The sequence below is a fragment of the Xenopus laevis genome, chromosome 3S, assembly GCF_017654675.1.
Source record: "Xenopus laevis strain J_2021 chromosome 3S, Xenopus_laevis_v10.1, whole genome shotgun sequence".
Classification (NCBI taxonomy): domain Eukaryota; kingdom Metazoa; phylum Chordata; class Amphibia; order Anura; family Pipidae; genus Xenopus; species Xenopus laevis.
In genome coordinates, this window is record NC_054376.1 from 128,892,750 (window position 1) to 128,950,868 (window position 58,119).

At 40.0% G+C, this 58,119-nt stretch overlaps 3 protein-coding genes across 3 annotated transcripts; all 3 read right to left on the minus strand.

Annotated features, from left to right (window-relative positions):
* Positions 1-7,289: 7,289 nt before the first annotated feature.
* LOC121402053 (E3 ubiquitin/ISG15 ligase TRIM25-like) lies at positions 7,290-8,843 on the minus strand. The gene has a single exon (XM_041587783.1). It carries the CDS (start codon positions 8,841-8,843, stop codon positions 7,290-7,292), a length of 1,554 nt encoding a protein of 517 aa, XP_041443717.1.
* A 35,198-nt stretch (positions 8,844-44,041) lies between these two features.
* LOC121402054 (olfactory receptor 11A1-like) lies at positions 44,042-44,986 on the minus strand. The gene has a single exon (XM_041587784.1). It carries the CDS (start codon positions 44,984-44,986, stop codon positions 44,042-44,044), a length of 945 nt encoding a protein of 314 aa, XP_041443718.1.
* Positions 44,987-47,925: 2,939 nt separating this feature from the next.
* On the minus strand, positions 47,926-52,566 carry XB5888885.S (provisional ortholog of zona pellucida glycoprotein 3 S homeolog). The gene is given in 8 exon segments (NM_001088188.1): positions 47,926-48,175; positions 48,938-49,077; positions 49,196-49,287; positions 49,401-49,521; positions 49,597-49,774; positions 49,854-49,957; positions 51,020-51,135; positions 52,145-52,566. Coding segments are annotated over 8 exon segments (1,383 nt in total). The 5' UTR covers positions 52,541-52,566; the 3' UTR covers positions 47,926-47,939.
* Between the last annotated feature and the right edge of the window lie 5,553 nt (positions 52,567-58,119).

Genomic DNA, 58,119 nt, shown 5'->3' on the forward strand with positions numbered 1-58,119 from the left:
GGCCAAATTGGGGATGTTCACGCTGGAGAAGAGGCGCTTAAGGGGTGATATGATAACTATGTATAAATATATAAGGGGATCATATAATAATCTCTAAGTATCACTCATGTATTATAAGGGATAATGTACCCCCTACTGTAAATGATAAGGATATAAGAAGTCACTGAGGGGTTGTTCTGTGACCATATAAAGGCACAAGGCTGCAGGCTGAGTTATACAGGGAACTCTGAGTATCACTCATGTATTATAAGGGATAATGTACCCCCTACTGTAAATGATAAGGATATTAGAAGTCACTGAGGGGTTGTTCTGTGACCATATAAAGGCATAAGGCTGCAGGCTGAGTTATACAGGGAACTCTGAGTATCACTCATGTATTATAAGGGATAATGTACCCCCTACTGTAAATGATAAGGATATTAGAAGTCACTGAGGGGTTGTTCTGTGACCATATAAAGGCACAAGGCTGCAGGCTGAATTATACAGCTGCTCCAGTCAATTCCCAACAATGACTTGCATGCATGCAGGATCCAAATGCTATTTTAAATATTTGTGGGTAGAAAACATCCATTCGTGTTGCAAACAGTAAGAGATGGTTGACCAATCAAGACCAGTGTATAACGTGTGTCAGACATTAATGGGGAGGGGGTCGGTAACCCCAAAGAGTTACACAAAAGCTGCATACAGTCTCTGCACAGACCCATATATGGCTTCAAACCTTTCCACTTCCTTTCCTTTGGGAACAGATTTGATTTCATAAGGTTCTTTTTGGAATAAAATGTCAATGCAATTGTCCCCTCAGGACACAACAAAATCCGTCAGTAGAATTGTCTTTAAAACGCACTCAACTGAAATTGCCGTGGGTCCAAAAGCTAAAAAAAAACCCTTTATCCTCTTCCCAATTTACCAGTTTTGCCTTTTTGTGCGACGGCATCTGCATGGAGTAACAATTAGTCCATTGTGAAGAGTGTGAGTTATAGTACAATTTGTGTCCCTTGCTACAAACACCCGGAGCTACACAAAGTGCCAGTTTATTCCTCTCCGTCTTTTCCCTACAGCCCAGGTAACATTGTTACATAATTGTCTTTCATTCCACATACAGCAATTATACACAATATCTTCTTTATAGCACAATCGTATATAGAGATACTTCTACATTTACTGGTTAACTCCTGCGCTGCTAACAAAGTGGGTTTTTATCCATTCTGAAACAGCTTCATCTTTGTACAACTAAATCCTATCAAATATTAAGGCTAGAATTGCTGAAACAGCCCAGAGGTTCAGCAGCCTTATAATATCAAAACGCATCAGTTAATGGTGCTGCTCCGGCAGAATTCTGCACTGAAATCCGTTTTTTCAAAAGACAAAACTGATTTTTTTATATTTCATTTTGAAATCTGACACGGGGCTAGACATATTGTCAATTTCCCAGGTAACAAAGTAACATAATAACACAGTAACATAGTAAGTAAGGTTGAAAAAAGACACACGCCCATCAAGTTCAACCATATAAGTCTATATATATAATCTGCCTAACTGCCAGTTGATCCAGAGGAAGGCAAAAAAAACCCCATTCGAAGCCTCTTCAATTTGCCTCAGAGGGGGAAAAATTCCTTCCTGACTCCAAGATGCAATGGGACCAGTCCCTGGATCAACTTGTACTATGAGCTATCTCCCATATCCCTGTATTCCCTCACTTGCTAAACACCATCCAACCCCTTCTTATACCTATCTAATGTATCAGCCTGTACCCCTGATTCACTTCCCAGCTCTCCCTGTAACACCCCTTTCCCTCCTCTAATCTCATTGGCTCCCTCCTGTCTCCTGGGAGGAGCTACTGGTGAATAAAGCATCCGACCCTTCCTTGTACCTATCTAATGTATCAGCCTGTACCACTGATTCACTTCCCAGCTCTCCCTGTAACACCCCTTTCCCTCCTCTAATCTCATTGGCTCCCTCCTGTCTGCTGGGAGGAGCTACTGGTGAATAAAGCATCCGACCCTTCCTTATACCTATCTAATGTATCAGCCTGTACCCCTGATTCACTTCCCAGCTCTCCCTGTAACACCCCTTTCCCTCCTCTAATCTCATTGGCTCCCTCCTGTCTGCTGGGAGGAGCTACTGGTGAATAAAGCATCCGACCCTTCCTTGTACCTATCTAATGTATCAGCCTGTACCCCTGATTCACTTCCCAGCTCTCCCTGTAACACCCCTTTCCCTCCTCTAATCTCATTGGCTCCCTCCTGTCTGCTGGGAGGAGCTACTGGTGAATAAAGCATCCGACCCTTCCTTGTACCTATCTAATGTATCAGCCTTTACCCCTGATTCACTTCCCAGCTCTACCTGTAACACCCCTTTCCCTCCTCTATTCTCATTGGCTCCCTCCTGTCTGCTGGGAGGAGCTACTGGTGAATAAAGCATCCGACCCTTCCTTGTACCTATCTAATGTATCAGCCTGTACCACTGATTCACTTCCCAGCTCTCCCTGTAACACCCCTTTCCCTCTTCTAATCTCATTGGCTCCCTCCTGTCTGCTGGGAGGAGCTACTGGTGAATAAAGCATCCGACCCTTCCTTATACCTATCTAATGTATCAGCCTGTACCACTGATTCACTTCCCAGCTCTCCCTGTAACACCCCTTTCCCTCCTCTAATCTCATTGGCTCCCTCCTGTCTGCTGGGAGGAGCTACTGGTGAATAAAGCATCCGACCCTTCCTTGTACCTATCTAATGTATCAGCCTGTACCCCTGATTCACTTCCCAGCTCTCCCTGTAACACCCCTTTCCCTCCTCTAATCTCATTGGCTCCCTCCTGTCTGCTGGGAGGAGCTACTGGTGAATAAAGCATCCGACCCTTCCTTGTACCTATCTAATGTATCAGCCTGTACCACTGATTCAGGGAGACAATTCCACATCTTCACAGCTCTCACTGTAACAAACCCCTTCCCAATATTTAGCTGGAACCTCCTTTCTTCTAATCGGAATGGGTGACCTTGTGTCAGCTGGAAAGACCTACAGGTAAATAAATCATTAGAGAGATAATTTATCTATGTGTATATTTTGAGTTGATAAACACTGATCAATAGAGTCTGCTTTCTGCCACTAAGTGGCGTATACACTAAAAACTGTCAGCCAAGGAAAATTGTTAAAATGATGTTTGCTACAAGTCTTCAGATAATGAAAACAGCTGGCTTATTATTCGTATGCCTCCCAGTCAGGTCCTGATCATCTTGAACCATGAAATCGAATGCCCTAGAGTGTCTGAATTGACGTGGGTGTCAAAATTGATGCCCATCACTAAGCTCTACACTATCCTCTACACCTGTTAGTAAATTGGCGATCTCCATGCTGATTGGATTTTTGGCAAATTTTCAATAGCGACGACCACTTCACCCTTTACTAAATCTGCCCAATTATCTCTTGTTTATTGCAGGTGAAAGTAATTCAATAATTCTTCATACTTCTAACTATTTTTAAAGCTCCCTATAATTTTGCCTGTTTTTTATTTCCTATCCCTGGTCCTTACTCGCTTGTCTTACATTCCTCAGTTCTGACCTTTGTTCTGTGTACTGGACTGTACTACTCTCTCCTCTATGGCAGATTTTACATGTTGCCATCTATTTGTGTTACCCAGTATTTGGGCTGAAGACCATCTGTCTGCAACAAGAATGTCCTGACAATTCCCCAGAGATACGTAACACTACCTTGGGGAGGATTGTCTCCATTTTTAAGGTCTGAATCTGACCTGGAACAGTCTATGGCAGAAGACTGAGATAAGAAAGATTAAGCTGATGCATCTATAGTGAAGTTGTTGCTAAGGGAAGCCCACCCATACAAGTAATAGAAATATAAGGAGTGTGCAAAGCACCTAGGTGCCCTTCCACCCTATAATCATCCCCTACCTTGTGTATCATTCAGAAGATGCAAGCCACAATGGGGCCCTGTCCTCACTGCTTGCCCTATTGCAGGAGGTAAGAACATGGCTGACCTGCACCCTTGGACACTGCACTTTGCACTTTGTGCCAGATTCTTAACCAGTGTAAGGTGTAAAGCGCAGCCATTGGCCTGAGCAGAAGATCCACCTGATGAAGAACTAAATGCACGAAGAATTGTAGATGACCCCTATAGACTTTTAATCAGAACTAAAAGGAAGTGTTTAGACATGTGGTGTCTACTAAACTGCATGTGCTCTGTATTTAGCAAGTTATTTATATATCAATTTTCGGATATCTTGGTTTTTCAAACTGTAGATTATGGGGTTGAAGAGTGGGATCACCAATAATTAGTTGGGAGCTGCAGGTGGAGAAGGCTTTCTGCCTCCCAAAAGTTGAGGGGATCCTAATAATGTTGACCACGATGAAGATGTATTTGACCCTAATAAATATAAATGATGAAAAAACTACAAATCTGGAAGACAAAGTCATGACCATTTCTACATATGAGGTATTGGAGCAGCAACATGCTGTGACTGGAGCAATATCTTGAATTTTTAGAGCTTTTTTTAAAAAAAAAAATTGAAAAACCACAGATTTTTAGAGATTCATGAAAAAAATAGAAATTTGTTTGTTAGTAAACGGGCCCCATAGCATTCTTAGTAGTTGTTACACTTCGTAAATATCATATTTTTAAAGCATTTAAAATAAATTAGGAAAACCACAAATTTTTAAAGATTTGTGGATTAAAACAGAAATTCAATTTGGTTAGTAAATGGGTCCCTTTGTTTTTGTTTGCACAAGGGGGGGGGGTTCTAGATCACTAGCATACTTATGGGAAAACTCATTCACTGCATGTGAATTTGCTAAGCTAAAAAAAAAATTGTGGCACACAAATTACATTAGTCCATTTATTTTCAAAAACTAGACCATATGAAATAAAATTAAAATGATAAAATAAGTACAATTCTGAAAATACACCTTCCATTTACTTATATAATCCATTCAGTATTTTGTATAAATATTGAGGTCAGTAATGGTGGGCACTAGATGGCACTGGGTGTAAGTGGATCATGAGGAAATGATAAATGAGAAGTTTGAGACAGAGCCAAAGAGGCTGGAAATCTTGTTTTCTGAAGAAGAAGTGCTAAATAAAGGCCCAGTAACAAGAGTTGGGCTGCTGTCGAGCTGTTGAAGAGAAAAAAACAAACACGGGATCACATAATGGAAGAGGAACTAAACTTTATGGACATTGGTGTTTGTGTAATTAAAGGGATACTGTCATGGGGAAAAATTTTTTTTTTCAAAATGAATCAGTTATTAGTGCTGCTCCAGCAGAATTCTGCATTGAAATCCATTTCTCAAAAGAGCAAACAGATTTTTTTATATTCAATTTTGAAATCTGACATGGGGCTCGACATATTGTCAATTTCCCAGCTGCCCCAAGTCATGTGACTTGTGCTCTGATAAACTTTTACTCTTTACTGCTGTACTGCAAGTTGGAGTGATATCAGCCCTCCCTTCCCCCCCCAGCAGCCAAACAAAAGAACAATGGGAAGGTAACCAGATAACAGCTCCCTAACACAAGATAACAGCTGCCTGGTAGATCTAAGAACAACACTCAATAGTAAAATCCAGGTCCCACTGAGATACATTCAGTTACATTGAGAAAGAAAAACAGCAGCCTGCCAGAAAGCATTTCTCTCCTAAAGTGCAGGCACAAGTCACATGACCAGGGGCAGCTGGGAAATTGAGAAAATGTCTAGCTCCATGTCAGATTTCAAAATTGAATATAAAAAAATCTGTTTGCTCTTTTGAGAAATGGATTTCAGTGCAGAATTCTGCTGGAGCAGCACTATTAACTGGTTCATTTTGAAAAATTTTTTTTTCCCATGACAGTATCCCTTTAAAGTAAAAACATGATTTGCATTGAACTCTGGAAGTGACGAAGGTGGAATAATGTAAATAAATGAATGTGCAGATTTAGAAACAATGTTTTTTAAGAACAATTTTGCAATATTTATGAATCATACTAGAATTATACATTGAATTATACACATAAATATAGAAAGGTGCCATGCAGTTGGCTTTTTAGTCAATACTCACACACTGATATTTGACATTATCCCTGTTATTGTGGGGTTTGTGGAGTAAATGGGTTTATAGAAGGAATATTTGGTGCCTCACGTCACCGCACTTTTAATCACCTTGTCTTTACCAGAACTCTAGTCCTATAGCTGATCTACTCCCTTTTACAGTTACAACTAGATTGCCCACCATGACCCACAGCACTAGCTCCATCATCAACACAAACCAGCCCCCGATTTATCTTCTGACTTGGTTTTGATAAGGACATGGCAAGATCTGTTTGTACTGAGACCTTAACCAACAAGAGGAGGGCACTGATCATTCTCTCATAATAACTGGCACATAATGGGGGCCAATGCCGACGCTCCAGTCTCCCCATATATATCCAAGTAACCATCACTCACATGTTAGTAAAGAAGGGCATCACTGGGGCCACAAAGCTGTTTCTCATTTCTGATCCTGCTATCACTGGAGGTTGATCTCCCACAGTTCTGCATGTTTAACACCTGGGGCAGCAGGATTAATTGCCCTCCATGACTATAACAAACATACAAGAGGGAGTAATTGTCCAATGTACATACCCTGGCCCTTGTTGTATTGTAATTTAGTATTCAAATGCAATATGGTGGCGTTTACCTCTGGTCATATGTTTCATAGGCTGGCACCTCCCTGCTTGCTTCATGTCTTGGGCAAAGTATGTCCTGCCCAAAACATTGGCCTCACTGGCAAATCATCACCCACTGTAGCCTCTAAAGGGGAGAGATCTCCAAAAGCAATACCCATTTTAATGGCATAAAATAACATATTAATAACATCAAAATATAATGCCCTATTGCCTAACCCCTCATTTGGACTGGAGTATGCCAATGTCCATCAAGGTTTTGATCCTACTCAAAGGTTGGTTAAATGAAACATGCAAGGAGGGCAGGGTGCAAGAATTTACACAAATCATAATTTTTTTGCACTTTCTCCAGTGTTAGGGTGAAGCACAAGGAGCTGGTGGTTTTGCATCAATACAAATCTACCTGCATTTAACAGTAATAACGATGGGTGAAGCTACTTAGGACACCCCATCCCCTAACTTTTGGATTATTTAAGTTATGGAGTAGGTGCAGGTTGCAAAGGATTCCTTTACTGAACCCTGACAGTCAGTAACTGATTTTGAATCCAGCATGAGGTGCAGAGTGAATCAAGGCAATAAGAGAGTGCAGTTTTGAGCCCATTAGTTCTCTTGTGTCTGGGGTCTTTTTAAATGTGGAGAAAGGAATAATTAGCATTTAATCCACACACTGCCATCAGCTCTACCCACCCAAAATGCCGCATGAAGAGGTTCGGTGAAGGTAGCCTTGAATGTGTGTAAGCGTTTTATCGGGTTGCTCAATTCATAGAATGACAGACGCCCTTCCTCGTAGTCCAGTGAGACTCGAATTCGGTCACAGGAGGGATAATGGGGCAAACGTATTCTGCCACTATCATGTCTTACGGTGTAGGAATTATTTACTCCACACAAAGACCATGATTTGCTATTATACCCAAACTTAGATTGGTGACCCATTCTAGTTATACTTGGGTAGGCAACACCAATTCCCCAACCCCTTGATATAGGGCCTTCAACATCCCAGTAATGTCTCCCTGAATTAAAACTGAAGGAGCTTAAAACCTGATTGTTCTCAAATCTCTGTGGTGTTTGTGGGTAGCCACGAGTTGAGTCTGACCAGGTTGCAAATTTCTTGTCTACTGATACAGACATATATTCACCAGCTGTATTTATATCCAACAACATGCCTGTAGCCTCCTGCCCATAAATCTTTTTGTTCAGCTCTGTCACTATTCCAGATAAGCCTGTGAAAAATGTCTCTGAGAAGAGGTCCTTTTTAAGAACCTCTGCAGAATGGAACATATAAAAGCCAGCATTTATATCCACACTATCTCCATTCTCTTCATCACACAAGACAGTAAGAGGATCATCCATGTTGCAGAGCTCCTCAATGTGCCCAATCTTCTTAGTTAACTTGTCCCTCCTTATTTCCAGTTGTTGGATTAGTTCAGAGACTTTGAACAATACTTGCTCTTGTTCCTTGATGATCTTGCTCAAGACTTGCTTCTCTAGGGTTTCCAGCTGGTCTCTGATGTCCTTGAATATGGCGGTAGCGCTCTCCGTTTCTTTGGCTGCTTTATCTTGTATTTTTCTCTTGTGATCTTGAAGAAACTGCATTTCTTTCTCAGTAAATTCCATCTGTGGGTTAAGATTCCCTAGAACATTTCTCAGTTTCTCTTTCTTCTGCTTAACCCCATCAGCCAGGAGCATCACCTCGTGTCCTCTATGCTCTCCAGCCAAGCAGCAGGACACACAAATACAGACAGCATGCTCAGAACAGTAATATTCCAGAACCTTTTTGTGGATGGAGCATTTTCTATATCCCAGGGAACTGGTGGGTTCCATTAAGACATGCTCTTCAGACTTGCTGTGCACCCTCATATGGTTGACACAAAGAGATGCCTCACAATGCAGACATGTTTTCACAGCAGGTATAGCAGAGTGAATGCAGTAAGTACAGAAGATCCCAGTCTCCTCCTCTACTGGAGTCAATAGAAATTGCTCTGCGATGTTTCTCAGTTTCCTGCTACTCTGCAAGGCTGGACGCTCGGGAAACTCGGCTCTGCATTCTGGACAAGTAAAGACTCCATGTCCCTTCTGGGCATCCAGCACACTCTCAATGCATTGCTGGCAGAAGTGATGCCCACACGGAATCGTTACGGGTTCATTATAAATGTTCAGACAAATCGAGCAGTTGAGCTCATCTCTCAGATTAGAGGATGCCATGACCGAGCCACTAGGAATCAAAACCGAAACTGAGATCTTGTCTGTTTGCTAAAGAGATGGGCTGTGGTCTCACCTTTTACTGTAAACAGGAGTGGCTTAAACCTTATTTAGCTTTTAACTCATTATTTACCCTCTCTGTTCCTGCTTGCAGCAGATTCTCACTTCAACACAAGCAATACGGGCATGTGTAATAGGAGAGGGCTACCTAGAAAGATGAGTCATGAAAATAAATTATAACAATAAACTGTACTGGGGTTTAGAAGCAAACATATGATTGGTTGATAAAGGTTACCAGATGTGGGCAAACTTAAGACATTTTCTTACATGACCCTGTATATGTCCAGACAGCAATACTACCCAAAAAGGGGGTTGTGTGAGCACTATAAGGAATATAATATAAAGAAAGTGTGACTGATCTAGCAATGTTAATTACAAACATACAAAAGTGAGAAAATTGATGAATACACATTCCCTGGTTCCCTGAGTAATCCAGTATCTATGTAAGTACATATATATTAAAAACAAGGGCTATTAGTTACAAAGTTATGATCATAAAACTGAAAAGCCACCATACCACGTCAAGGTAAACCCCATACGGTGGTGCAAAGCCATGTTTTTCCTTTGTTGGGACCTCCCTACATAGCAGAAAGTCTTGGGGAAAGTGTCTCCTGACCAAGGCACTGGTCTACCTGGGATTGGTCCTCTCCCATTCCATTAGGGGAGAGATTTCCAAGATGAAAGCATTGGATTCACAGGCTTACGTCCTCCTTCCCGCTTCCATCTTTTAAGAGAGAGTGATTGCCAAGACCAACACCACAGTACTGGTCTAACTGGGCTTGATCCTCACAATGCCACAGTCACTAACTGTTTTAAAAGGTGGAAAAGGGGGGAAGAAGGAGAAAGCCTTTGAGACTTGCAAAACCAATGGCAAGTTCTAAAATTTCTATTGAAGGGCTTTACGTCATGCAACGTTTCCTAAGTTTGGAAACAGACAGTTAGCAACTCCAATGCTTGTAACACAAATGGTGACTGTCCTGCCCTTGTGCCTCTTTAGAAAATACAAGGCAGCCCTCTTGTGACACCCGAAAACTCTAATAGGGGTCATTTACAACTGTAACCACAATTGTGGCTGTGGAAAAAGGGTGCGGTCATTGTGCAAAATAATGGTGCTCATTAAAAGTACTTGCATCCAAAATGCTCCTTGCACTTAATTGCCCTTGGGGGCCCTGATTTCATTCCACCCCTGTTCTGAATCCCACACAAGTGTTCCTATCAACATTGGTGAATTTAGGTGGTGGTGACACCCATGGAAGGCCTCCATCAATAGACGCAGCACACTTGCACCCTAAACATTGCATCAAAAATGACAAATTCCCAACTCTGAATTGTTTCAATGCAATTGTGCCTGATTTGAAGCAAAATGCTCAATGGGCAGTCCTAAATGAGCCTTATAATGACTTTGTAGCAGATATGGTGCAGGTAGCTCATTACTTGGGTCCTCCAGGTTGTTTATAGCTAATTATATTTTCATCATTTTACCCTGGGCAGTTTGTTTGTGGTACAGCTGCTGCTTTTATTCACTAAATGACATTTTATACCTATCAATTCTCATTTTTGAGTTTGAAAACAGTTTAGGTTTGGCACAGCACCATGGCCCTTCTTGGATTTCACATGGACACCACTGACAATGTCCAGATACACCTGAGTGCATTTAGCACGATCATGTTACCAGCCAATAACGTCTCACAGAGGAGGGAACAATGAAAACACAGGGACTACAAAAGTCACACGTCAGGAGAAGCCATTATTTAGGAATAAGCCCCCTATTAGGTTACTTGATCTTCTTCTCCACTCCATCTGTGTAAAACCACATGAACTAGTTTAACTGTGCACTGGATATTGTTTCTCTGTGTCCTTTATTTAGCAGAAGATCTTGTCAATGCTTGTCCTTTTTCATGAAAAATAAACTGGAATGCATAGGGGGGGATACAAACATCATTACAACTCATAAATATGTACAAACCTAGAAACTGATGCACAAAGTTCTATTCAATAGTGTCCCATAATGTGTAGGAGGATGTTTATTTAGGTGGGATGGGATGATGACTATTTAACAATTATACATTTTCATTTTTTGGTAAACTATCTGTTTATGCCACATTTCCTAGTCAGAAATCACATTCCCTACAATTATTTATGGAGATTACATTGGCTGATTTGAAGGAACACTACCGCAACAATTCATTGGCCTGGCTTGCCTTAAATCTTACGGATCTTCGGATTTTTTTAGATCTTCTTCGACAATTTCCAGGACACTTTTGGCACATGTGCAGTGGGTACAAAACCAGAAGACTGCTCCAACTGCGCATGCGCCAATACGTCGCTCTATTTCAAATGAAGACCAGCAATCCGGAAGATGGAGCCCACAAGCTCCGCCACACTTACTCTGCACTGTTAGGAAGAAAGAGAAAGGGAGAAATATTTTAGGGACATTTTCGGGGCTATTGAAGTATGCGCAGGGGGGGGAAGCCAGGTGGAGGGAATATCAACATTAAATCATCCTGTATGGATTTCTTCCCAAGAAGACCCTTCCCAAGAAATATCTGGTTCCACACTCAGAATGTTGGATAGATTTATAAAATGAATCAGTAGCCCCACTCATCTGATCATCCATACAAGTGGGCCAAGATCTGCACCTTAATAAGAATTGCAGGCCTATAAACCTGGAGAAAACATTCCTGCAAACTAGCACATATCTGAAATTACTTAGGGGCAGATTTATCAAGGTTCGAATGGTAAAATCAAATTCGATTTTTTCCAAAAAAAAATGTTGGGGTCAAAACTCACATATTTGAATTTAAAAGCATCAACTTGAATGTTGTGCGGAAAAGGGCTTGATAAAACCGTTTTAAAATCGGGAAAAGATGATTTTTTCAGATTTGTTGGCGAAAACTGCGACTTTTTTGGATATGATGCCCGAAACCTGCAACTTTTTTTGATTTGAAGACCAAAATCACGAAATCTTCAGATTATTGAACGAAACCCAGCACAGATCAGGATATCTTCAAAATGTCTTGCCTTTTTCAGTTCAGGAAATAACATAAAAAACATAGATTTCTCATGAGTAAAACAATAGGCAAAAGGTATGTTGGACTCAAGCCCTATTTATTGCATTCAAAGTCCCTTTAAAGGGAAACCATCACAAGATCAACATTTTGTAAAATAATATCTTGTTACATCAAAGAAAAAAGAATAAAATAGAAATAATCAGGAAACCATATCTGTGTGCCTGCTGCGTCATTGGGTGGAATTGACGAAACTGAATGTATGTACCAGGTATATGAAGATAGATAGATGGTTTTTATTTTTTCCGTGAATAAACCAGATCAGTAAAATATTTAATCAAAATGTTTATAAATCTGCCCCTAATTATCTGCTCATTATCTCTGTGAGGCTTATTTATTAAAGCCATTGTGATAATTTTATTTGCAGCCATTTTGGTAATTCAAATATAAAATAATCTGTTTTCTGAGCTTCTCTGCAGTTCTGCTTTTTGTATTAAATGAATAATCATAAACAATAGTGATGGGCGAATTAGATTCACGAAACCGCTGCGAAAATTCAGCCGGCTTCAAAAAAAATTGGACGCCGGCTGTGCTGTTTTGCGAATTTTCCTCCGTTTCGCGAATTTCGCGGAAACACCCCAAATTCGCCCATCACTAATAAACAACCAATGGTTTGTAAGAGACAGATGTAGTATTACAAAGTATTACTATCTAAGGCAGTTTTTTTTTTGTTTTGCAAAAGAAGACATTGGTAATTAGAGTCTATCCTTAGTTAAAATTCTTTTTTATAAATTCTTTTCTGAGATAATTTATAATAAACAGATAGCAAGGGATTAATTTCCCTGGATCTGACATGCCCTATGTAGACTTCTAAATCCATGAGGACCTTTTGTTTAGATACGCAGCAAATATAAAAGAGTGCTTAAATCAACAACATTCCTTGATCTGTTTGAACATCAAGAAGAGGAATTCATTCGTGGGTGGAAGAAATTATTTGGTTCTCCTCTTAAGTTCTGCTCAGGTCCAAAACAAGAAAAAAGGTTCTACAAGGTACTGGATATTCTTTCTGGAACGATTATTCATTCAGTTTAATACTGTACATGTTGACAGTTTTTTCTGTCTCTACAAAACATAAAAGGTTTATATAAAATAAGTGAGAGATTTGCAAACATGTTTAGCTCAAGGTATGATCCTTTTTCCATTACTTATAATTCTTCATAAAAATTTTGTGGATGTACACATTTTTGCTGGTGTATTTTCATGGAAAATGATATATAGGTTTTTATCCAATTTTTAACCCAATAAAAAAACAATTATATGCTCAAATCTATTGAACTGAATTTTGGGTTGTACTGTAACAAGGCTTTTGTTTTTTACTTTAGTTTTGTTCAATTCTCTAAAATACAATGCTTTGAAAAGATGTGCCACAAAAAAGATAATATCCGAAATTTTATGTCAGGGTTTTCTTTTATTTAAAAAAACTTAAATGTAAATTTGCAAAACTGTAGTAGAAATCCAAACTGTTTGGACAATATTCTTGTTTTATCTGGAGAAATAAGTCAAATCAACTGGACTTGCTGTGTTTCTTCCTTGAAGACGTTTCACCAGTCATTCGACTGACTTCTCAATTTAGAATGAAAGCAAGTTGGACGACTGGTGAATTGTCTTCAAGAAAAACACAAAACACAAAACAAAAAGTCACCAATTTGAATTATATTTTCAAAAAATCTAATGTCTGGTATCTATTAACAAAAAACATGAATGTAAAATTCCTGCATCTTAAAGCTGGTGAGTTCATGTAGAATTCAATGGCATTTGTTCTAGGCAAAATTCAAGCAATTTTTTAATTGGAGACTGTCGAGAATTTTAGTTTGTAAACTCACAAATTCGAGTTTTTTTAAGCCTATGAACATGAAAAATTCAAGGTTTTAAAGTTTTTGTTTGTGAAGTTTTTTGCATTCAGATTTTTTCACAAAATTTTCTGTGTGATAATAAAACAGTCGCTTGTACTTGATCCCAACTAAGATATAATTAATCCTTATTGGAGGCAAAACCAGCCTATTGGGTTGATTTTATATTTACATGATCTTCTGGTAGACTTAGAGACATATTTATCAAGGGTCGAATTTCGAATTGAAAAAATGTCGAAATTCGAATTCAAAAAGACCAACCAAAATTAAGTCTAAGTTTTATATAGGTCAGTTTTCGATCGAATAGGTCCGTATTCGGGTGAATTCAAATCATACGAATCAAAGGAATTTCCCCGGCCACTGTGGCAGCCATCCCACTAAGGGTGTTTTCCCACCCCCACACGCTGATAGGACAGTTCCTCCAAAGTCATAAAATGAGCTAACTACCTCTGTCTTATCCACCCCTTCCGCTCCCTTTCTATTGTCTTTTTTCTGTCCTCGCAAGGCTGATAGGATAGATAGCTTTTTGCTCGGTGAACCTGGGAATTAGCCTCAAATTCCTAGAAGGGCTGGATGATGTGTTTCCTCTTAGAGGATTCCTACCAGCCAAAAACCTGCATCGGCAGCACAGGAGGACGCATATCCGTGTGATACACCGGGAGATTGCGCAAGTAAGAAGGAGTGATGCGAGCATAACTTAGGCGCCATCTTTCTTGTGGGCAAGCGGCCAATTCTTGGGCGCACAATATACGCATCTTCCGGTGCGCGCAAGACTGTGAGCATAGTGAGAGGAACACGCTCAGATGCTGGAGACTTAGTTGGAAGTCTACCTAACAGGAACAAAAGGAGGAGCGCAATATTACAGGTCAGCAATGGATTAATGAAAGTGCATAAAGCACATACATGTGAATGAGTTGTACAAATGTAATATCATTTGTTTTTTTAGCCTCAATCCAAAAATGGAGTCTCAAATGCCTAGTAGCCCAGAAAATGCTGCCCATAGTATCAGGAGGTGAGCCATTTTGAGCAAAAAGTTATTTTTATTTTTTAAAATATGGGATTCTGTCTGTTTTTCTTGTTTTTCAATACCTCAGTGTGTCTTCACCCTAGAAAAGAACCAATAAAGAGTAGAATAAGATTTGTGTAGCATGTGAAAACCCAGCACAGAAACACTCAAATTATGTGAGAGATGTTCTAGAAGATTAGCGGGGGATGCTGCAGCAGACACTTCAGAGGTTATGAAGTGGATTAAAGAAGCAGTAGCAGAAGGGGTTAGAGCTGCTAAAAAAAGATCTAGGAGTGAGATGGATCCGGAACCATTTGTTAACACTCAAAGTGAACATAGCCAAAATCTTAGTGGAGTGATGTCGGAAATTTCAGATGAAGAAGACTTTAGAGAAGAATCCGTAGGAGGTTCTTTTGATTTGAGTTGTGTGGAACGGTTAATTAAAGCTGCTGGGGGGGGGCGTGGCTAACCATGAGACTGACTGCATGCCATTTCTAGGAGCTCTGTGCCTGGGACCTAACAAATCCCGAATATTAGCTTTCCACAAGTATCTTTTCAGTAGATCTCGGGATTCCACTGCTTTGGGGAACCTTCCCACACGAATTATGGGCAAGAAAAAGCAAAAGGAGCCTAAAACGACAATCTCCCAGTATTTGCACTGCACGCCGGGCCTAGAGTCCAGACGCGTAAAGCAAGATGGCGCTGCATCCTCTCCGAAACAGTTAGATCCGTCAGAAAGTCAGTCGCCTTCTCCACCTTCACCACCTCCAGACACTAGACCCCCAAGGGACGTGATAGTCAAGTTTCACTATTACGAAAGCAAGGAAGCACTTTTGACTAAGACTCGCTCAATCACCGCAGAAGACTTTCGCAATATCATGGTCCAGGTCTATGCCGACCTATCACCAATGACATTGGCAAAAAGGCCAGAGCTACGTCCTGTAACCCAAGCTCTGAGGGCCCAGAAGATCCCCTACAGATGGGGCTTCCCATATAAATTGGTTGTTACGCACAAAGGAAATACCCATACATTGCACAACCCTCGTAATGGGAAGAAGTTCCTGAATTATTTGGGTCTCCAATCAAGAGAATTAGAGCCAGCGGAGACAGCGAACCGAGGCAACCCTCTTCTGAGTCCACAGTGGTCAAAGGCTTCCAGCTCACCTCGGGCACCTAAGCTTGCTTTGTCACCTTTGCCAACTTGATTCGAAGGAGAAGGTGTCCCCCTCCATGGATACAGTAATCCTGTGATTGAATACACGTCCTGGCAATAGCCCTGAATTGGAGGGCAGTTCTTTTTTCAGGAGTGAAACCACTTTTCCCCCGTTTAAGGAGCCTTTTGTGCCCCTTTTCCTCTCTTGCTGGTCAATTCGAGGGAATATAGTTTTTTTTGACCTGTACAGAAAGTTTTGATCCCTAATCTACCTACAGAGCCTACGTTTTCTTTTTGCCTTATGGAACTAGGGTACTCCGACATCACAGATGCACAGGTTTTCCCTAGAAAGTTTTTTGTTTTTGGACTCTTTTTTTTTTTTTCTCCCTCTTTTTTCTCTCTTCTGTTTCTCTATTTTGCTTTTTGAGTGGTGGCTGCAATTGCCTATTGCTCTAGTTAAAACTATGCCTATGTTTATTGTACTTGTGATGTTTACACTGTTTTTATGTGTGCCGGCTATACTGCCTAATATTTATGTAAAGGTTTACCCTCTGGGTCGAGATGGAGTTTTCCTTCTGGCAAGGGGCCACAGCTTATTGGAGGCTACTGATTTACCTTCCAGAATGCTCACATACGCAATAGAGGTTTATTATACCAATGGCTAAGATAATTTCTATAAATGCTAAAGGTCTAAACAGTATAGGGAAACGCTATTTAGCGATTCAGGAGTTAAAAGACCTGAAAGCAGATATAGCATTTATTCAGGAGACACATTTTCAAAAAACTGGTCCCCAAAGGTTGTTTTCAAAACATTACCCCACGGCTTATTATGCTTCTGGTGCTAGAAAAAAAGCCGGTGTAGCCATACTGATACATAAGGACTGCCCATTGGCGGTGGAGACGACTTTATCTGACCCAGAGGGATACTATATAATCTTGAAAGGTAAATATGCAGATCTGCCTATACAGCTGATTAATGTCTATGTGCCCAATAAGAATAAGTTACGATTCCTAAGACAGATTCTAGAGACTGAATTATATGACCCATTGGTATATACGGTATTTGGGGGAGACTTTAATTTAGTATACTCACAGCACCTAGATAGGTCGCACCCTTCCCTTGACCACGCGATTCAAACCCACTCTGTAGAATTTAGGAAATTCCTACGCCAAAACTCTTTCTTTGACTCTTGGAGGATTGATCATCCTAGACAACGCCAATATACTTTTTATTTGTTTGCACATAAAGTCCATACCCGAATTGATTATTTATTTATTTTGCATCCTTGTTTGCACTTGAGATTTACCACAAACATTGCACCGATCACGTGGTCTGACCACGCTCCGATTAGCCTAACCCTACACATAGCCAAATTACCCCCTAAAGACCCTCATTGGCGGCTGAATGAGACATTGTTACACGATTCCGAGGCTTTCCACTCCAGAGAAACACACTTAAAGGAATACTTCCAGCTCAATGCAGACTCAGTGTCAACGTTGGCAACCCTATGGGAAGCTCATAAAGCGACAATTAGAGGCCATATTATTGCTCTTACCTCACATAAAAAGAAACAATATTCTCAAGCACAACTGTCTGCACATAAACACTTGCAAGAATTGGAAAAGCGATATAATGAACACCAGACAGAGTCCTTATTAAATCAATTAATCATACAACGGAAGGAATTACCGAACATTAAACATCGAGCAGTTGAAAAGGCGCTTATATGGACCAGGCAAACTTATTATGAGAAAGGGGACAAGCAGCATACGTTATTGGCCAAAAAATTGAAAGAGCAAGCTGTGCACACCCGGATCACTTCAGTACATACAGATTCCGGTCACTTGACTTACAATCCAACCCAGATTGGAGACCAATTTCGTAGTTTTTACTCTAAACTATATAACTTAGAGGTTGATCTTCCCCCTTGAGATCCGACCCTTTTTCAAACAACTCTGTCTGATTTCTTACTCAATACAGACATTCCCCAGTTTAGTGCTGAGGACCTAGAACAGCTTAACAGAGAAATATCAATTGAGGAAGTTCTCACAACCTTGAAACACCTGCCCAACGGGAAGGCACCTGGCCCAGATGGCCTACCCTATAGTTATTACAAGTTATATACGTAAGCATATTCTGGTACCGTATCTAGTCCCTTTGTTCAATGGCTACTTGCAGGGAATGCCAATACCCGCTACCGACCTTACTTCATATCTTACTTTAATCCCCAAAGAAGGCAAAGACGCTCAGTTTTGCTCTAATTATCGACCTATTGCTTTACTTAATTCAGATTTGAAGCTTTTCTCAAAATTATTGGCAAACTGATTGGCCCCAATCCTCCCTAGAATTATACATAATGACCAAGTGGGCTTCATACAAGGTCGGCAGGCGAGAGATAACATTAGAAGGACAGTTGACTTTATTGAAATGGCCAATAAATGTGGAGATCAAATGCTTGTCTTAAGTTTAGATGCCGAGAAGGCGTTTGATCGACTGAGCTGGCCTTATCTTTTCTCCTTGTTGCAGCATCTTAATTTATCCTGCCCTTTTCTAACGGCTCTTAAAAGCCTATATAGCTTCCCAACCACCTATCTGAAATTTCCGGGTCAAACTGACAAACCAATATCGATCAAAAATGGGACCCGGCAGGGCTGCCCTTTATCCCCCCTGCTCTATGCAATCAGCATTGAACCGTTGGCCAGCTATATTAGAAACAGTCCGGATATTTTGGGATTTCTGTCAAAAACAGTAACTATTAAATTGCGTTATTCGCTGATGATGTATTACTAACTTTGACACGGCCTGTTATTTCCCTTCCAAATTTATACACAATACTGGAGAAATATGGGGCGCTCTCGGGTCATAAATTAAATATGAGTAAAACTGAGGCTTTGCCCTTAAACATCCCACCAGACAGCTTAAATACTCTGAAGGCAGATTTTCATTTCAACTGGAAGACATCCTCCATAACATACTTAGGGACAAAGATAACTCCCCATTATAAAGATTTATATAAACATAACTATGTTCCTTTGATACTACAGACAAATAAATTGTTGACAAAGTGGGCTGGACACTCCCTATCCTGGTTTGGTAAAATTGCTTCTATAAAAATGAAATCTTGCCCAAATTCTTATACCTATTTGAGACCTTACCAGTGGCAGTTCCCTATAAAACACTCAAAGAAATTCAGACCATGTGCCACCAATATATCTGGAATAACCGTAGACATCGGATATCGCAATCAATAATGACTTCACCGACAGATAGGGGAGGCCTGGGAGTTCCATCTTTTACCAAATACTATGAGGCATCGCAACTAAGGCAAATCTTGGCATGGTCACATTGGCTACCCTATACCAAATGGGGGCAAATCGAAAACCAATGGCATGATAAAGGACACCTAAACGCATTTATATGGAACCCAACTAGGTCTACCCCATCAATGCAGGACTTCCTTTCCTCTACAAAGCTAACTTTGCAGATATGGGAAAGACTCAGATGGAAATTTAAGCTCTCCTCCGATAAGCCCCTAGGTACGATATACCTTAATAATGCCTTTTTTCCACCCAGCCGATCACTGGACTTCTGCTCTAGATGGTCTGAAACTCAAATACATACTGTCAATGTTTTATTGGACTCAAAAACGAAATTGATTCTACCCTTGGATGATCTTGCCAGGAGAGCTCCCCACATTCGCCTGCATTTATTTGAATATTTCCAGATCAGACATTTTGTCGGCCCATATAGTACTAGTGCACAACATACCATTCCAACTGAATTTGAATAAGTGGCTAGAGCCGGCCTTCCACAAAAGGGCTTGATATCCAGGATATATAAAATTCTGCAGGCAACTCCGACTTGCCACTCCTATATGCTGAGATGGGACAATATATTACCTCAACCATTAACTGAGGCAGAATGGCTTGCTATTTGGCAGAATGCTAAAAATATGGTGACATGTGTCAAGCAAAAGGAGAATATCTACAAGATATTGATGTTCTGGTACCATACCCTGCAACAACTAAACAAATTCTTCCCAGATCATCCGGATACTTGTTGGAGAGGATGTGGGGAAGTAGGCTCGCTCTGGTCATGTCCTATAATACAGCAATTCTGGGAAGAGGTAACGAGGCTATTGAGCACGGTATTGGGCCAACCAGTTACAAAGGACATTTCTATCTTTATACTCGGCAAGCCGCTTCCCAAAATACCAAGGAAAGTTCAAAAATTAGTTAACCACATACTGACGGCAGCTCGTCAGGCAATTGCAGCGAAATGGAAGATGTTTCACCCACCTACTCTGGCTGAAGTGCTTACTAGAGTGGAATCTAATAGGAACTTTGAATCTAGGATTGCTTACGTTCGGAACACTATGGCACAATTGATGGAAATATGGTCTCTATGGGAACTGCGGAATGTAGACTAGCGGTAATGTTAATAGATGCCTAATGATAACCAAACCAGGCGAGGGAGTCCTGATATATACGGTATCCAGTCCGGTTAAGTGGATTTTCCTGACTGGACCACTTATCTAATTTTGTCCGTTTACTCATTATGGTAGGCTTTTTCTTGTACCCCATGTATAAACATCGGCTGGCACGCATATGTATGTATTTCATATGTCTTTTCATATGTGTGATATGTGCTTTTTTCATTTTCTGATGAAAAATGTCAATAAAAATATAAGTTACAAAAAAAATTAAAGCTGTTAGGGAACAGTTAAATTTACCTGAAACAGCAGAAGCACAAACTTCTACATTTAACCCATTTAAGTCACTTAAAAGGGAAAGAAACACTTTTCCAATTCACGAGATCATTAAAGATGTGGTGGTAAGAGAATGGGAAAAGACAGAAGGAAAGTATCCTGTTCCCACAAGACTTCATAAAATGTATCCGTTTCCAGGAGATGAAGAACAGGTTCTGGATAAACCACCGAAGGTGGATGCGGCAGTAGCTCGTTTATCAAGGAGAACAGCACTCCCGGTAGATGATGTAGTATCCTTCATTAATCCAATGGATAGAAAGATGGAGGCATCGCTCAAAAAATCTCACATGGCGATTGGAGCTACAATAAAACCAGCATTAGCTTTAACTTCAGTATCCAGAGCCCTACAAGCTTGGATACAAAATGTAGAATCAGCATTAAAAAGTGGGGTAAGCAGAACAAAGATTCTAGATACACTATCAGAAGTAAAATTAGCAGCAGATTTCATTACAGAATCTTCACTAGATCTGGTAAAATCTTCATCCGGGTCAATGGCTCTATCCGTAGCGGCAAGAAGAGCTCTATGGCTAAGGGCATGGAATGCAGACAAGGCCTCTAAGATGAGTCTTAGCAATCTGCCTTTTGAAGGTTCCATGTTATTTGGAACAAAACTGGAAGAGATAATAAAAAGAGTCACAGGAGGTAAAAGCGTTTTCCTTCCACAAGAACGGAAACCAGTAAGAAACTTTGACACAGGAATAGAAAGAAATTCCTTTCGAGATAGAAAATTCCTCAGAGAGAGACGCCAATTTAGTGACGCAAGACAAAACACAAAGACCAATTATTGGAGAGGAGGTCAGAGTGCAATTGTCAAGACACAAGGAAACAGGATTAATCCTAAACAGTCCAAAAAGTGGTACTGAGATCGAGGCAGTCCAGTCCTCACCAATACCCAGAAGATTTGTAGGGGTCTAAATCTGATTTATTTAGGAGCAAGGTTTCTAATGAAACAAGCAGAAAAAAGGAGAAAAAAGCCACAGTAAATCAATTACTGAAGAAATCTACAAGAACGGCCAGGGAGATGAACAGTGCAATTGGACTTCTGAATTCGACAATACCCATGTTGAAATGGGCAAGATGGCACATAATACCATTACAGCAGTGCTTCCTACGGCAGTGGGGAAGACCAGAGGCAGATTGGGAATAGAAGATAATCTTGACACAAGAAGTAAAACAAGAATTGAGATGGTGGTTGTCAAACAGAAATTTGGACAGAGGGGTATCTCTCAATCAAACACGTTGGACGATGTTAACGACAGATTCCAGTCCTCAGGGCTGGGGAGCCCATGTGAATCAATCCATTCTTCAAGGCACTTTGAGAAAAGAAGAACAAGTCTTGACAGCCAATGTGCTAGAACTCAGGGCAGTGTGGAAAGCGATACAACAACTAGATCGCGAGTTAACAGGAACAGCCCTGTTAGTCAGTTCTGACAATCTAGCAACAGTAATGTACATAAAGAAGCAAGGGGGAACTCAAAGTACAAATCTGTTAAGGGAATTACATCCCATTATGAATTGGGCAGAAACTCATTTGCAGGATTTAACAGCACTACACATACCTGGGAAATGCAATCAAATAGCGGACTTTTTGAGTCGAAATTTGGTGAGCAAACGCGAATGGGAATTGAATCAGGAGGTGTTTCACCAGATAACCAAGATATGGGGTCAACCAGAGAAAGATCTAATGGCAGTATGGGGGAATCAGAAAGTGGAAAACTTTTAGGTTGTGGAATGCACTGCCGGGTGATGTTGTGATGCTGATTCAGTTAATGACTATAAGAGGGACTTGGATGATTTCTTGGACAGACATAATACAAAGGCTATTGTGATACTAAACTCTATAGTTAGTATAGATATGGGGATATATCATTTATGTGACAGTAGGGAGGGGTGTGTGTATGGGGCTGGGTTTTCATTTGGAGGGGTTGGACTTGATGGACTTTGTCTTTTTTCAACCCAATTTAACTATGTAACTATAACTATGTAACTATAACTATGTAACTATAACTATGTACTCCCGTTTTCAATGTCATCAAGCGGAAGTGATAGATGCTCTGGATCAGGACTGGAGTCAGGGACTCTTATACATATTCCCACCATTCCCTCTGATACAGAGGGTTCTGAAGAAAATCCAGAGGGAGAAAGCCAATATAATAGCAATTATTCCAGATTGGCCAAAGAGAGTGTGGTACCCATTGTTGAAAAACATGGAAACAAACAGATCATTACCTCTACCGAACAGGTCAGATCTACTGTTACAGGGTCCAATCAGACACCCGTGTCCTCAAGTGTTATCCCTAAAGGCCTGGAAATTGAAAGGAACAGGTTAAGGGAAGAAGAGGTTTCAGTGGCAGTAATAGACACTATATAGGGGCAAATTCACTATGCGCCGAAGTGCCTAACGCTAGCGTCAATTCACTAGCGTTGGGCATTTTCGTTACTTCGCAAATTCACTAACGGACGCTGGCGTTACTTCGCTAGTGTAACTTCGCACCCTTACGCCTGGAGAATTTGAGCAATGGACGTAACTACGCAAATTCACTAACGCGCGCAATGTACTGAACGCTACCTTTTACGCTAGACTTCCTTCGCCACCTCAGACCAGGCGAAGCGCAATAGAGTAGATAGGGATTTCTTCAAAAAAAGTTAAAAAATTTTCAAAGTCCCAAAAAACACTGGCATTTTTTCTATATATACGGGTGATAGGCTGAAAAAGATTGAATTTTTTTTTGGGGCTCCCCTCCTTCCCCCCTACATTTCCTAACTCATGGCAACTTAACTATACAGTGGGCACATGTGTAGGGCAAAATTTTATTTGATGTTTTGAAGGTTTCCCAGGCATTTGTAGTGCTGCTACATATTCCTCCATTGAAATTTGAATTTGGCGCCGTATGCAAATTAACCATCGCTAGCGTAACTTCGCTTCGCTTAGTGAATCAATGCTAGCGCAACTTCGCAACCATACGCTACCCCTGAGCGCAACTTCGGATTTTAGTGAATTTGCGGAGCGCTGGCGAAATTACGCCTGGCGAAGTGCGGTGAAGTTACGCCTGGCGCAACTACGAATCTTAGCGAATGTCCCACTCAGATAGCGGCTAGAAAACCCACAACAAATAAAACCTATGAAAGGGTGTGGAAAACCTTTGTATCTTGGTTACTTAAAAAAGGAGCCACTCCTGAAGAAGTAACGGTTTTTCATATACTTGATTTCCTTCAAGATGGATTGGAAAGTAATTTTAGGGGCAGATTTATGAAGGGTAGAAGTGAATTCGAGGGAATTTTCGAAGTAAAAAATTCGAAATTCAAAGTAATTTTTTGGATACTTCGACCATCGAATGGGCTACTTCGACCTTCGACTACGACTTCGACTTCGAATAGAAGGATTCGAACTAAAAATCGTTCGACTATTCGACCATTCGATAGTCGAAGTACTGTGTCTTTAAAAAAAACTTCGACCCCCTAGTTCGGCATCTAAAAGCTACCGAAGTCAATGTTAGCCTATGGGGAAGGTCCCCATAGGCTTGGCTAACTTTTTTTGATCGAAGGATATTAGTGTTAGGACCCTGAGATTGCAAACTTCAGCAATTTCGGCAGTAACAGGCGTTCAGTGGGCAAAGAACCCCAGAGTGGTAAAATTTCTAACGGGAGCACTTCATATTAAACCAACAGTGAGAGAATTATCAGCAGTGTGGAATCTACCACTGGTCTTGGAGAAGTTGACAAAGGCCCCATTTGAACCAAAAGAGACGGTGTCAGAAAAAATACTGACTCTAAAAACAGTGTTCTTGGTGGCAGTCACTTCGTCACGAAGAGTGAGTGACTTACAAGCACTTTCAGCGAAAGAACCATATACAGTTATACAGGCAGATAAGATCTGTATGAGAACAGTGCCAGCATTTTTACCAAAGGTGGTATCACAGCAACATATGAATAAGGAAATTGTGTTGCCAGCTTTTTTTCAGAATCCTGATTCGCAACAGGAAAAAGATTGGCATAATCTAGACACTGTCAGATGTCTAACGGTCTATTTAAAGAGAACCAATACGTGGAGAAAAACAGATAAATTATTCGTTATCCCTACAGGAAGTAGGAAGGGACAAGCAGCTGCAACCTGGACAATAAGTAGATGGATTGTAAACTGTATTAAAATGGCTTATGAAGAAAGCGGAAAATGCTTACCGAAAGGGGTGAAGGCACATTCCACAAGGGCAATCAGTGCTTCTTGGGCATTTCAGGCTGAGGTACCAATGGGGGGAGTATGTCAAGCATAGTCGGTTTGTAACTCAAAATAAAGTATTCTTCCAAGCAGAAAATATTGGAATTGTTATTGAGACCCACCCTAATATATTACTCAAGTATATCACCCTTAGTGGGATGGCTGCCACAATGACCGGGGAAAATGGAAAATGTTACTTCATACTTACCGAAATTTTCTTTTCCTGGTTACTGTGGGCAGCCATCACACTAAGCCCTCCCAAAAGTACAGCTCGGACAAAAAGATAATAGGAAGGAAGCGGAAGGGGTGGATAAGACAGAGGTAGGTAGCTCATTGGATGACTTTGGAGGAACTGTCCTATCAGCGTGTGGGAAAACACCCTTAGTGGGATGGCTGCCCACAGTAACCAGGAAAATAAAATTTCAGTAAGTATGAAGTTAAATTTTCCATTATATACTAACCATACAAAATGTGCATGAATTATATAAAAAAAATTATTATATAACATATTTTTTTTGTTTTGCAAAAGAAGACATTGGTAATTAGAGTCTATCCTTAGTTAAAATTCTTTTTATAAATTCTTTTTTGAGATAATTTATAATAAACAGATAGCAAGGGATTAATTTCCCTGGATCTGACATGCCCTATGTAGACTTCTAAATCCATGAGGACCTTTTCTTTAGATACGCAGCAAATATAAAAGAGTGCTTAAATCAACAACATTCCTTGATCTGTTTGAAGATCAAGAAGAGGAATTCATTCGTGGGTTGAAGAAGTTATTTGGTTCTCCTCTTAAGTTCTGCTCAGGTCCAAAACAAGAAAAAAGATTCTACGAGGTACTGGATATTCTTTCTGGAATTCAGTTTAATACTGTACATGTTGACAGTTTTTTCTGTCTCTACAAAACATAAAAGGTTTATATAAAATAAGTCAGGGAGTCCATAATTTGCAAACATGTTTAGCTCAAGGTATGATCCTGTTTCCATTACTTATAATTCTTCATAAAAATTTAGTGAATGTACACATTTTTGCTGGTGTATTTTCATGGAGAAACTTATGGGAAAATGATATATAGGTTTTTATCCAATTTTTAACCCAATAAAAAAACAATTATATGCTCAAATCTATTGAACTGAATTTTGTGTTGTACTGTAACAAGGCTTTTGTTTTTTACTTTAGTTTTGTTCTATTCTCTGAAATACAATGATTTGAAAAGATGTGCCACAAAAAAGATAATATCCGAAGTTTTATGTCAGGGTTTTCTTTTATTTAAAAAAACTTAAATGTAAATTTGTAAAACTGTAGTAGAAATCCAAACTGTTTGGACAATATTCCTGTTTTATCTGGAGAAATAAGTCAAATCAACTGGACTTGCTGTGTTTCTTCCTTGAAGACGTTTCACCAGTCATTTCTTAATTTAGAATGAAATCAAGTTGGATGACTGGTGAAATGTCTTCAAGAAAAACACAAGACAAAAAGTCACCAATTTGAATTATATTTTCAAAAAATCTAATGTCTGGTATCTATTAAGCAAAAAACATGAATGTAAAATTCCTGCATCTTAAAGCTGATGAGTTCATGTAGAATTCAATGGCATTTGTTCTAGGCAAGATTCAAGCAATTTTTTAATTGGAGACTGTCGAGATTTCGAGTTTGTAAACTCACAAATTCGAGTTTTTGAAATGACCAAACACGGAGGAGCTTCCGTTTCCTTGCTTGCCTTTTTCAGTTCAGGAAATAACAAAAAACATAGATTTAATGAGGTTTACTGTCCCTTTAAAGGGCATCACAATATCAACATTTTGTAAACTATTATCTTGTTACATCAAAGAAAAAAGAATAAAAGATAAATCAACACTAAATCAAGAAAACAAATCCAGGCAACTGCTACAGGATATAATATATTATTATATAATATTATATTTACATAATATCATTTAGTGTCTCCTAATCCGACAATTAAATTTAGATGACAAAAGACCCAATCCCACAACATACAAATCACACAACCTGTAAATTTTAAATATTCACAAATTACAAATATCCATTTATATGTTGTATTTAACAGAAAATGTTTATGATTTCTTATATATTTTTTTTTTTTATATATTTCTTATATTTAATTTATTTTCATTATGGCTAATCAGGAAACCACTGTCTTAAATCAATAATCTGCCGGCTGTGTCATTGGGTTGAATTTAAAAAACTGATTGTATGGACCAGGTATATGAAAATAGCTGAGAGTTTTTATTTTTTCCGTGAAGTAAAAGATTTTATTAAAATGTTCATAAATCTGCCCTTAATTATCGGCCCATTATCTCCGTGAGGCTTATTTATTAAAGCCATTTTGATAATTTTATTAAAGCCATTTTAATAATTCTAATATAAAATAATGTGTTTCTGAGCTTCTCCGCAGTTCTGCTTTTTGTATTAAATACATAATTATAAACAACCAATGGTTTGTGAGAGACAGATGTAGTATCACAAAGTATTACTATCTAAGGCAGTCTTAGGGGTTTTTTTTTTTTTTTACTAAACTCTGAATGCAAAAATCATGAAAAATTTGTGATAAAATTTTTTATAAAATTGAACTTTGAAAAAATCAGAAATTTTTTCGGAATTTATTAAACCCCAAGTCCGAATTAGAAAATCCTTGATCTCAGACCTGCTGAGGCTGCATATAAGTGAATGGGAGAAGTCTCAATGATTTTTTGATGTGCGCCAGGCTTCGTGCAATACTCTGAAATTTTCTTTTCGGGCAAAAAAGTGAAAAGGTAAAAATAAAAAAAAGCAAATTTTCGGGAAAATGTAATAATAAATAAGCATAAAAAACCCGAGCAGATTTGATCAAGTTTGTAGCAGAAAATGTTGAAATAAAATCGGACTTTGATAAATAACCCCCTTAGAGTCTACTGTAGGCTGCCAGTCCACAGAGGCTACCAATAGTCAATCACAACCTCCAGGAACTTTTTGCATGCTCATGTTAGTTACTCTCATGTTACTCTCTAACTTTACTTACTCTTTTTTATATATGAATGTGTCTTACAAGTTGTAAGGAATACTCACCGCTCAGGCTACTGCTCCCGTCCTCTTCGGCAAGATGGTGGCACTCAGGGCTTCCACATGGCACATTCTGATGCCAATGCGTCAAACGTGCGCAGCGCCTTGATGCCAGGGCATCAAAATGTATGCAGCATCGTAACGCCAGTGCATAAAAATTTGTAGCGCCAGCACGCAGCGTCATGATGTCATCACACTTGTTTGGCATCAAATTGGCCTATATAAGACGCTAGAACATTACAGACATTGCCCAATTATAGGTTCTACTTTGATTGCTCGTGGGTGTGATTACTACTAGTCCTGGTGGTCCTGAGGCCCCCCATAAGGAAGGGGGTACTGTAAGGAATACTCACCGCTCCGGCTACTTCTCCGGTCCTCTTCGGCAAGTTGGCAGCGCCCGGGGCTCCCACATGGCACGTTCTGACGCCAATGCATCAAACCTGTGCAGCATCTTGATGCCAGTGAGTCAAAATGGACACAGCATCGTGACATCATCATGCTTGTTTGGCGCCAAATTGGCCTATATAAGATGCCAGAACATTAGGTCCTACTTTGTGTGTTCCCGGGTGCGATTACTACTTCTGTTATTAATTCCTGTGTTTGACCAAGGTCTGTTATATCGACTTTGAATCTTGCTGCCTGTATTGACCCTTTTGCCTGGACTAGACTATTCTTCTTCTTCATCCCCGTCGGATACCTTGAACTGTTTTGGACTGATGTTTCCTCCTTGGTCCCCAAGTCCCAGCGGAGCCTCTGAGACCCACAGGCTTGCCGAGGCTTTGTCAACCAGTGCCTAATTCAATTTGAGTTGCAACCTGTGCAGTTTGTGTCCGAGCAAGCCAAGGTGGAATATGACCATTGCCTGCCTGTTTATTCTATGCTGTCCAATCCTGATTCCAGCCTGTCTGACTAATTCTACTGTGTTTGTGCTGGCCCAGTCTTCCAAGTTGTGTTCTTCCATCCAGTATCCTTGGTGAGATGATCGTGCCCCTTTGCTCGTCCAGAACCTGTAGCTTTGCTCCTCTTTTAATAAGACTTGGCGGCATCCAATTAGCCGAGGGCTCCTCCCGAGGTGAAAGGCGGCTGTTAAAGGCAGAAGCAAGAGCAGAGACCAGGGAGCCTAGCACTGGTTGTGGATTTAGGGTGCCGAACGTGACACTGCCCTTCCACACCAGTGGTTCTAGGACTGACATGGCTGCGTCTTTACAATCCAATCATTGAAGGCGGATGTGTTTTCCAGAAGCTTTCTTCCTGAAGATCCCTGCAATCGAAGATCCTGAACCCATTGTGCCCTCAGCTAAAATTGTGGCTGCCTTATTCCCCTCACAGTTGTTGTCAGCACAATCTTTGGCACCTTCCAATACCCCCTTGGGGGTGGTGTATGTTCCTCCAGAACTCCTTCACACTGTCCTCAGTCAGTCTCATAATTCCAAACAGGCTGATCATCCTGGAATTAGAAGGACAATGGAACTCCTATCTTGTCTTTTCTGGTGGCCTTCCTTTCGGAAGGATGTTAAAGACTTTGTGTCATCCTGTGCTACATGTGCTACATCTAAGTCTGGACACTCTCCTCCCAAATGATTACTCCTGCTTTACCCATACCCTCTTGACCCTGGACCCATTTAGCTATGGACTTTATTGTTGATCTTCCTGCTTCCCTGGGGCATACGGTTATCTGGGTGGTGGTAGATAGATTCAGTAAAATGGGCCATTTTATAACTCTACATAAGTTACCTTTGGCTGTGGAACTTTCTAAATTATTTATTCAACATATTTTTCATCTTCATGGATTTCCGGTTGAAATTGTATCCAATAGAAGTTCCCAATTTGTTTCTAGGTTTTGAAGATCCTTGTGCAAAGGTCGCAATATTTCTCTTCAGTTTTCTTCTGCCTACCATCCTCAGTCTAATGGTGCAGCTAAGTGAGTTAATCAGGCACTTGAACAGTTTCTGAGGTGTCATATTTCTTTGTGTCAAGACGATTGGAGAGATCTCCTTCCATGGGCCAAATTCGCTCACAACAATGCTTTACATTCATCTTTGGAAAGATCCCCATTCTTCGGTGTTTATGGTCAACATCCACTGGCTTTTCCTCAAGACCTACGTCTCACTAATGTTCCTGCAGCCAATGACCAAGTCACTCATATGTTGGCTATCTGACATGCTACAAAAGCCAACTTAGCAAAAAGTTCCCTTTCTCAAAATAATTTTGCAGACAAAAGAAGAGCCCCTACTCCTCAGTATTCTCTCGGAGACAGGGTCTGGCTTTCCACCAGGAATATTCACCTCAAAGTTCCTACTCCTAAGCTTGGTCCCAAATTCATCTGCCCTTTTATATAGTTGAGTTCATCAATCCTGTAGCAGTTCATCTTCAACTACCTCCTGAGATGCAGATTGCAAATGTTTCCATGTATTCCTCCTCAAACCGACGATGACCTCAGAGCCTTCTTCTTCTTCTCTCACGCCTATTCTTGTCGATGGCCACCAGGAGTTCGAAGTAAGAAGGATTTTGAATTCCCGTGTTACCAGAGGTGCCTTACAGTAGAGTCCTGCAGCGGGTCGGGTACCCACAAAAACCTGCGATACCCTGCGGGTTGCGTTTAGAATTTCCAGGTGCGGGTATACCCACGGGTCGGCAGTTCTTGCGGGTTGCGGGTCGGGCCGCGGGTTTTCTCAATATCGATATTCACTCCTTTCTTCTGGTTATGTCTACTTCCGATGACATCATTTCCGGTTTACAATGACAGCACTTCCTGTTTTATTCCTTTTTTTTCTGATCACATCTACTTCCGATGATGTTACTTCCGGTTTCCAATGACAGCACTTCCTGATTCTTGATGGTCAGTGGGTCACGGGTCCGGTTTGCGGATCAGGTACTTGCGGGTATGGTCGGTTAGCGGGTCCAAGCGGGTAAGAATGCGGGTTGCGGGTCCGGGTTGCGGATTGCAGGTTGCGGGTACGGTTCAGGTTCGGGTCCCAAAAAATGGACCTGTGCAGGACTCTACCTTACTGTACTTGGTCGAATGTGAAGGGTTTGGTCCGAGGAATATTCCTGGGTTAAAAAATCTGACATTCATGCTCCTTCACTCATCTGGAAGTTCCACAAACTATTCCCTTCAAGACCTAGTCAAGGTGGTCCTGAGGCCCCCCATAAGGAAGGGGGTACGGTAAGGAATACTCACACAGCAAGTCCAGTTGATTTGACTTATTTCTACAGATATACCATAACCTGGATAAATGAGAATCTTCACAAACATTCCTGTTTTATTTTATATTTGGAGTCATACTCCTTTGGAAAATCATGTTTTGGCAATTTAAAGTAAATAAACATGAGATGATCTTTGAAATGTATGTTGTAAAGGCCTTTAAATGTTTGTAAGTAGCCCCATATCCAGAAAACTTGAGGATTCTCTACAATCTGCCATTTTTCTGCCCTTTGCTTGCTGTCTTTGTGATACAATTTGCTATTTGTTCAGTAGAGGAATATCAGAGAGCCCCCCACCTTGGATTTTGGGATCAGGGGACAATATTTGTAATGTGAAGCCATTAATATTTGTTATTATAGTTACCTAATTCAATTACATATTATTGATATATAGGGGGCGATTTATCAAGGTTCGAATTTGAATTTTTGCCACGATTTGAATTTTTTTTTCACAAAAAGTCACCAATTTGAATTATAGTTTCAAAAACTCTAACATCTGAAATCTATTAAGCAAAAAAAAAAAAAACTGTAAAAATTCTGCATCTAAAAGCTGGCGAGTTGATGTACAATTCAATGGCATTTGTTCTAGGCAAAATTAAAGCAATTTTTAAACTTGAGACTGTCCAGATTTTGAGTTTGTAAACTCACAAATTTGAGTATTTTAAGCCTATAAACGAGAAAAATTCAAGGCTTTAACGTTTTTTTTCATGATTGTCAAGTTTTTTGCATTCTGATTTTTTCATAAATAAGCAAACATTAAATTTTTCTTTTACAGTGTGATTTATTTGAAGTAGAAATAAACCTTGCAAACCTCAACTTCGATTTCTGATAAATAGTAATAATAATGTTGTCAATTTTTGGCTGTCATGCACTTTAATACAACCTCAGTCCATTGATTATTTGTTTGCCATTTTTGGTGGGTTCCAATTAAAGAGAACCTATCACAATTTTTGTTTAAAAGAAGATAAGTAGTTAAATATTATACTTTGCCTACAGCACCCCCAACTCCCAGTGCATCATGCACCTTTGTTTCAGAAATGGTGTCAAACTTGGGATGCTGTGCAAAAAGAAAGACTATAAGACAAGTATAAACAGTTGCCTTAAGCCAAGCCTGGTATCATGTCAGAGATACAGTAGAGGAAAGCACAGTTGGGTCCAACATGTCTCTTTCTCACTCTAAATAAAAAATGTGAGCATTTGTATAATCACCAGTAACTCCGTTTCTAAGCTACTCACATGAAATTTCAGATACCTTCAGATTCACGTTTCTTACTAGGCCTTGTTCCTATCTCATCCATTCAGTAGCTTTACCTAGAATCTTCTCCCTTCCAAACTTCTGATCTGTTTTTTGTATCCTTTTTTTACAGATGATGAAAAAACCAACAGGAGAAGGTGCATTGTTGGACTTGGTATTGTCTAACACAAGTAATTTGCCATTGAATGTACAGGTAAAGGGACATTTAGGAGATAATGGCTCTGATCTGAGAACATTTCAGGTAAATAGTGTACATAAGTACTGTTGACCAAGTCTCTGCTGGACCCTTGTCTGTAGAATTCTCTGATGACCCTACAGCAGACAGTTCCAGGGCCACAAAAGGTGCCAGTGAAGACCAGTGTTAGCAGGGCTCTCTTGCTGCATTTTGGGCTTCTAACCTACAGTTCGTTAACAGTTTTACCAGTAGTCAGGTAACCTTCAGCAGTCCAGATCCCCTCCAGTAGAAGCTTATCAGGGAGTTGAATGATCATGAGTCTCTTTCCAGCTGAGTATATAATTTACAAGCCAAGGAGTCAACACAACTCCCATCTATTTATACAAGTGCACATTATTCAGTGGTAAACTCCAAATAGAGCACTTCAGGGCAAGAGAGTTGCGATAACATTTTGTTATCCAATTAAAAACCCTTTAAAGTCTTCCTTTGTCCCTACACTTTATACAAGGTGTTGTCTGGTAGAGCCTCCTCCAACTCCGACTTCTCCTTATTGGAGCTGATGCCATTTTTTCCAGCTGACTTGTGTAGCTCCTGGTTCCTAAGAGGGTGCAAAACTGAATTATATTATCCACTGTATAAACCTCATTACATGGTCTCTATCACTGAGCTAATAGGTAAATAACCTGAAAGGAACTGTTTGGGGAGAAATGTAAAAAAATTCGCAAAGAGAACAAATTTGTAAATAAAAGTGTGTATGTTGTATTGTCATATTCTTCAATAGGCTTTTATTACATTGCAAATCTTAATTGCACATTGTGAACCTGAACACCTGCTTGAGGGTGGTGTAAGCTTTTGGAGCAAACGTAACAACTTTTTCATTAAAGGGATACTGTCATGGGAAAAAATGTTTTCTTCAAAATGCTTCAGTTAATAGCAGAATTCTGCACTGAAATCTGTTTCTCAAAAGAGCAGAGAATTTTTTTTTTCAATTCAATGTTATTGAAATTAATTTTAAAATCAAGGGTTGAATTTTTAATTTGAAAAACTTCAAAATTCGAATTCAAAAAGACCAACCAAAATTAGATCAAAGTTTTTTTTTGGCCCGAATAGGACCATTTTCAATCGAATAGGTTTACGATTCAAAGTTTTTCCCGACAAAAAAACGTCCACCAATTGACTCCAAATGGGTTCTAGGAGGTTCCCCACAGGCTAAAACTGCAATTCTGCAGGTTTTAGATGGCGAATGGTCAAAGTCAAAAAGTTTAAAGAGACAGTACATGATAAATTTCAAAATTTACATTTTTTTCAAATTTGAATCTAATTTGGACTATTCCCTAGTCGAAGTACACAAAAATTAACTCTAAATTTGAATTTTTTTCATTTGAATTTTCACTTCTACCTTTGATAAATCTGCCCCATATTGTCAGTTTCCCAGCTGCCCCCAGTCATGTGACTTGTGCTCTGATAACTTCAGTCACTCTTTACTCAGCACTCAATAGTAAAACCCAGGTCCCACTGAGACACATTCAGTTCCATTGAGTAGGAGAAACAACAGCCTGCCAGAAAGCAGTTCCATCCTAAAGTGCTGGCTCTTTCTGAAATCACATGACCAGGCAAAATGACCTGAGATGCACCTACACACCAATATTACAACTAAATACACTTGCTGGTTCAGGAATGACATTTTATATTGTACAGTGAATTATTTGCAGTATAAACATTTAGAAATAAAAACTACATCATAAAAATCATGACAGAATCTCTTGAAGATGTTTTATTAAATAATCTCTATCCTACTGCTGTTTGAGGGGCAAAGTGTTTGCAGTGGTTCATATTGGGAACATTTATTTATATTGCCCATTGAGAATGATTTTTGTGTTCGATTCCTTATTTGTCCTGTAACTCAATGAGCCAATTCATGTTTAAGAGAACAAACTGCTTTACCAAGAGCAAATAAATTCTCTATGTGGGGGTGTTACAACTGAAGCCTCCATATTACAAATGCTTTATAATTTACCTTCCACTGTTTTCTTGCCCCGAGGAAATCCAAGAACGGAACCAGACAACAATCACCGAATTTTTTCTGGTTGGTTTTGGCGATCTTCACAGCTACAAATATGTTTTCTTCAGCTTGTTCTTGCTCCTCTACCTCATGGCATTAAAGGGAAACCTTCTTGTTATTTTCTTGGTTATTACCAACAAAACTCTTCATTTTCCCATGTATTTCTTCCTCAGCCAACTGTCTTTCTCTGAAATCATATTCACTTCTAACATTGTGCCCACCATTCTCCGACTAATATTGTCTGGGGGTGAAACAATGTCTGTATTAGAGTGCAAGCTCCAGTTTTTTGCATTATGTGTGCCAATTCTTACACAATGTTTGCTTCTAGCTGCCATGTCCTATGACCGCCACGTGGCCATTTGTAATCCTTTACATTATACATCTGTTATGACCTTTAGTTTTCAGGTATGTGTTGTCATCATCTGTTGGGTCTGTGGCTTCGCAGCTTCTTTTCTAGTTTTTGTGTTCTTATATCAACTTCAGTTCTGTCATTCCAACACCATCAATCATTTCGGCTGTGATATTGCTCCTGTTATGGAGCTTTCGTGCTCGGACACTTTCCTCCTTGAACTGGTCACCTCTTTGGTTTCTACAGTTTCTGTTGCTTTTCCATTTCTGTTTATTACTGGTACTTACGTCTCCATCATTCTCACCATCCTCAGGATCCCCTCAAGCTGTGGGAGACAAAAAGCCTTCTCCACTTGTAGCTCCCACCTGATTGTTGTGTGTATCTATTATTGCACCCTAGTAGCATCTTATGTATATCCAACGGGAAATCATTCAGGGAATTTAAAGTTTATATTCATATTGTACACCTCAGTGACCCCGGTGTTCAACCCCATTATTTATAGTTTGAGAAATCAGGATATTAAAAGAGCCATATGGAAATCTCTTTCTATTTGTAGGAAAAAGAAAATGATCTAAATAAGGCCAAACTAGGAAATGGTGGTTATTATGCAATCAACAGACCTTCTTTATATTAACATTGTATTCATAGTGCACCATTTACTATCTACATATATTAATGCATTGACAATGATGATCATTTTTGGACCTCGGGTTGGTAGACTGTGGTTTTCTCAAAATAAGGTTATGCCGTACGCTACATCATGACCAACTATGAACATCATACCTGAAGACTTCTTTCAACATTTACGGACCAAGGTTCACCCTGTAGGGTTGGACACAAGACCACACTACAATATACAGTACAGTAATGGTGAGTTAACAGGATGATTGTCCAGAACAAGCCAATGCTAGTGTCGAGTGTATTAGCCGGATTTTGTTTTGACAAAGAAATTGGGAAAAAGTTAAAAAAAAGGTGCAATCACATTGAAGCTGGCCATAGACTCAAAGATCCGCTCGTTTGATGACATGCCAAAGTGATATGCCACTAACGGCATGGCTATATTGGGGGTAATTCAAACGTTCGGTCGTATGGACGAACGATCGAATTACGATACACCAAGGGGCTCCGACGGGTCGGTCGGTTAAAAATCAAACCTTTCCGATCAATATCGTGGCCAGATATCGATCTGGAAGACCCATCGGAAGCCCCCATACACAGGCAGATAAGCCCAAATTGGTCAAATTGGTCCAAACAACCGATATCGGCTGTCTTGCTACAAGTTCCCTTGGCAGACTTATCAAATATAGGGGTGGAATTAAAACACACACACACATTGATCATCATTAGAGAAGAATAATATATTGTAAGAAAAGTAATACAATACCGATTGAAGACAACGCAACGTCTAGCCGAGCTTCCCTTGGCAGACTTCTGAGAGGAACATCAGCTGGGGGACCCCGGGCCCAAATCAAATACAGCGACTCCCAGAGCACATCAATCGGCCAATGGTCCTTACAAGACCAATTATTCTACACAACACGTCTGCTTGTAGATGAAGTCCCGAAGCCCCCCCAGCTGAGCTCCTTTTTATATTGGTACAATAACAAAGTAATAGATCATTACACATAGACATATATAATAATAATAATGGCTACATGCCCAGGACATGGCCATGAGAATGACCATGAAAATGGAAATAACCATGTGAATGAAAATAATTGCTGTGTATAATTGCTGTGTATTTTGATTATAACTATGTGAATAAGATATGAGCTTCCTCCTTAATAAACATATTTATCTGTTTATGAGTCTATTACCTTAACTCCTACTATTCCTTGTTCTCCTGCTAATGACTGAATAACTCAACTCCAGTTGTTCCCTGGTCTCCTATTAATACTACTCCGGTTGTTCCCTGGTCTCCTATTAATACTACTCCGGTTGTTCCCTGGTCTCCTATTAATACTACTCCGGTTGTTCCTTGGTCTCCTGCTAATATCAGTACATCTATTTTACAACTAAGGAGCCATATTGAATGCACTTGATCACACTCACATTCATACATGGCCTGTCATGTCACATTTGTATCACATCGGCAGCTTTATCTGCCCGCGTATGGCCACCTTAAGATGTTTTTAGCTCTGCACTAGCATATACATTGCCCTACATTGTTATTAAAGCTCCTTTCCACTATGCCACAACTATTCTTCATATAAAAAAACCCACATTGCCAATTTATTTTAAACATAGCGATGACTTCTCCATCAATATCTAGATATCCTTTATCCTTGTTGCTCCAAATGGTGTTGTACTCACTGACAGCCTCCATGTAATGAGCCAACATGTTATGTAACTGCTATTGGTGGTCGTTGCCCTATTCGGTGCTATGCAGACTATTATACATTGGCCCAAAAATCCGCAAAATGCATTGAAGTCAATGGGGGGAAATTTTTGCTCACTCCAAATGCATTAAATTCAATGTGTGTTTTTCTATTGGTGACATTTTTGTTTCAGCTTCTTTTTTGTCTTGGCAACTTTTTGGTCTCATTGACTTTTTTATCCAAATACATTAAAGTCAATGGGAGGTTTTTTTCTAAGATAGATTTTTTGTCTCAGAGACAATTTTGCCAGAGACAGTTTTTCTAGAAAAAAAAATTGCAGATGGCAATTTCGCTCACGAAAGTTAATGCTTCAAGTGTCTAAATCATGATTTGTGTGTATATATGGCAAATGATATTTGTAAATGTTTGATAAAAGCACGTGAGTCTTTAAAGGACCAGTAACATCAAAATTTATTTTAAAAAAAACGTTGTTAGTATGCATTGAAAAAAAAACACCAAGACAAATTAAACTTTTAAAAAAGTCTTTATCAAGAAATAACTTACCGAAACTCCACTTGTGCTCCTCTTTGGAAAGTGATTGAGATCAATTGTGCGGAGCTCGATTTCTCCTTCCTTGTAGGAGATAGCCAGGGAGGAGAAATTGAGCCCGGCACAATCGATCGTCGCCCTCTCGCCTTTTCTGAAGAGGAATGGAAGTGGAGTTTTGGTAAGTTATTTCTTAATAAAGGCTTTGCGATTTTAAACTTTAATTTGTCTTTGTGGTTTTTTTTTTCAATGCATACCAATGATTTTTTTTTACTATAGTTATATAAACAAGCTGCTGTGTAGCCATGGGGGCAGCCATTCAAGCACATGATACACAGTAGATAACAGATAAGTACTACTATAGTTTATATAAACAAGCTGCTGTGTAGCCATGGGGGCAGCCATTCAAGCACAGGATACACAGTAGATAACAGATAAGTACTACTATAGTTTATATAAACAAGCTGCTGTGTAGCCATGGGGGCAGCCATTCAAGCACAGGATACACAGTAGATAACAGATAAGTACTACTATAGTTTATATAAACAAGCTGCTGTGTAGCCATGGGGGCAGCCATTCAAGCACAGGATACACAGTAGATAACAGATAAGTACTACTATAGTTTATATAAACAAGCTGCTGTGTAGCCATGGGGGCAGCCATTCAAGCACAGGATACACAGTAGATAACAGATAAGTACTACTATAGTTTATATAAACAAGCTGCTGTGTAGCCATGGGGGCAGCCATTCAAGCACAGGATACACAGTAGATAACAGATAAGTACTACTATAGTTTATATAAACAAGCTGCTGTGTAGCCATGGGGGCAGCCATTCAAGCACAGGATACACAGTAGATAACAGATAAGTACTACTATAGTTTATATAAACAAGCTGCTGTGTAGCCATGGGGGCAGCCATTCAAGCACAGGATACACAGTAGATAACAGATAATTACTACTATAGTTTATATAAACAAGCTGCTGTGTAGCCATAGGGGCAGCCATTCAAGCACAGGATACACAGTAGATAACAGATAAGTACTACTATAGTTTATATAAACAAGTGTAGCCATAGGGGCAGCCATTCAAGTACAGGATACACAGTAGATAACAGATAAGTGCTACTATAGTTTATATAAACAAGCTGCTGTGTAGCCATGGGGGCAGCCATTCAAGCACAGGATACACAGTAGATAACAGATAAGTACTACTATAGTTTATATAAACAAGCTGCTGTGTAGCCATGGGGGCAGCCATTCAAGCACAGGATACACAGTAGATAACAGATAAGTACTACTATAGTTTATATAAACAAGCTGCTGTGTAGCCATGGGGGCAGCCATTCAAGCACAGGATACACAGTAGATAACAGATAAGTACTACTATAGTTTATATAAACAAGCTGCTGTGTAGCCATGGGGGCAGCCATTCAAGCACAGGATACACAGTAGATAACAGATAAGTACTACTATAGTTTATATAAACAAGCTGCTGTGTAGCCATGGGGGCAGCCATTCAAGCACAGGATACACAGTAGATAACAGATAAGTACTACTATAGTTTATATAAACAAGTGTAGCCATAGGGGCAGCCATTCAAGTACAGGATACACAGTAGATAACAGATAAGTGCTACTATAGTTTATATAAACAAGCTGCTGTGTAGCCATGGGGGCAGCCATTCAAGCACAGGATACACAGTAGATAACAGATAAGTACTACTATAGTTTATATAAACAAGCTACTGTGTAGCCATGGGGGCAGCCATTCAAGCACAGGATACACAGTAGATAACAGATAAGTACTACTATAGTTTATATAAACAAGCTGCTTTGTAGCCATGGGGGCAGCCATTCAAGCACAGGATACACAGTAGATAACAGATAAGTACTACTATAGTTTATATAAACAAGCTGCTGTGTAGCCATGGGGGCAGCCATTCAAGCACAGGATACACAGTAGATAACAGATAAGTACTACTATAGTTTAGATAAACAAGCTGATGTGTAGCCATGGGGGCAGCCATTCAAGCACAGGATACACAGTAGATAACAGATAAGTACTACTATAGTTTATATAAACAAGCTGCTTTGTAGCCATGGGGGCAGCCATTCAAGCACAGGATACACAGTAGATAACAGATAAGTACTACTATAGTTTAGATAAACAAGCTGCTGTGTAGCCATGGGGGCAGCCATTCAAGCACAGGATACACAGTAGATAACAGATAAGTACTACTATAGTTTAGATAAACAAGCTGCTGTGTAGCCATGGGGGCAGCCATTCAAGCACAGGATACACAATAGATAACAAATAAGTACTACTATAGTTTAGATAAACAAGCTGCTGTGTAGCCATGGGGGCAGCCATTCAAGCACAGGATACACAGTAGATAACAGATAAGTACTACTATAGTTTAGATAAACAAGCTGCTGTGTAGCCATGGGGGCAGCCATTCAAGCACAGGATACACAGTAGATAACAGATAAGTACTACTATAGTTTATATAAACAAGCTGCTGTGTAGCCATGGGGGCAGCCATTCAAGCACAGGATACACAGTAGATAACAGATAAGTACTACTATAGTTTAGATAAACAAGCTGCTGTGTAGCCATGGGGGCAGCCATTCAAGCACAGGATACACAGTAGATAACAGATAAGTACTACTATAGTTTATATAAACAAGCTGTTGTGTAGCCATGGGGGCAGCCATTCAAGCACAGGATACACAGTAGATAACAGATAATTACTACTATAGTTTATATAAACAAGCTGCTGTGTAGCCATAGGGGCAGCCATTCAAGCACAGGATACACAGTAGATAACAGATAAGTACTACTATAGTTTATATAAACAAGTGTAGCCATAGGGGCAGCCATTCAAGTACAGGATACACAGTAGATAACAGATAAGTGCTACTATAGTTTATATAAACAAGCTACTGTGTAGCCATGGGGGCAGCCATTCAAGCACAGGATACACAGTAGATAACAGATAAGTACTACTATAGTTTATATAAACAAGCTACTGTGTAGCCATGGGGGCAGCCATTCAAGCACAGGATACACAGTAGATAACAGATATGTACTACTATAGTTTATATAAACAAGCTGCTTTGTAGCCATGGGGGCAGCCATTCAAGCACAGGATACACAGTAGATAACAGATAAGTACTACTATAGTTTATATAAACAAGCTGCTGTGTAGCCATGGGGGCAGCCATTCAAGCACAGGATACACAGTAGATAACAGATAAGTACTACTATAGTTTATATAAACAAGCTGATGTGTAGCCATGGGGGCAGCCATTCAAGCACAGGATACACAGTAGATAACAGATAAGTACTACTATAGTTTATATAAACAAGCTGCTTTGTAGCAATGGGGGCAGCCATTCAAGCACAGGATACACAGTAGATAACAGATAAGTACTACTATAGTTTAGATAAACAAGCTGCTGTGTAGCCATGGGGGCAGCCATTCAAGCACAGGATACACAGTAGATAACAGATAAGTACTACTATAGTTTAGATAAACAAGCTGCTGTGTAGCCATGGGGGCAGCCATTCAAGCACAGGATACACAATAGATAACAAATAAGTACTACTATAGTTTATATAAACAAGCTGCTGTGTAGCCATGGGGGCAGCCATTCAAGCACAGGATACACAGTAGATAACAGATAAGTACTACTATAGTTTATATAAACAAGCTGCTGTGTAGCCATGGGGGCAGCCATTCAAGCACAGGATACACAGTAGATAACAGATAAGTACTACTATAGTTTATATAAACAAGCTGCTGTGTAGCCATGGGGGCAGCCATTCAAGCACAGGATACACAGTAGATAACAGATAAGTACTACTATAGTTTAGATAAACAAGCTGCTGTGTAGCCATGGGGGCAGCCATTCAAGCACAGGATACACAGTAGATAACAGATAAGTACTACTATAGTTTATATAAACAAGCTGTTGTGTAGCCATGGGGGCAGCCATTCAAGCACAGGATACACAGTAGATAACAGATAAGTACTACTATAGTTTATATAAACAAGCTGCTGTGTAGCCATGGGGGCAGCCATTCAAGCACAGGCTACACAGTAGATAACAGATAAGTACTACTATAGTTTAGATAAACAAGCTGCTGTGTAGCCATGGGGGCAGCCATTCAAGCACAGGGTACACAGTTGATAACAGATAAGTACTACTATAGTTTAGATAAACAAGCTGCTGTGTAGCCATGGGGGCAGCCATTGAAGCACAGGGTACACAGTTGATAACAGATAAGTACTACTATAGTTTAGATAAACAAGCTGCTGTGTAGCCATCGGCTATCTGATGGTGGTTCTTGTTGGAAAATTCATGAAATGCATTGGAGTAAAGTGTTTTTTCTAGTGTCAAATGCATTGGAATCAAAGGACACATTTTTTTCCCCCTTGGAAAAACTGTTTTTTTTTCCAGCATAACAAAATCCATGGCTAAATTCACCACTCATAAAAAATGTTTGTCTTCTCCATAAATATATTTGTCCAGTAGAAAGAGTTTCATCAGAAGTTACTCAGAGGCTTCTAGTTCTCTGGTCAGCAGTAAGAAGTTGGGGCTTTCTGAAGTTTGGACAATACATTTCATCTCTGAGACTTCTTCATTGCTGCCTCTCAGTTTCATATTCTTTGAGTAGCGAAATGACAAAAGTTCAGCCGAGTTACAAGGAAGGCTTTTATAATGCAACTGTTTTCATTTTGGTTTTGTAGCTTTTTATGCTGCCAGATTCTCAGGGGAGTAGTTTAAAAAGGGGATTATGTTCCTACAGAGAAGAAAGTAGATGGTCTTTGGTGGGTCTATCAGTGACCTTCTTTGTAATCATGTTCTTTAAGGCCCTGGACAAAAGAACAAATGTTACGATGACAGGTTTTAGGCATTAGTTTATTCAGTTACAAGACGAGGGAAGATTATTTCTCTATATTCTATACTATACATTGATGTTGTAAAATATGGTGTCCCAAACCCAGAACAAACCCCAAGATCCCCATTTTGTTTACACTTCTGCCTATAGCAGATGCTCTCGGCTTCAGGAGGAGCCCTCCACTACTCAGATGCCACCAGGTCTTAAAGTGAGAGGACCAGGGAGAAATATCTGGGCAGGCAAGGGAACTTTAACATATACAGGAGGAATGGAGAACAGAGAGTGAAGTTGGGAACAGGCTGTGACAGTACCAACCAGTACAGAATCAGGAGCCAGGAGAGTAGTCAGGATAAACAGGTCGGGTTAGTATCAGTCAGACAGTGCAGGACAGAATCAGCACAGTATTCTGGCTGAACAGGCCGGATCAGTACCAGTCAGACAGTGCAGTACAGAATCAGGAGCCAGGAAAGTAGTCAGGATAAACAAATCAGGGTCAAAACCAAACAGTAACATGGTACAAAGTCAGGATTCAAAAGAGTGGTCAAACAGGCAAGGGTCGGTTCAGGCATCGATACAGCAAGGTCAAAACAGGCAAAGGTCAGGAACAGATAACGACACCCAGGAACTATCAGGAAATAGACCTACATTGGGCAATGAGTGCAGTATAGGGGTTTTATAGGCAGCCTAATGGCTTACACTGATCGCCAGATTGGTAACAGGTAAAACAAGCCATTCTTACTTGCAAAGACAAGGATAGCAAAAAGAGTGAACAGGACTGTAGCCTTCATAGGGCAGAGGTAATGCAGACAGCATAAAAACACCAGGTCACTGGTTTGACTCCAGGCTGTTACCCATTTTAAAATATGGAAAATGTTAGCCCGTATGGCACTGATCCCCAACCAGGGGCTTATGAGCATCATGTTGTCCTTCAGTCCATTGATGTTGCTTCTAGTGGCCTCACAGTAAGTGCCCATCTTGAAATGTCTGGCTTAAATTCAAGTTTTGGAGCCATAAAGACATATGCTTATTGCTCCAGGCTAGCAGTCCACAAAGGGATTAGCCTACTACAATCCTTATTTGGTATCCCCAAGGAATTTATTCCTGCTTGTGTGGCTCATGGATAAAAAAGGTTGGAGGCCCCTGCCCTATGGTGCACTTTAATGTGAAATTGTTGTCAGTAGACAATTATATCTTATCTTAAGCTTTACACAATAATCTTTGATGCACAATCATTTACAAATTTGCCTATGGCCCTTCTTATATCCTGATTTCTCAAGGTATAAATGATGGGGTTGAACAAGGGAGTGACTGAAGAGTACAGCAAGGAGAGGACCTTATTTGCATCCACTGAATGTTCTCCAGTTGGGACTATATATATTGTTGTCAATGTGCCATAATACATGGAGACAACAATCAAATGAGAGCTGCAGGTGGAGAAGGCTTTTTGTCTCCCGCGGTTTGAGGGAATCCGGAGGATGGTAAAAATTATGGCGCTATAAGTAGCAATAATAAACATGAAAGGTGAAAGAACCACAGGCATAGACACAAGAGAAGTGACCAGTTTCACAGAGGAAGTGTCCGAGCATGAGAGTTCTATCACTGGAGCGATGTCACAATAGAAATGGTTAATGATGCTGGAATGACAGAATTGCAGTTTACGTAAGAATATATTAATGAGAAGGGCCAATGTGAAACCAGAGGTCCAACAGAATATTACAATGTGCAGTTGCAGTTTGGAAGTCAAAATAGAAGTATAGTGAAGGGGTCTACATATAGCCACATAGCGATCAAAAGACATGGCAGCCAAAAGCAAGCATTGAGCAATGGTGGAGACACCTAAGAGATAGAACTGGCTGATGCAGCCATTTACAGACATGGGCCCTCCTCCTACCAAAATGAGCCTTAGCATATTGGGAACAATATTGGAGGTGAACAAGACTTCAGACAAGGACAACTGAGTGAGAAAAAAATACATAGGAGAATGGAGACTCTTGCAGGTAGCAACCAAGATGATCACAAGAACATTACTCATTAATGCCATAATATAAACAATCAGAATCATGGCAAACAAGACAATTTTGAAGTTGTGAAGATCCCCAAACCCAACCAAATAAAGTTCAGTGATAAAGGTTCGATTATCTTGAAGCATTGCCTTGGAACAATTAATCAACAATAAACATATTCGGCACCCAGAGGTGAGCACTGTATGAATATTTGATCATAAATAAGACCCACAGAAACCAACTTTGTCCACGTTGCCGCATAATCTGTAGATTCTGTCCTTCATCCTACCAGATATCACAACATACAAACACGTTAGTCATTTTAAACCTGAACAAAAAACCTGATAATTGCCAAAAAAATGGTCAGAAATTGTAAAAAAATAAGTTGAACCTTCCTTTTATCGTTAGACAATCCGTGGGTTCTAAATAAGAGTTGAACATAATGCATTTAATACTTGCTGATATAAGGCAATATTTTCTAGACGTCTGTTCTTGACCTGCGTATTGGAGGCTTTGCTGATAGGGTTTCCTGGAACACTTTTATTAGGTTCATTGACTCTTGGGGAACAAACTCCCAGAGCTCATTTAATAAAGCTTTGTTATCTTGAGACTAATTAAAAATTTCAAGCAGACAGGGATGTTAAAAACTAATGCAGAGATGCTCTCCAGTTTTCAGTGTTCATTTGGGCTGGTAGGCTAAATTCAAGTTAAAAACGTCACTCAATACATAGTCATTGCTTCTTAGACTTAGAAGTGGTGAATAGTTCAATTTGAGTTCTAAAAGGGAAAGTACAATTTCAAAATGTAAAAATTTTTTTTTTTTTTTAAACCAATTGAATTTTTACTATTCCCTAGTCTAAGTTCAAATCTGCCCTTCAGTGTTGACTGCCCCACCAGGATACCAGAAAAACTCCCAGTGGCCCAGGTGTCAGTGGGCCTCTTGCTTCTAAGCATTTGGTCTATTTCATGGTCACTATTTAGGGGACAAAAATTGCTTAATAGTGGAATATAGTAAGTAAATAGACTAGAATAAAAAGGTTGGGTGAGGAGGAATAATACTTTGTAAAGTGGGCCCATGGACCAAGGTTTTCTGGTGGGCATCCCAGGCCAACACTGTCTATAATTGGGAGAACTCGCATCTAGTGGAAGGATCAGTGTCGGACTGGGATACCAGGGGCCCACCCAAAAATCTTAGACCAGGGGCCCACAAAGAACATTTAGAGCAGGGACCCACTCAGTACTATTATTCTTCCTCTCCTAGCTCAACCTCTATTTATAGTTTTACATACTAGAATATATTATTCCATCTATTTAGCCTCATTGTACTCATAGAAATGGGGAATGGCCATGAAATAGGCCAAATGTTTAGCAGCAGGAGGACCCACCGGGATTTTTCCTGGTATCCTAGTGGGCCAGTCCAACACTGGGAAGGATTTCTTTTGCCCTTTAATTCAGAAACGGCTCTCTGGTTACTAGAGCAATTAACCTACAAAATGTAAAGCCATTTTGGCATTATGGTGGACTACTGTATTTGAACCCATAAATCCCACAACCCTTATTCATAGTAGTTTGGAAAAGTGTAAACATGTAACAAAGTATAAGGTCTCTCCATAAACCACATTAACATGGAAAGTCAAAAGTCAAGTTGGCGTTTCTCAATTTACAAAAACAGAGCAGTGAATATTTGCACCCTTATGTTTGTTGTGGCGTTCCCCCAATGGATTTTCCCCCTTTAAATCTCAAACTCACTTACAAGTTAATGGAAACATTCAAATATTATTTTCCTAGTTAACATTAAAGTTTCTTCCCATTGGAAAGTGGAGAGATATTCTTGTATGTGTGAATTTCCACAAAAAAAATTAAAAACTTGTGGTTTTGAGTTCTCTTAAATAAGCTAGTGTCTGAGGGGAAAATAGCCCAATGAAAGTCTCTTTTGTAGGCTCTCTTTCCCATATTTTGATATCAGCCTCCCCGTCTCACTAGAAACTAGGACTTTACTCCCAAGATTTATAGCAACCCAACGAGAGGTGTTCCATAGTTTGTAAACTGCATTAAGATTTTTGGTAAGCATTCCAAAAGTTCAGATGAGGTGTGACCTGAAATGTCCACATTCTACAGCAATGGTAAGGCAGATACTGGGTCTAGCTCAAACACATTACAGGATGATAGCCAGACCTTCATTTCAAGGAGATACAGGTAATGACCTGAGCCAACCATTGTTGTAAGTGCTGCAAATGTCATTTACCCTGTGAGGAAGGCAAAACTGATGTGATGGCAGATGCTATTAAGAGTATGGCCAATAAATAGTGGTGTCATTTTATAATCTTGTCGTGCCTTTGTATCACAAGACCCCAAACACCGGACAAAACCTTTGATCCCTCTCACCTAGCCAATACCATGTGCAGACCCAAGTTTGCAAGCGTTTCCTTATGCCTAAAGGCATCTATACAATACTAGAAACCTTTGACATTAACACTAGTATGAACAAGCTTGTCTGAATCTACAGAGGTCTCCCCTCACTGACATTTATATTATAATGTCAGTTAAAAGCCTTTGTCCCTCAGAAGACTAGGTCTGCATGGAATTAAACCATCATGCATTTGTCTATAGAGTACCTTTTAAAAAAAAAAAAATAAATGTGTGACTAAGAGGCCATTGATTTCTACCACCATGGTTTGGTGTCCATTTTAGACAAGGTCTCATTCAGATTATAAAATTCAGACCCCACCTCCATTAGAGTTAGATTTGGGATACAAACATGTAAGAGTATCTTGCAAAGTAAGAGGCAGTAACAGATTAAAACCAGTGACCCTCAGATAGAAGTAAGTGAGCTACAGGTTTCTCACCAACCCTTGGACGTTGCTTCCAGTGGTCTAAAAGTAGTTTCCTTTTTAAATTACTGGGTTGGAGGAAAAAGTTTTGGTTGCATATAACACAAGTGTACTACCAGTTGTGCTACCAAGTGGTAAGTCACAGCCCATATAATGCACAAGCCAGGAGCATTTTACTGCTTGTGTTGCTCAGCTTTTTCATGTTAAGAAAACCCAAAACCCATTTAAATGATCAGAAGACAGTCTTAGATGTTGATACTTTTGGTCTTTATTTCTGGATAGTGGATATATATTGCTTCCTTTTAGCAAGCTTAGTGGCAATGACAGCAATACAGGCAGCTAGCAGGACAAGTCCCAGAGAACCCAATGCCAACAGCTCCCACAGTTCCAAGGTCTTTCCTTCCAGTTCCTGCTTTACAGCTTGTGTTTTGGTTTGTTCAGGTACAACCACCAATATGGGCCCTATGGTAGCCAAGCTATGTTCTTCCTCCTCCATTTTAGTCACTAGGAGAAAAAAAAAAAGAAAAATCCAACATGTCAGTCTGCCACATCTTTAGGCCTTATTTTAAGTTGAACCATTAAGTAGGAACATTGCAGTCAATGGTTTATAGGCTTTTAAATGAACATGCACATTTGGCTCATACTAAAACTTGATAATTTGTGATCTCCCAAACCAGTTGTTGCAGTTAGAGCATGCGCCAAAGACATTCCCTCATCACAATTAGGCACTCTTCATTTAAATAAATTATGCCAAATAATTTAACTTTAGGTTTAGTCAGTCAAATGCCTTATTTTACATGATCCAAGCTTTGGAGAACACATTGACCCTGATGAAGTCTACATTTGGGAAATGCATTGTGGGCATTGCTTTTTGATGAAAGAGTTTGTTAATTCTGTAAATGCAATTTTATTACTTTAGTCTATTTGAATGTACTGTACCAGGGAGCTAGGATTAGTGACCAAGACTAGGACAATACCATATATCAGAACCTATTCCTTTGGAACTTTTAAATCCCGATTCCTGGTTTGATTTGTATAGGTTTCTGAAGCACACCCTTCCATTCTTTTTATCATGATTTACTACCAGTTAAAATCTCCAGCCTGTTCAGAACCAGTTACTTCAGTTTGTGTACAGTTGTTGTAATCACACAAGGACTTTTGCGCATCATTCAGAGTCCACCAAATGCCTTTTTTTGCAATAAGAAAGCATGCAATGCCAGGGGCTACACAGTGGTGTTAGCTGGAAGCTCAGATATTGTTACTTACCATGCACAGCTTCCCTTTTTTGGTTCCACCTAGAGCCTGAAAAATATGGTCCTAGTCTTCTGCTTTGGCCTGGTACAGAGACACAGTTTCCAGTATCACAGCAGCTGCATATGTTACTGGGTCCTTGAAGAGGAGACCAACTGTGGAGAAAACGCATGTCTTTAGATGAAACATTTGGCTAACCCCTGTTCTAAGGAGAAATCTCAAAATATTTGAGCCAGTCATCTTGGTCCTACATCTGGCAAGCCTTCCATTTACCTGTTTGCAGATTTGCTGAAGGAACAGGCTTTGTTCATGGGGTCTGGGACTTGGGTGGTTGCAGCAGCTCTCAGATTGCAAGTTATGTAAATCTAGTATTAAAGATTTAGAAGTCAGAGACGGTTCTTTAAGTACATACAACAAGAGTGTCAAGACTTACCACAGAGCTATCTGATGTAGTAAACCTGAATGCATCAAGACTTACCACAGCGCTATCTGATGTAGTAAACCTGAATGCATCCACAGAGAACTGAAGCTTGTCAGGCTGGGGCCTTGGAGATCGGAAGGCAGAAGAAGAGTCATCCAGTTTCCCATCTACCAGACACCTATAGACAAGAAGTCATTTAGACTGGAACATGTCTAGCCACCTGAGAAGTATTCACAATAACCCCAGCAGTTACCCATTTTGATTAATTATCTCATATCGGGGGTTGGAATTGACATCAGGCGTGACTGTGGCCACACAGCTGTCAGCATATATAGTCATTGGCGCATGGTTTGCAATGTTGATAGAAGCTTCTATGTGGAAGATGTCACCCAGTTGGAAGAGATTAGAAGCCCTTGGAGAGGACCAGTCATCTGGAAAGTATTACATGCAATGTTATTATAGGCCAATAGCAAGTTTCCTCCTCCCTACGTGAAGGACAAACATACAAACCTGTCATAAGGCGTAATGAGAATGCTAGTCTGTCTTCAGCAGATATGGTGGAGCTGAATGGTACCCATGTTGGTTTGATTGCCTTACTGCTAACATTTCCATTCCTGAGGGAAAAAAAGAAAATTTATAGTGAGGTTAACCACAAAGGACACATTTAGCGTGAAATAAGATGTAGGGGTTTAGAAAGCAACAAGTAGGGTTTCAGTCCTGACACAAGGACCACTTGGAACCAACCACCTTAAGCTCAACCCCAAAGTCTATTGAGAGGCAACAGGCTAAACTGTTCAATTTCAAATGTTGAAATTCTACCAGTTATAACACTTACAGAACGCTACCTTAGGACAAAGAACCCCAAATGCAATAAGGGTGCCAAGATAATAGTCATCCCTTTGTGAATTCAGCTACGTTTTGTTACCAATGCTGGTGCTCTTTTTTGGAAGAACAGTGGCCCCAGGGGGGTTCCTATCAGTACCACACCATATTAACCTTGATTTTGCAGCTGGCCCTCAGATTTAAGTTGTGCATGCGCAACAGCATCAAGTCAGAGATACAACCGAGAAAACAAGATGGCAGAGAAGGTCACCCAGGCTTGTGTTTTTTGCCTAAATGGACCACCAACCTGGGAAACAAACCCAAACCAAGTGACTGAACTCATTGGGATGTCCAATAAAAGTCACAAGAAAGTTATTTAGGACATGCTGCAGTTAAATGTTCTCATCATTCAAGTATTGCACCATAGATTCAAGTTATGATGCAGGATTTTGTTTACATAGTAACCTGACTGCAGTCTGGAAGGATAGAAGATCACTAGGAAGTCTAAAAGAAGCAAATAAACCATAGCCTTGTTTAGTCTGGTTGTTTGGGGGGGGGGGGGTCAGTGACCCCTTCAAACAAATATGAACCCTAATCTGTCAGCTGGAAACAAGCACAATAGGAAAGTATATAATCTATATGTTAAAAGACCAACTGAGAAGATGCTTAGAGTGGGTCTATTGAGAACCAAGTTTTATTAAAGGCATGTTCCCTTTTGTCACATATGTGTGGACTTTCCAATGCCCCCCCATATCTAATTACACAAAGAAATAGTATTAGAACCATTTGGGGGGGGGGTAAAGACAGTGAAAACCCCAATACATTGGTTATTGGGTACAGGCAGATGCACTCACCTGGGATAAAAGCACTGAATGAGAACCTTTGCCCCATTCATCCGAATAATGGGAACATTCCTGGGAGCAGGAGCGTAGGTGAGGTTGGTGCTATAAACCAGGAAGTTGGGAGTCATCTGTGGAAAAAGCAATTACAGGTCAATGGGTGGAGTCTTTATGGAGATGTTAAGGGCAAACTGAAGGTGAACCATGAGCAACAGACCTGCTACTTCGTTACTTATTGCCAGTTAATAAAAATCTAAAAAAAACTCCCAACAATTTTAAGATGTACAGTAACTTTAAAGGTCAACCTTTTGCAGGGAGAATTTTTTTTTAACTTCTGGCTTGAAGTTCAAGCTGTACCAATATTAAAGCCATGCACTGATTGACAAGCCATCTGGTGAGGGACCCTGGCTACAGACAAGTCCCCCATAATATGAAATACGCACAAGCTGGTCAGACTTCTGCATGGGGCATTTGTAAATGTCAGACTGGCCCACAGGCTACCAGGAAAACTTCCAGTGGGCCCAGGTGTCAGTGGCCCTCCTGCTTCAAAACATTTGGCATATTTCATGGTCACTCCCTATTTGTATGAGAACAAAGACTAAATAGATTTATTATAGCATGTACAGACTAGCAGAATAGAGATTGCGTGAGGAGAGGAATTATATTAGTACTGATCTAAGATTTTTGGGTGGGCCCCTGATATCCCAGTCCAACACTGCTTTAAGGTGGTGGTTGCCATGATCAGAGCTGGAGCACAGCTTGGGTTGCCACCTCGCCCCTTTAATACAGAACACACAGAAGCCATTGCGGATTAGCAGTTTATCTAGACTGAACTGATTTATGTGCAGCCATGCAGAATGCATCTAAATTGCAGCCTGTGGATTCCATATATGTCCAACCCAAAGCTCAGCCCCCTTTAAAATATGCAACTAGTCCTCAGTATTCCCAGAGGAAGTTTTTATTCAGCTTTAGTTTGAAGGGGGGGGGGGGTTGCCCTATACTACCAAATACTGAAACATGGACATCATCCCCTCATATTACCAACAAGTTGTACCCTCTCCTAGATTCCCTCAAACCCTTTAGAACTTAATGGGGGGGGGGGGGACACCCAAAGAACATTATCCAATTGATCTCACTTACCTGTAAGCTGTTCCCACAATCCTGCAGGGCCACCTGGAAGAGGACAGCAGTGCTTGTGCTCTGGGGGCTGGGGGAGCAGCGCTGGGGTCCTAGAGTCAGTTCTGAAGCCTTCACCCTCTTCCCAATCCCATAGAGATCAGTCTGCACGGTGACCACCATCTTGTCCTCATCACATCGCACACTGACCGTGTTCTGGGGGGAGACGGGGAGTTGCCTGGAGCCAGGAGCCAAGCCATTAGCCCCTCTAGTAGGGCCAAGATTAGACACAACATGGCCATAATCTTGCCACCAGTTACCTTGGCGACGACTCCTCTCAGCAACAATGGAATCAGCCAGAGCACCAACAGGTCCCAGCAGGACCAACAGCAGCAAATTCAGTTTCCCCCACTGTCTCATTGTGATTTCAGCAGGAACAGCACAATAAAGATTCCCTCCCTCAGAACCTTTTATACCCCCTGCTGACTATGGATCCACCCAGATTCCATAAACAGATCCACCTGAGCATCAACACCTGCAACATATTACCTGCTGCCTCCCTGCTTCATATGGGTTGGGCACTATTAGTCAAACATCCTAATGCTAATTGGGCTCATCAGGGGGGGTTCATGAGCTATACACATTTGGGGAGGGGGGGGGAGATATTTATAAACCAGAGTTACTATAGAACATAAACCTGTAGTAACCAATCAGCTCTGGCTTTTCGCTACAGCAAACATGAAATAAGATTCATAAAAGAACAATTCTGATTGGTTGTTAAGCTGTGGGCCTGCGGCCCCAGGAGAAGAGCCCAATGCTGCAGATAATATAAGTTCTTAAAGGGGGGCATTCATTTTTACTGTGGTGTTGCTGAACTACAGCTCTGCAACATTGTGCAGCATATAATTAACTGATGATGGCAAGTGTAGAGTAACCAATATAATGATGGCCTCCTAAGGACCCATTAAAAGTTCTTTCCAACGCCTCCAGACAGTGCTGCCAAAATAAAACTGCTTAGTTAACTGGGCCCTCCTCACAAAAAAATCTAATATTCTGGTTAATTAACAGATTCGATTCCTACATATGATAAGGCCAAATGATAAGGACATCCCACCTCCGAGGAGCTTTATTCTACAGTCGTCTCCACTTAATGATCCATTCAGACTATGTTTAATTGAAAAAATCGATTTAGTTTGCATTTAAATTCTGAAGTGATTGTTAGGGTCACTGACCCCAGGAACCAGATGTTGGTTATGCTTTGTGATGCCCGATTCTACATTTCACTGAGGACACAAGTTAGTATCCCTTTAAAATAAAACGCCATTTGCTTCTATACAACAGAAAATGTATTTACTGAGCTTCATGTTTGTTCCATTGTTTCTTATGGGGCAAGTCACATGGACTATAAACTGTAGCACAGAAATCCCCATTTGTCACTATACAGGTATGGGACCTGTTATCCAGAATGCTCGGGACCTGAGGTTTTCCAGATAATGAATCTTTCTGTAATTTGGATCTTAGAAAATCATATAAACATAACATAAACCCAATAGGCTGGTTTTGCCTCCAATAAGGATTAATTATATCTTAGTTGGGATCAAGTACAAGCGACTGTTTTATTATTACAGAGAAAAAGGAAATTATTTTTAATAATTTGGATTATTTGATTAAAAGGGTTTAAGTTTACCTTTATTATGATGTAGAGAGGGATATTCTGTGACAATTTGCAGTTGGTTTTCATGTTTTATTATTTGTGGGGGTTTTTTTGGAGTTATTTAGCTTTTTATTCAGCAGCTCTCCAGTTTGTAATTTCAGCAGTCTGGTTGCTAGGGTCCAAATACCCCTAGCAACCATGCATTGATTTGAATAAGAGACTGGAATATGAATAGGAGAGGCCTGAATAGAAAGATGAGGAATAAAAAGTAACAATTACAATACATTTGTAGCCTTACAGAGCATTTGTTTTTTAGATGGGGTCAGTGACCCCCGTTTGAAAGCTGGAAAGAGTCAGAAGAAGGAAAATCATTCAAACACTATAAAAAATGAAGGACAAATTAAAAATTGCTTAGAATCAGCAATTCTACAACATACTAAAAGTTAACCCCTTTACAATAGAGTCTATGGGAGGGGGTCTTCCTGTATCTCCAAGCTTTCTGGATAGTGGGTTTCCGAATAACAGATCCCATGCCTGTACTGCATACTTGGGCAAGATTAGAATAAAATGGCCACGTCCAGCCTATGGGGCTCCAGTTGAACACCCTGCTCTAGAGTAGCAATCTAATAGTAAGCTCTGATAGGTCGATTGCAGAGATATTAACAAAAGCTTAATTCTGATTTGTTACTGTGAGATATCCCTCCCGAATAAACTTTACTCCTAAGGGGTAATGTATTCTGCTCTTACTACGAGTGCTCCCCTTACTACTCATTCACTTCAGACTGGTGGCAGTTAGGATCAGGCAGTTGCTAAAAGGTCCCTGGGTGCTATAGGGTGAAATTGTGCCTCCCTCTGTCTGCCCCTTATAAATCAGAGTTGGGCAAAGTAGTATTGGCACCCAAGCAACACAATGGGGCAAATTTACTTATGGTCGAATATCGAGGGTTAATTAACCCTCGATATTCGACTGCCGAATTGAAATCCTTCGACTTCGAAGTCGAAGGATTTAGCGCTATTCCTACGATTGAACGAATAACGATTCGAAGGATTTTAATCTATCGATCGAAGGATTTTCCTTTGATCAGAAAATTGTTAGGAAGCCTATGTGGACCTTCCCCATAGGCTAACATTGGCCTCGGTAGGTTTTAGGTGGCGAACTAGGGGGTAACTCTACCTCCCAATAAAGAGTATTGCAGTCAACTTGCTGCCTTGGGTTTGTTCCACAACCAACTGCATTATTGATACATTGATTTGGGATATCGAACACAGGATAACCCGTGGAATTAAACCAACAAGGACTTTTGGTGAGCCGCACCCAGTTTATATTTTCCAGGGTACCACAAATGAAAAAGGTGGAAAAAAAATTTTAAACCAGGGAAATGCATTATGCATAAAAACTATGTAAAATAAGAGAAAACTTAAAATCAGGGGATGGAAAACTGATTTTTCACTGTCTGTTGGAGGCCAAAAAGAATAATTTTTACTGGGCTATATTTGTCAAAGGGCTCCGCCCGAAACACGTTGTGTAACTCTACCTCCCAATAAAGAGTATTGCAGTCAACTTGCTGCCTTGGGTTTGTTCCACAACCAACTGCATTATTGATACATTGATTTGGGATATCGAACACAGGATAACCCGTGGAATTAAACCAACAAGGACTTTTGGTGAGCCGCACCCATTCCTTTATTTGCAAATATCCGTCAGGCAGGTTTTACAAAGAGAACTGCAATGGCATGATGATACAGTCTCCAAAGGGTCTGTAGGCCACTCCATGTGATCTGATAATCGGACCCTGAGTCAACAATCGGATTTTGCCTAGGGTGTGGCTGGCCAAATTGGACCCAAATCTGTCTGTTTGGAAAGGACACCAAATAAGCACCTCCCACAGTGTCAGTGTATGGCCAACATGTTCTACAAGTCAACAGCCAAGGTACAAGGGTAAGTAAACTGTAGAAAAGAAAAGTGCTCAGTAGTACAAATTATAACCATGCTGTAAACCTAATACTGGATCCTGTGTACATTGGGCCCTTGATCTTTGTTGTTCCCTCCCCATAATCATGTCAGGACTGGGAATGTGGCCTTGCTGGAGAAAAGCTTCTACTGAGTCACAATGAGATCCAGGGGATGGGGTGGAACTGGTATAGTGAGGTTGCGAGGCTTAGCATATGTATAGGATTGGATTTTTAACTAAAAAAAGACTCAATATGACCCTAATGATAATGATACAATGCTCTTATCATCTATTATCCATATCATCTATTATCCATATACAGTAGAACCCCCAGTTTATATTTTCCAGGGTACCACAAATGAAAAAGGTGGAAAAAAATTTTTAAACCAGGGAAATGCATTATGCATAAAAACTATGTAAAATAAGAGAAAACTTAAAATCAGGGGATGGAAAACTGATTTTTCACTGTCTGTTGGAGGCCAAAAAGAATGATTTTTACTGGGCTATAAAGTTGTTGAAATATTTGCCCTGAGGGTTTTCTAGGACATGAATAAAGCAGAGCTACTGAAGTGTTAAAGTCAAGTCATTCCATCAGTGACACTTTCCTGGCTGTTGTGCTGGAGTGTTGTATTGTGGCTTTCCATTTTCCAGAGCTTTAAAGTCACATGACTTTCAAGATTTTGGAATTGGTTTTGCCAGAAACTCAAGACTCCAAAAAGGGAAGAGAGCCCTGAGTTTGGTGCTCCCCTATTGTTTCTGAATTGGAAAGGTCCATCATTATGTATATTCATCGTTTAAAATTAAATGAATGCAGATGTAGACACAGCTTGCAGCTGGCTTTCCTATTTTTTACATTTTTCAATTTCTTTAAACTATTACATTTGACAGGTATAAATTCCAACCGGCAAATACAAGAAGAAAAAGATGCAATAAAAAGAATAGACCGTAGGCATGAAATGCTAATTGCAAATTGTCTGTGGCTTGGAATAACTGGAGAGGTGTCTTCTAGAAGAACTTGAGACTAGGGCATGAATGTTAATGGATGACTATACTCAATATACAGGTCACCTTAATCAAAAGCTTATGCAACCTCACACACACAGGGACAGATTTACTAAGGTTTGAATGGTAAATTCAAATTCGAATTTTCAACCATTTTTTGGTCAAAACTCACAAATTTGAATTTTAAACCACCAACTCGAATTTGAATTTGAATGTGAGATTAATCACTACTTGACCCTGGAAACAGTTCTAATTTGACTATTCTCCACCAAAAACCTGCCGAGTTGAACTATTTGAAGATGTTAATAGCGATGAGCCAAATCTTTTGCCAAATTTCGCTTAGAAAATGATGCCACATAGACTCCAGTGGGAGAAAAAAAATTCACACAAGTCAAAAAAAATTGGACGCTCAAAAGACAGTTTTTTGATTCAAGTTTTTAGGTCGGGACTACTCGATCTAATTATATAATTTTTACATTTTTTCATAAATAACACCATTTAACTTGTAAATTTATTAGAGTATAAAAAAATCCAATGCTTTTACATTCAACCTTTGATAAATAACCCCTTAAATGGAGAGTAGATTAGAAACTTCCCATTAGAAATTTGGGAACCATCCCTACTTATGGGCTCTAGAAATAAGGATACACCGACCTCTGTATATTTCTGTTAGACAAACAGAAAGGAATAACAAAATATGAAGTTATGAAGGTTCTTTAAGTGCTACCAAGGAGGAACTAATTCAATTCCCAATTTAAGTAGCAATTTCTAAACTACAAACAATTCAACAGCCTTGGGTAATGTTTCCAGAGACTTCAGGAATACTCTCTGTAGGCTCCACAAGGACATGTTCTCTAAGAGCTCCTTGCACCCATCTTATGCACAGGCCTCCATGTGAGAGGCACCATGGCGAGTTACTGCTCTTCTGACTTAAATAATAGAAGAGAATAAGAAGTCACAGGAGAAGAATCCTTTTTTCTTGCAGATACCAAACCTAGGGCCTCTCTAGGCACACACACAAGCCTAACAGTACATGCTGCATATTCTTAGCTGGAGAAGTGTCGGTGCTCTAGGAATTGAATATTCAGCCATAAAATACTATTTTGTAGGAATGCACTGAACCTATATTTTTTATTATCCCAAAGCCTCCCAGAAGATTTGGATGGATACTGAACTGAATCTAAACAAATTTGCATATTCAACTATTAACATTTCCATTCTGTTATTTTAAATTAAATTATGTTGATAGAAGAACCACAAGTTGCTAATTGTCTTAAATTTGCACATTGTCAAGCTTAACTCTTTTCTAGATGAATTTCAAAGCACCAGTTGGAAGCTGAAACTCAATGGATATATGGATGTCCTTAATAAAATGAATAACAAAATAAGAT

Excerpts from the sequence above, each read along its gene's own strand:
- LOC121402054 (XM_041587784.1), bottom strand. The coding sequence starts at position 44,986 with ATGCTTCAAGATAATCGAACCTTTATCACTGAACTTTATTTGGTTGGG.
- LOC121402053 (XM_041587783.1), bottom strand. The coding sequence starts at position 8,843 with ATGGCATCCTCTAATCTGAGAGATGAGCTCAACTGCTCGATTTGTCTG.